Here is a 72089-nt window from a genome sequence, read left to right as displayed (position 1 = left end):
CCGTTTTTTATTTTTTTTTAATTTTTATTTTATTTATTTACTCTATAAATACTCATTTCAATCACAAACACACATCTATTCCTCTCTATTTCCACCCCAATTTTCATCTCAAATCAACTATATTTTCCTTCTCCCAAATTTAATCAAACTAATGGATCCTTATGAACAAATGTGTCAAATATTGGAACAATCACTTGAAGAAGGTCGGCGACGGGAGGCGGAAGAAGTCGCGCCGCCCCAACGACGCTCCCGTACGTACATCCATCGTAACCGGGAGGAAGCCGCCGCAAGGTTAGTACGCGACTACTTCTGCGATAACCCGGTTTGGGGAGATACGTACTTCCGTCGCCGTTTCCGCATGGGGAAACCGTTATTTCTCCACATCGCGAATACTTTGGCAGCCCGGGAAGAGTTCTTCCAGGAAGGGTTCGACGCGGTCGGCCGTCCCAGCCACACGACGCTGCAGAAATGTACTGCAGCAATCCACCAGCTTGCGACTGGACAAACGGCCGACATGTTCGACGAATACCTCCACATCGGAGACAGCACTGGGCGAATGTGCTTGCTCAAATTCTGCCAAGGCGTCCGGGCAGCCTTCACTGACGAATTTCTCCGAAGGCCAAGCACGACCGATTGTCAGTTCCTGCTCAACCTTCACGAAACAGTGCACGGATTCCCCGGGATGCTCGGCAGCGTCGATTGCATGCACTGGCAATGGAAGAATTGCCCGGTGGCGTGAAAGGGGTCCTACACAAGCGGCCACAAAGGCACCCACCCAACCGTTATACTTGAGGCTATTGCCGACTACCGCCTTTGGATCTGGCACGCGTACTTCGGGGTCCCCGGGTCGAACAACGACGTAAACGTGCTCCACCAGTCCGACCTCTTGACCGAAGTTTTGGATGGTAAAGCGCCGGCCATCAACTTCGTCGCCAACAACCGGCTTTATAAAATGGGGTACTATCTCGCCGATGGCATCTACCCGAAGTGGCCTACCTTCGTGAAGACGTGCAGTGGGTCTGCGAACCCAAAGCAGGCTCTTTTTGCGCAGAGGCAGGAGGCTGCTCGCAAGGATGTGGAGAGGGCGTTCGGGGTTCTCCAAGCGCGCTTCAACATCATCAAAGCTCCGGCTCGTACGTGGTTCATGGAAAACATGGTCGACATCATGTATACGTGCATAATCTTGCACAACATGATTGTCCAAGACGAAGGACCCGAGGCGGTAAATTGGTTCGACGACGAATCCCCCGGAAGCTCAACCGCAAGTAGTCCGCCTCGAAGTGGAGCGCATCCGTCTATACAAGAACGGTTATCTATTCGTGCAAGGACACGCGACTCTAGTGCCCACACCCAACTCCAACATGATCTAATTGAGCACATTTGGGCAAATTTTGGCGGATGAAATTATTAAAATTGTGTACTTTTATTTTTTTAGGATTTTAATTGTCTGCTTTTTATTTTTTTAGGATTTTAATTTGTAATTTTTTTTAATGTTGTGTGTTTTTTAATAAAGTGTGTTTGTTTTTTAAAGTGTGTTTATTTAAATTGAATTGGGTTGGAAATAAAAAAAAATGAAATTGAATGAATAGTAATTTAAGGAACGGTTAAGGAACGGAGGGTTGCAGGTTCGGTTCCTTAGTTAAGGAATGGAGTAAAAAAGTACAGTGGGCCCCTCAAATAGTGGTTTAAGGAACGGTATAGGAACGGTATAGGACAGCATTGTGGATGGCCTAAGACTAAATGTTTTTGTAGGTACTTTGCAACCCTACAGAAAGAACTAGAGGGATATGATTGTGTTCTTTATGAGATGGTTGCTAGCCGAGAAAGTCTAGAAAACAGAAGGAGCCCCGGGCCTAGGAAGAAACTTACGAGCTCAAACTCACGGGGATTTAATATTATTGGATGCATTCAACGACAAATGGCCAAGTTGCTTATGCTTGACTTTCAATTAGATTGTCTTGACTACCACGCAGATAATTGGTATCATGCAGATCTTGACTTAGAAACTTTTAAATTGCTCCAGGTATAATTCTATCCTAATAGGCTAATATCATCCTCAAGTAAATTGTGTTGCACACAACCTTTATCATTCAATATAATAATAGCAATAGCTACTTGTTGCCAATAATTTTTTGAGAAAATTGTTACTGCCGGAGTGTGCAAGTAGGTTTCGTTCTACGCTGAAAGAGTTCAGTATATTATATTGCTTCTGCTATGCTTTTTTTCCATTTGGCTTTTCTGACAAGAGCAAAATGATATCCATTTGTTTTTCTACAATAAGATCAGATTTTGCAAGACATTGTTTCGGCACTTCTGGAAAACACTTCCATAAAACACTGAAACAGACATTTTATTTGTTGTCTTTCCTATTTATCATACAAGGATTCATGTAGTGATTGGTAGTCTTTTACCTGACTGAATCAGCTTGAAAAAGGTGAAAGCTTCTTCACATTTGCCAGAGATATGACACTTAAGTCCACAAAAGCTATGGTGCAGCCTGCTCCGCCCCGAGAAGATCTTGGTCCTTGGAGGTCCAAACTTTTATGGGCCGCCCGCGTTGTTCCAATGCCTCTCGTTGGTCTGCTCATCATAGGAGGTGTTTGTGCGGATATTGGAAACCAATCAGAATATCCAGAAGTAGAAGCCTTGTCCAGGCTCGATTTTGGTGCAGCAATGAAAGTATTCCTTGCAAAGAGGCTAACATCTGAGTAAGTTTTCCTAATTGAATATACTAATTATAATTAATACAAGTTTTTACATATAAGTCTCTGTTTATAGGTTTGCACAGGTAACAGCTGATGTGGAAGAGACATCTGTGATCATCGGCGAGAGGAACAGAGCTGCTACAGAGGCGCTACGAAGAGCCATTGATGGAGGCAACAAGAAGATTGCGATCCTGTATGGGGGAGGGCACATGCCGGACTTGGGACGAAGGCTGCGGGAGGAGTTCGATCTCGTCCCCTCCCAGGTACAGTGGATAACGGCGTGGTCCATAAAGAATAGGAATCTCACAAGTAGCTCTCTCCCATTCCTTAAGAAAATAGCTGAAATCTTTCAGTGGCCCTTAAATAGATACCAAACTCTTGCGTTGCTCATATTATCTTCTCTGCTTGCATTAGATCTCTGGTTTTGGGAACTCTTTTTTGGCACCACTGTGAATTGGGTGTCGAATGTGGCTTCGGATTTGATTCATTATGTTGATAGCAACCAATTCATGTGATTTGGAATCTTGTAAATTCAGTGCTGATTGTAGGGATATTGTGTGCATTCATGAAATACAGTACTCTGTTATAGTGAAACATTCAAATTGAATGGAATGAGATGTGTTTTTAACTCACAACACATTCATATAAAAATCAGTAAAAAAAAGTTAAAAATGCAAAGTCAATTCACGCATATATACAAGCAAATGAAGTAGATAAACTACTTATAAAAATCTCCCTAAATACACTTCAAAATTTGCTCAAGTTTTGTTCAACATAGAGATGGGAGGAACAACTTATAAAACTTCCCTATTGTGTAGACATTTACAGACAATCGACATTAGCGTCAAACTAAAATTCTTCGGTTAACTGAATATATATATAAAAGTTTTCAACAAATTCTACCGTCAACAAAGTTGCCGACGAACTTTTCCGTCGGTAATCGAATAGCGATTATGGTGTGTACACTTCACCAAAATCCATCAGTCTGTTGGAAAATTTAACGACATTATAAAATCCTAGTATTTTGCTTGATAATTAAGCTGATCATACATCTATACTGCCTAAATATGTAGTTCACTTTATTAGCTAAATAGTGAACTTCAGATTTGGTACCTAAAAAATGCACTTTACACTTTTTAGATCCTTGAAAAATATCACTTGAAGTCTATAAATTAAAAAAATTCCTTAATTTCTTTTTTTACCCTTGAATCCTAAAATAAAACCTTTTAGGTCCCTAAGAGTGTCCACACGGCGCCAGCCGAGGGAGGTGGCTGGGCCGCGCCTCCCTATAGTGGAGGACGAGGACGGACAAGGCGGCAAGGGGTGGAAGGCCATGCGCCGACTACTCGGCGCAGAAGAGGCGGTGGGCCCGCCAGCGCGGTGGCCGCCGGCGATTTTCAAATTTTTTTAAAAAAAATTTCTTCGTTATTTCTATATATACACCCATTCCCTCTCATTATTTTCACACAACTCCAATATCCACTCTTCTAAATTTTTACATATTTCACTTTCAAAAAATGGATAATGACGATTATCAACAAGTGTTAGATGAAACGTTTGATTCTCTAGTTGAAGAGGTGCAGCGGGAAGCTGATGAGAAAGCGGAGCGGGAGGCGGCGGCTGCAATCCCTCGTCTGATTCATTATCGGCGAACAATCCGCCGTGACCATGCTGGGGCTGACCGACGGCTGATGGCTGACTACTTTGGCGATAACCCCGTTATCCACAAGAGGTTTTCCGTCGGCGTTTCAGAATGTCGCAACGACTCTTCACCCATATAGTGACGGCATTGGCTGGGCGGTACAGGTTCTTCACCCTCCGACGTGATGCGACCGGCCGAATCGGGCTCTCGACCTTTGCAGAAGTGCACAACAGCTATTAGGCAGCTTGCCTTAGTGTTGCCCACGGTTCGGAGCCGCCGGTTCCGGTTTGGTCGAAGGCGGAACCGGAACCGGACCGTGAGGCTATTTCACGGTTCCGGTTCCGGTTCGGAACCGCCGGTTTTTCCGGCGGTTTAGGCGGTTCCGGTTCGGAACCGGCGGTTTCGCGGTTCGATTTTTTTTTTTTTTTAATTTGAAATTTGGATTTATACAACAATTTGGAACAAGAGTACAAGACAATGTATAATTGAAATAGAAATACGACGAATAAGGAGAAAATGATATCAATTTTATTGAGTTTGAGTTGTAACGGACAACGATACATTACAATTTACAATACATATACATCTACAACTACAACTACAAGTATACAACATACAACAATGTAATATAGTTTACAAGTGTCGTCGGACTCGTGAACGTAAATAAAAAAAACATGAAATGGGGGGGAAAAAAATTGAAAATGGGCTTGAGCTCAACTTAAACTTTCAAAGTTAAACTTTTCAAATTTAAGTTGAGTTGTCTACGTATCCACAATTTTATTGAGGAATCAAAGCCCACGTAGTTCTCTTACCTTGCTTACCTATTTGGTCGGTCGTGCTCGCCGATCACCGCCCCCCGTCATTGCTATTGTTGAGTGCTCTCGCTTCTGACTTCGTCATCGCCATCGGAGGAAAATTCTTCACCATCACTCTCTACACGGAAGTCGAAATCCGGCTCTTGTGCTCTCATGTCCGCCTTTGCCCAATCATCAAGTAGCATAGTGACTTCCATGTTCTTGGCGGAGAGATTGCGCCTTTTGTCGTCTAGGACACAACCGCCGACACTAAAAGCTTGCTCAACGGCGAAGGTGGAAGCGGGAACGGCGAAAATCTCCTTAGCCATGATGGATAGTATCGGAAACTCTTTGTCATGTGTTCCCCACCAATTAAGGACGTCAATTTGTTGAGTAGGAGGACCTGCATCTTGAAAAATAGAGCGCGATTCCAAATATATATCTAACTCACTAGTTGCTCTAGTCCTATTGGTTGTAGTACCGTATAGATCTTGCAATTGTGATACTACGTCTGGGTCAATCATGACATTGCTAAACTCCCCGCCACCAAAATCAAATGTGGAAGGACTAGGAGGAGCATGTACCTGGTGAGCGGTGTTATAGCGCATTTCATATTCCGCATAGAGAGCACGAAGTGCACTATCTAACCTTAGTTTGATTTCATCAACATCCGGAATACTTAGTTCGAAGCATTCTCCTCTTGTCAAGCCCATTTCGCGGAGTTGAGAAAAATCCAAATTGTGCAAACAACCATAGTACATGTCTAAAATTTTATAAACACCATGCAACTTCCACTTTGGATCCAAGCATTTTGCAATCAAAAACACATTTGGAATACGGGCAAAATATTTTAACCACTTTTCAACCATATAAAACAAAATTGCCCTCAACTCAATGAATTGAGTATTTTTCACACATGTTTTAAAACCAATTGCCACATACATGCAATGCTCCAAAACGCGCACAGAAGTAGGATAATAAACACCGGATAACTCAACAGTGGCATTTTTTAAAGCGCGGAATAATCGAAACAAATCCATGTTGTGGTCCCAACAAGCGGGTATCAAACCAAATCAGAAGGAACATGAGGACAACTTCTAAAAAAATCACATAAATACTCAATGTGGTTCAAAGTCGACTCCAACATATCATACGTCGAGTTCCAACGAGTTGAAACATCCAAACGAAAGTTGGTGTACCTGCATTGCTTACTATGACAATATCTCTTCCAAGCTCTACCAATAGGAGATTTGTTATGAATCAACTTCACAGCAGTTCTAATAGGATCAACATACTTTTGCCACAAATCGATCGCATCTTGAACACACAAATTCAAAATATGGGCAATACATCGCACATGAAAATATTTGCCATCAATAACAGGAGAACATGCACTGATTAGTTCATCTATGCTAGCAGTGTTAGCGCTAGCATTGTCAAAACCAATGGAAAAAATTTTATTGATCAATTGAAATTCATTCAAAACTTGAATGATCAATTGAGCAATTGCTTGTGCAGTGTGTGGTGCGGGAAATTCCCGAAATGCAATCAAACGTTTGTTTAAAGTCCAACTGTGATCAACGAAATGCACAGTGATGCCCATATACGAATTTTTGCAAAAACAATCAGTCCACACATCAGAACAAATAGAAACTTTATGCCCTAAGTTAATAATAAACGTACCTAATTGCGCCTTCTTTTCCATGCATTGTCGAACAACGACTCGAGTCATTGAAGTTCGACTCAATTTTCTTGCAGCTGCATTATAAACTTGCCGCATACTCGACTCAAAAGCATCGTTATCAAAAGCATTGAATGGAAAATGTTTCATAACGGCAAATCTAGACATCACATTAAGAGCATTTTTGTGATCATATTTCAAAAGAGTATTGCTACACATACCTGATGTTTGGGCCCGGTCCCGACTCCATGTTGAATGTTGAGTTGAGTTTGGGTTGGAGCGATACCAAACTCAACCGGATGCGCTTTCTCCATGTGACGGGTAAATGTATCGTATCCTCCACCCCTTCGGAATGTGTATACGTTTTCGCAATAATTGCAATACACATTATAAGTGTCAGGATCGTTACTATCTTGTACCTTCTTGAAATGTTTCACCATGATGTTTGAGGTTAAAGACCTTTCAGCTGGTCTAGGAGGTTGAGGAGGGTGTCCACGACCACGACTACGGCCACGGCGACTCCTTGGTGGTGGTGGGGGTGGCATTTCTTGAACCTCTTCTACCTCCTCCCCCTCCTCGTCGTCATCATCATCATCGTCGTCTTCATCAACATTCACAGGGGTTGGAATTTGTTGAGAATAGGCACCGCAAACGGGAGCACCACTACCGGTACCAACATAAGCATCGCCTTGGGATTGAGAGCGAGAGAGAGCAATAGCATGTGCCACATCTTGCTCTTCTCGAGTCTACAAAATAATATTTGTATTGTAAATTTCAAATAAAATTATGAACAATAATGTAATGTAATTCAAAATTAATTAAATTAGTAGATAATAAATATTAACCTGCCACGCATCCATGTTCATTTGAGAAATTTCATCAATAACGGATCTCCAAGATGGCCTCTTGGACTTTCCCTTTCCCTTATCAACACGACCTTCTCGGGATGAAGACATATTGCTATGTAGAAATGTAGAAATATGGAATAATATATATTTTTTTGTTTTAGCAATTGAGAAAGAAAGACAACTTATAGAACTACGGGAACAAGTATAAGTGTATAACAATGCGTAATAAGAGTAGCACTTGCGTAATTAAATGGAAGCACAATAGCACAAATGATAAATTGGAGACAAAGAGAGAAAATTGGGAGATTGAAGAGAGAAACTCTTATTAACACAAGAGTGGGGTGAATGTAAATGAGGATAGAGGGGGGTATTTATAGATAAAAATGGGGGGGGGGAATGGAAGAATTCGAATTTGAAATTTGAAAAAAAAATTGAATTTTTGGAAAACCGGCGGTTTTGGCGGAAACCGCCGGAACCGCCGGTTTTCGGGCAAAACCGTCTGCAAAAGTTGCACCTTGTCTCCTCGTGTCTCGCGCCGCCACCGGAAACCACTGAACCGGCGGTTAACCGCCGGTTTTCACGGTAAACCGCCGGTTAACCGCCAAAACCGGCCGGTTTTGCAGCTGAAAAGCTGCCGCCGTCGGCCCCATCCCCGATGCCTTGATATACACGCCCGAACCGGCGGTTCCACCGGTTAACCGCCGGTTCCGAACCGTCCCGAACCTCTGGTTCGGTGACGGTTCCGTTTCGAAATATCTTGAACCTGAACCGGACCGCGACCCGAATTGCGACGGTTCCGGTTCGGGAAAATTGCCACGGTTCCGGTTCGGAACTGGAACCGCCGATTCCGGTTCGGCGGTTAACCGCCGGAACCGGAACCGGTGGGCATCTCTAGCTTGCCTATGCCGGGCCGGCAGACATGTTCGACGAATACGTGCAGATGGGCGAGACTACAAGCCTACAGGTTTTGAGGCAGTTTTGTAAGGGCATCCAAGACATCTTCGGTCCAGAGTTTCTACGGAAGCCAACCGCCGCCGACTGCCAGCTACAAATGCACGGAAGTGTGCATGGTTTTCCTATGATAATGGGCAGCATCGATTGCATGCACTGGAAGTGGAGGAACTGCCCGGTGGCGTGGAAAGGGCAGTTCATTACTGGGTTCAAAAGCAAACACCCCTCGATGATCTTGGAAGCTGTAGCTGACTACCGGTTGAGGATCTGACATGCGTATTTCGGTGTCGCACGGTCGAACAACGACATCAACGTTCTGCAGTCGTCGTATCTCTTCAATGACGAGTGTCGGGGCGAGGGTCCGGAGGTCAGATTCGTGGCCAACGACACGCAGCACAACATGGCATACTATTTGGCAAATGGGATATACCCTCGTTGGCCCGTATTTGTTAAGACAATCCAGCATCCGACTGGTCCGAGAAATCCTATTTCGCGCGACGTCAAGAGGGTGCTGGGAAGGATGTTGAGCGAGCTTTTGGTGTGCTCCAAGCGCGATGGGCCATTCTACGGTGCTCGGCACGAGTTTGGCATGAAAATGATGTCACTGATACCATGTATGCGTGTATCATATTGCATAACATGATAATTGAGGATGAATGATTTGCTGCAGAGTGTTGGGCATCGGATGAGGGTGCTAGTTCAAGTCACGATGTTGCCACTACGCCGATACAGATGGGTGTACCACGCAGTGATCAATACTTGATCCAACGGTTCACCGATATGCGGAGGGAAACAACTCATACCCAACTGCATGCCGATTTGGTTGAAGAGATCTAGGCACATCGTGATATGCGAGGCGGTGTTGTTTGTGTGATGTCGATAATTCTCGTTGTATAATTTTCCCCTATTTATAATACAACGAAGATTTAGTTTTAATTTTTTTTAATTAAATAATTTTTTCTTTCAAATTTTTAGTTCGATAATTTTTATTCAACTTAAATTAAAATATGTCAACAATTGATAAAAATGTGATATGTGGTTGTGGATGCATCCACTATTGGGCTGGATAAGTTTTTTGTGACTGTGGACAAATTTTTGTAGCTGGTGGAAGAATTTTTTTTTGGCTATGCCTTGGCCATGGCCACCTATTGTGGATATTCTAAAAGACTTATTTTTTCTATCTCTTTCTTCTTCTCTCTCTGTCCTCTGTCCATCTCATCTAATCTCTTCTCTTCTCTTCTCCTCTCATCTCTTCTCCTCTCATTCTCTTCTCCTCTCCTCTCTTTTGTCATGTGATACCTTTTTATATGACACTTAAATTTCCATAATTTAAAGATAAAAATTGTATAATCTGCTTAATCTGCTCATTTGATAAATATATTCCTATTGAGTTTGAAAGTTCAATACTTCAATACTGTGCAAGTGTAATTTAATACATGTATTATAATATCATGTGATAAACTAAACACACAGTAACTTTTTCTAAAGAAAATAACAAAATTTTGAAGGCATTCACAGTAGCGTAGTTCTCGGTTTTTATATTCGTTTTTAATTGATAATGTAAGTATTTTATACACCTGCAATAGTTCGGACTATACACCCGCCCTATCCTCAGTTTTCCACTTCCCCACTAATTTTATCTTTTTAGAATATTTATGTTGCTAAATAAAATAAAATATCAAAATAACACAAATTAAAAATGAGATGTATAGTGAAAATGGTAAAAAAAAATGAAAATCTATCGTTCCGGCTTCCGCAATAGCGTGCGATAGCTCGGACAACTATCGTCCAGCCTGAAGGGTGAAGGGGTGGGGCGACCACCTGCAATAGTGGACGGTCTGAGTTGAACAATACTCCCTCCGTCCACGAAAAATAGGGCACGTTGTGAATGGCACGGGTTTTAATGTAGAATTGGTAAAGTAAGAGAGAAAGAAAAAAGTAAGAGAAAAGATGAATGAAATGGCACCTGCAATAATGAAATGTGATGTTCATATTATTAGAAAGAGAGAAGGGGAAAAAGTAAGAGAAAAGTTGTTGAAAACTTTCCTTTTTTAGATATGCCCTATTTTTTTTGGACAACCTGTTAGAAATAGTGGGAAGAAATTCTCAAGCCGTGTACAGGCGGTACTCTAACTATTACAATCGAAAGGAAACTTTGCAACAAAAAGATGAATGAAAATTACAATGGAAATAAAGCACACCAAATTTATAAGTCGAGTCGAGGAAAGCCCTCTTTCCGCAAGACAAATTACACCCCGGCTAGTGCTCACGAATGGCGTATTGCCCCCAAAGATAAAACGACTTCCTCCTAGCGTGTAGAAGCACCTCAAACCCGCTAGGCACCGGCGAACTTGATGGAGTTCCGAGATTCGAGCTAGACAATGCTCCTAAAAAGCTAACTAGAATGCTTGAGAGCTAGAGAGAAGATAGAATGTTTTGTTTGTGTGTCCACATCTCTCAAACCCACATGCCTTATATAGGCTAGGAGTGACCATATGAGAGGTCTTGGCATTAGGGATCTCATAATGCATTTGGAGGTTACACCATATGAAAAGCCAAAGGCCTAGCCTTTTGAAATTTCACACGTTTTTTTCCTACAATCCCCCACATTGGTTAGAGCGCTAAGCTCAAACCAAAACCAGACACAAATGCATGTATGCAGACTCTTTTGCTCAATTCTCGAGAAACAATATTGCATTTGGAATAGTAGCTTGTGGCTTTGAACTTTCCATAGTCAACACTATCGGGCATACCGGCGGCCGGGTGGACGTGATGTATTGAACCATTCCTCCTTAGTGTATACCGAGACAATAATATTGACACAATATTATTTACAAACTCATCAGTTCTCACGTTTGTGTCCTTTACTGGCCATGGAACACCACTTTGGACTCATAAGTGATTCACTTGTTGAAGCGGCCCACACTTCTTCACTTATATAGATGATTCTTTTCCAGGTATCCTGCAATACCCACCCCCTCGAGGTTTTCAAGAATCATTAAAAGTCAAAACTTAGCCTCCTACCACATGCAGGTTACAACACTCAATGCTTTCTAAAGAATGGGCGAAGATTAAAAATCTTCCGAGTGTTACAACTAGATTCATATAGCTTCGTTTTCCCATTGAACCAAGCCCATGGGATCTCCAATCGTATGGTTGGGTTACCACTATAATCATCTTTTAAGATGTGGTTTTCAGTCTCATTCCTTTTAGCAATTTATGCAATTGATCACGGTTTAAACCTTTCGTTAACGGATCCGCTAAGTTATCAACTGACCTTACATAGTCAACTGTGATAACACAACTTGTGATCAATTGTCTGACGGTATTATGTCGCCGATAAATATGTCGAGACTTACCGTTGTATAAGCCACTATGTGCTCTCCCTATAGCTGATTGGCTATCACAGTATATCACTACTGTCGGCACTGGTTTCTTCTAACATGGAATACATTCTAGAAAATTTCTGAGCCACTCGGCTTATTCCTCTGCTTTATCCAATGCGATAAACTCAGATTCCATGGTGGATCGAGCTATACACGTTTGTTTCGTCGACTTCCACGAAACAGCACCACCCCCCACAATGAACACATAACCACTGGTCGAGAACGAGTCTTTTGAATCAGAGATCCAATTTGCATCACAGTACCCTTCAAGTACTTGGGGATATCTTGTGTACTGCAGCTCAAAGTTAAGAGTATACTTCAAGTATCTCAAAACCCTACGCAGAGCTTTCCAATGTTCCTTGCTTGGGTTGCTCGTAAATCGGCTCAGCTTATTCACCGTACACGCAAGATCTGGTCGGGTGCAGTTTGTGATAAACATCAAACTCCCTATGATCCTTGCATATTCTTCTTGAGCTACAGGCTCACCCATGTGCTTACTCAAATGCACGTTGGGTTCCAATGGAGTCTTAGCTGGCTCACAATCGAACGAGTGAAATTTCTTTAGCACTTTCTCAATATAATGAGATTGTGTCAGAGCAATTCCCTTATGATTCCTTTTAATTTTGATTCTAGGAATCACATCAGCTAAACTCATATCTTTCATGTCAAAATTTCTCTTCAACATATTTTTGGTTTCGTTGATAATGGCACTATTGCTGCCCGTAATCAACATATCATCTACATAAAGACACACAATAACAAAACCGTTATCTGTGTTCTTAATGTAAACACACTTATCGCACTCATTGATAGTGAATCCATTTGCCAACATCACGTTGTCAAATTTTAAATGCCATTGTAATGGTGCTTGCTTCAACCCATATAATGACTTTACCAGTTTGCATACTTTACGCTCTTGCCCAGGCACAACAAACCCTTCGGGTTGTTCCATATATGTTTCTTCTTCCAGATCACCATTCAGAAACGCAGTTTTCACATCCATTTGGTGAATATCGAGATTGTGCAAAGCAGCAATCGCAAGAAGCACCCGAATGGAAGTGATTCTCGTAATAGGTGAATAGGTATCAAAAAAGTCATACCCTTCTTTCTGCTTAAAGCCTTGGATAACTAGGCGAGTTTTGTACTTATCTATAGTACCATCGGGCTTATATTTCCTTTTCAGAATCCACTTGCACCCTAAAGCCTTACAGCCTTCAGGAAAGTCTACTAACACCCAAGTGTTATTTCTCATGATGGATTCAATTTCACTGTTGATAGCTTCTTGCCACCACGCTGCATCTGGGCCAGACAGAGCTTCCGCCAATGACTTTGGTTCGTCATCCAACATAAAAGTTATGAAGTCAGGACCAAATGTTTTAGCAACTTTAACTCTTTTACCACGTCTTGGTTCAACATCCTCAGGACTTGACCTCGTCCTTTTTGGAGGATTAGAACTAGTGGATTCATCCATCATTCTTTCACTAGAACGATCCTCTTGCCTCTTGCAAGGGTAAACATTCTCAAAGAATATAGCATTCCTTGACTCAATCGTTGTTCCTTCAGCCACGCCAGGCACAGCTGATCTATGGACTAGGAAACGATAGGCACTACTATTAAGTGCATGGCCAATAAAGATGCAATCGACTGTTTTAGGGCCTATTGCAACTTGTTTCGGAGGTGGCACTTCTACCTTCGCTAAACACCCCCACACTTTGAGGTATGAATATGAAGGTTTCTTCCCTTTCCACAACTCATAAGGAGTCACATCCCTATTTTTTAGTGGAATTTTATTCAGGATATGATTCGCTGTTAACACAGCCTCCCCCCACATGTTCTAGGATAAACCAGAATTAATCAACAGAGCATTCATCATCTCTTTAAGTGTTCGATTTTTTCGTTCAGCAACTCCATTTGACTGGGGAGAATATGGAGCTGTGGTTTGGTGAATTATACCACTTGCATGGCATAATTCTGCAAAAGGCGCTACATACTCACCACCTCTATCACTTCGAACACACTTAATTCGACAATTAAGTTGATTTTCGGCTTCATATTTGAAGTCTTTAAACGCTTCAATTGCCTCATCTTTACTTCTTAATAAGTAAAGGTAACAATACCTTGTGCAATCATCTATAAATGTGATGAAGTACTTTTTACCACCTCTTGTTTGCACAAATTTCAAATCACATACGTCTGTATGGATCAATTCAAGAGGTTTTGTGCTTCGCTCTACCGAATGGAACGGCAGTTTAGCCATTTTGGCTTCAACACACACTTCACATCTTTCTTGAGAGTTAAACTTATCTACTTTTAGTAAATTAAGATTTACTAGTCTTTTTATAGCATTTAGATTTACATGTCCCAATCTATTATGCCATAAATCAGAGCTCTCAAGCAAATAAGAGAACGTGTTATCTTCCTTATTGCTTATTCCTTTTCCACGGTGAATGACCGTGACATTCAGCTCAAAAAGTCCATTCACTAGATGGCCTTCACCTATGAACTTTCCATACTTGGTCAATAAAACATTTTCACACTCAAATTCTAGTGAAAATCTATGATTTACTAAAAGTGAGCCTGACACCAAATTATTTCGGATGTCTGGGACATGCAGTACATCCTTAAGGGTAAGAACTTTTCCATATCCTAATTTTAGGAACACATTACCCACACCAACCACCTTAGAAGAGGTTTGGTTTCCCATACGTACTTTTCTACCTCCAACAGATTTGTAGATAGAAAAAACGCTTCTCTCGGAGCACACATGATATGTGGCACCCGTATCAACAAACCATTCATTTGGATTGTTACCATGGTTCACGTCGGAGACCATTGCGACCACCTCGTGATCTTTGTAGTTTATAACAACACGTTCAAATAATTTGCACAATATTGTCTCCACCAATAAGTACACAATTATATTGAACCATATGTGCATTGGTATATTCAACAACCCATGCATCCCAATTACTACCACCAAGTCTAAATTGGTCTTGCTTGTCAAATGACAAACGATAAACACAATTCTCAAGAGAATAGATCTCAAGGAATTAACCATTTCGTAGCCCATGAACATTGGTACTGTTCGTTTCTTCATTCCAGCTTTGAAGCTCATATTTTCTCCAACTTCGATTGATATAACCCTGTCTTAGAAGAGTACAATAATTTGTCTTGCGATTGTAAGAAATAATGGGAAGAAATTCCCAAGCCGTGTACAGGCGGTACTCTAACTATTACAATCGAAAGGAAACTTTGCAACAAAAAGAGGAATGAAAATTACAATGGAAATAAAGCAAACCAAATTTATAAGTCGAGTCGAGGAAAGCCCTCTTTCCGCAAGACAAATTACGCCCCGGCTAGTGCTCACGGAATGGCGTATTGCCCCCAAAGATAAAACGACTTTCTCCTAGCGTGTAGAAGCACCTCAAACCCGCTAGACACCGGCGAACTTGATGGAGTTCCGAGAATCGAGCTAGACAATGCTCCTAAAAAGCTAACTAGAATGCTTGAGAGCTAGAGAGAAGATAGAATGTTTTGTTTGTGTGTCCACATCTCTCAAACCCACATGCCTTATATAGGCTAGGAGTGACCATATGAGAGGTCTTGGCATTAGGGATCTCATAATGCATTTGGAGGTTACACCATATGAAAAGCCAAAGGCCTAGCCTTTTGAAATTTCACACGTTTTTTTCCTACACAACCAAAAATGGTAAATGTGCTCTATTTTTCGTGGACGGAGGGAGTATAATTTAAAGTTTAAGATTGTATTAATTTATATTGTTCAACACTTCAACCTAGAACAATATTGTAAAAATTAATTGTCATTTAAATAGGATCACACGGGAAAAAAAAGGATAGATGGGAAAGAGAAAGAGAAGTTGTGTGATAAAGAAACTAGCGAGGAATTGAGAAGAGAGATTAAAGAAAGTTTTTTATACCTTTTCAGGTTTCAAGAGCAAAAACAGAAATTAAAGACTTTAAATGATGCTATGTTTCTAAATTAGAGAGTGGTGGTGATATTTTTCCTAATTTAAGAATCTAAAATATGGAAAGTGCATTTTCCATGTACAAATTTTGTAATTCACTCTTAACAAATTCATTAATAAAAAATACTAACGATTAAGTGAGTATATACAATGTAAATACTTTTTTCATTGGAATTTCAAAATTTTTTATATGATAATAATACTAATAATTAGACCTATAAACCTTCCAGTGGCGCAAATCCTGGTTGAAGTACTCTTAATTTTAGGTATAGATAACTTTGCAAGAAATTGAAAGATAGATTGGGTGATGATGTGTTTTATTTGAAGTGGGAAAATTAAAGTTTCCGTATACAATAATAAATAAGGGTGATGATTTAGAGACATAATGTCTCCAAGACATAATACCCCTATGTCAATTTGACATAAACCAAATTATTATATAGACTAACATACCCTTATTTTGAATTAAATAATAATTGAATAAATAAATATATATCAATTAATCATTAAAGGAAAGGCAATTCATATCAAATTACTATCTTTTATCTAAATATACATCAATAAAATTATTATCAAAAGTCAACTCATATCAAATTACACTCTTTAACTAAATAGTAAGTCATTTGCATCAAATTATTTTATTAGTATTAAATAATTATTAAAATTCTATGTCATAAAAATGACTACATGCATATACATACTTAATTTCTTAGTGTTATCGTCCAACGAAATAGTAATAGTCATTCTCATAAAATTATTTTATTAGTAGTATTAAATAATTGTTAAAATTCCAAGTCATTAAAATGACTGCATGCATATACATACTTAATTTCTTAGTGTTATCGTCCAACGAAATAGTAATCGTCATTCTCATCAAATTATTTTATTAGTAATATTAAATAATTGTTAAAATTCTAAGTCATTAAAATGACTACATGCATATACATATTTAATTTCTTAGTGTTATCGTCCAACGAAATAGTAATAGTCATTCTCATAAAATTATTTTATTAGTAGTATTAAATAATTGTTAAAATTCCAAGTCATTAAAATGACTGCATGCATATACATACTTAATTTCTTAGTGTTATCGTCCAACGAAATAGTAATCGTCATTCTCATCAAATTGTTTTATTAGTAATATTAAATAATTGTTAAAATTCTAAGTCATTAAAATGACTACATGCATATACATATTTAATTTCTTAGTGTTATCGTCCAACGAAATAGTAATCGTCATTCGCATCAAATTATTTATTAGTATTAAATAATTATTAAAATTCTAAGTCATAAAAATAATTACATGTATATGTGCACTTAATTTCTAATTGTTATTATCCAACAAAATAGTAATAGTCATTCTCATCAAATTATTTTATTAGTATTAAATAATTATTAAAATTCTGAATCGTAAAAATGATTAGATGCATATACATACTTAATTTGTTAGTGTTGTCGTCCAACAAAATAATAATAGTCATTCACATACAATAATTTTTTTCTATAAATAATGTGTAAAATTCTAAATTGTAAAATAGTAGTAGTATAAATATGTTATAGACTTAATTTCTACTAGTTATCATCTAGTGAAATGATAATAGTCATTTGCATCAAATTGTTTTATTAATTATTATTAAAATTTGAAGTCATAAAATGACTACATGTATATATACTTAAATTCTTAGTGTTATTACCCAGCGAAATAGGAATATTCATTCGCATCCAAGTATTTTGTTATTAAATAATCATTAAAGTTCTAAATTGTAAAAGACTAGTATAACGAAATAGTAATAGTCATTCTCATCAAATTATTTTATTAGTATTAAATAATTATTTAAATTCTGAATCATAAAAATGACTACATGCATATACATACTTAGTTTTTTAGTGTTATCATCCAACGAAATAGTAATAGTTATTAACGTCCAATTTTTTTGTTATTAATAATGTTTAAAATTCTAAATTTAAAATACTTTTAGTAAATAGATGTATGTATATATACTTAATTTTTTACTTGTTATAATCTCATGAAAGAAAGGGTTGTGTATAAAAAATGAAAAAATTTAATTGTGAAATATGACTATTAAATTTATATAGCTAAATTATTTTAGCTTTAGAAATTATTACTTAATTAAATTATTTTGACACCATCTGACAATTTAATTCTAGTATACATATTTAAATTGTTGTTCCCTAACATTTTGTCCATTAATAAATTAAAACATGTATAAATTTCAAATCTTAATTTTGATGCTCTAAGAACTCAAGCAATTAAATTGATTTATTAATTTTATACATATAAATTCTAGATTCAATAATGTTTTGTAAGATAAAATTAAGATTGAGTATTAAATTTATTAAGTACATATAAGTTTAGAATTTTAAAAATATAATTGTATAATGTACTATTTAAATAAAGTTTAAATTCATTATTTAAAATTATATTTTAAAATAAAATTCGTGACTTAGCATCATAGGAGTATTTAATACACTTCATACAATTTGAGTATAATTTGCTTAAATCAAGCCATCCAAATAAATACACACAACTTTCCTAATCAAGTAATTGTTATATATAAATAAATGTTTTTATATGCATAAGGGTAGTATGGTATATATACAAAACATTTATTTAAATAAAAATATAAAACAAGCTAAAATGACTACTTTAACCTCATTATGTCTTAGACATTATGTCTCCAAAACATTTTCCAATAAATAAATCAATAAAAAATATTATCCGCAATCACGAGACTGATATGCCATATTTAAATTGGCAGAAGTATCGAGGAGCAGAGCAATCCAAAGACCAATAGATTTGGAAATAAAGTTAGACATGTGATGGCCACGATTCTTGTGTGAAAAAAAAATTTGCTTCTTTTTACACTAGTACTAACACCCGTGCATTTGAACGGGTCACGTGATTTTTCACTTAATCAATATAAATTCTAAATAGAGTGATGCTTAGGGACAAAAGGTGATTCGCTCACTCCAGGCGCCCCCATAACCCGGCCCGACATCGCTATGGATGGGTTCAAACACGGTACCTCAGCGGCCCATTAGGTGGGAGGAACTTACACTGGTAACCAGCACACAAGGAGCCACCACAGTGGTGAAACTCCCACACTGCGGCTGCCAGCGTTCGATCCTGTCTGCTTAGGGACAATCTACCACCCAGGAACCAACTGAGTTAAGCCCGTGCGGGCGTAAATAGAGTGATGCTAAATGGCCATAATGTGGCCGGCCATAAAAAGTTAATTTAGTCCATTTACATGTATAAAAATAAGATTAATATAATGAAGTACATTTTTAAAAAATGAAATGTATTTCTCTTGTCCCACTCTAATTCTTATTCGTTGTAGATTTTATAGTATATTCTTATTTTGTGAGTTGAGTGGAGAAGGAATAACAAGATAAAGAATAATTGTAGATAATGGTGTTTCCAATTAAGAAAATGTGTTATTTTGAATAACACTTTAGTAGATATATGGTACTCCATAAAAATGTTTCAAAAAAAACAAATGCTAATTATAGTACTCCGTCAGTCCCATTGGAGATGACTCATTTTTCTTTTGAGGGAACATCATTTTTGGTCCACGAACTTTACCAAAGTATCATTTTAGGTCCGTGAACTTTGAAAATATCATTTTAGGTCCGTGAACTTTGAGGTAGTATCATTTGAGGTACTTTTTACTATTTCCAAGTTTTTTGGATGAAAATGCCCTCAATACCTTAAAGTGTATATATTTTTAATAAATTTATCATATACTCATATTTTTTTATAAATATCTTTACAATATATTTTTGACAAATTTTCTAAATATAATTTGACCTTAAATATTATCACTTAATTTTGTGACATGCAAGTAAAATTGCTCCTTCAATTTTTTATATTAATTTTTTAAAAAAAATAGAATAAAGAACTTTCTTTAATAATAAAAAATTGAATGAAGATCTTTTTATAAATATCTTTACAATATATTTTTGACAAATTTTCTAAATATAATTTGACCTTCAATATTATCATTTAATTTTGTGACATGCAAGAAAAGATCTTTATTCAATTTTTTATTATTAAAGAAAAGTTCTTTATTCAATTTTTAAAAAAATTAATATAAAAATTGAAGAAGTAATTTTACTTGCATGTCACAAAATTAAGTGATAATATTTAAGGTCAAATTATATTTAGAAAATTTGTCAAAAATATATTGTAAAGATATTTATAAAAAATTATGAGTATATGATAAATTTATTAAAAATATATACACTTTAATGTATTGAGAGTATTTTCGTCCAAAAAAACTTGGAAATAGTAAAAAGTACCTCAAATGATACTAACTCAAAGTTCACAGACCTAAAATGATATTTTCAAAGTTTACGGACCTAAAATGATACTTTGACAAAGTTCGTGGAGCAAAAATGATGTTCCCTATTTTCTTTTTGGTTTGTCACAACCAAGATGACCTATTACTAAATTTGGAAACATCTTTTAGCTCTACTTTATTCTCTCTCTTATTTTGCTCTCTCCACTTAACACACAAAATAAAGTCGCATAAAATCCCGTGTCATCTAAGAAAGCAGTCATCTTCCTTGAGATGTAGACTACTTTTCAAATTTCAAATAAAAACATTACAATCATACTTTATCCACGTGTATGCTAATGCACAACATGTATACTTAAAAACAAACTTAACTTAGAATAATAACAATGAAGCAGTAGTTAATGCGCTTCAATTGCCCGAAACAAAATTCTACTCCCTATGTCCGCCATTAGGAGTCTCACTCCATGGCGGCACGGGTTTTAAGAAATGTTAAGAAAAGTGGGCGGAAAAAAGTTGGTGAAATAGGGGTCCCACTTGTATATATTAGTTTTAAATGAAATGTGAGTGGAATGGGTTAGTGGAAGGTGGGACCCTATTACCATTTATGGTAAAAGTGAACCGGGACTCCTATTCGCGGACAGTCTAAAATGGAAAAACGGGACTTCTATTCGCGGACGGATGAAGTATAATAATACTTGTATCACCAAACGCTTCGTTAAAATCTTTCACCACCAATACCGCAACCTCAAACACAGTCGGTAGGTATATAAGTTCTTTCATCTCTACCTCTCTTATAAACAACCTTAAATTTACATCTTGTCTTCTTTCTTGGTCAATCTTTTGCTTTGCTATTCGAGACTTTATACCTAATACAATAAACATATAGTAATAATTACCTACACAAAAAATATTTTTTATTACATTAACCTAAATTTTAATTAATTGAAAATATGTATACTAAATTAATATGTCAAAAATAGATAAATTTGAAAAAAGTAAAATCATTTCATTAAAGAATTAATGGAAAAAAAAAGGTGTGCTTGATTGAACAATATTAACATGATTCATAAAGTTAATATTCATTTACAACAAAAAAGCAATAATAAATAGTGCCTTCGCCTTAAATCAAAGTTGATAAATCCAAATTAGTTCACATTAGATGAATTCTTTTCTTCTATAACAATATCACTTATAGTTCTGAACGGATCCAGCTACATCAACTACAAAAGATTGGTACAATAAAAGATTTACCAGAAAAAAATTACAAAGAAAATTGATGAAAAGAAATTATTATGTTGGATTGAACAAAATTTAACCTATTCATAATTTTAATATTATTCACAACAAAAAATTGCTAATAAATAGTGATATCAATTAATTAGTCTGATTCACATTAGATGAATTCTTTTTACATAGCAATATCACATATAATTATCGAACTCTAAATAGATCGAATTACATCAGCTACAAAAAAAATATGATATAACTCATTCATAATGTAAATATTATTTAAAAAATGCTAATAAATAGTAGTGTCACTAATAATTAGTCTGATTCACATTAGATAAATTCTTTTCATCTATAAGAACAACGCTCATAATTATCGGACTATAAACATATCGAACTACATTATCTATGTAAAAATGAGATACATTCAAGAGAAACAACGATCGTTCATTCTTTATGGTAACCCACGTGCATGCACATATGTTTTACTTCAAAATAATTTATTGCTTTAATTTCTTCAAACATGTATAAAAATGAATTTATTTATATAAATTTGTTGGAAATCCCACCAATTTCACCATATTATCTTTTTGGTCGGCCTTCGAATTTTCATAAATAAATTGAAGTAGCAACAATCAAAGATTAATAAATAATTTCATTTTCCATGATTAATAACGATAAGTATTTTATTAATAGTAATATTCCATAAAACAATACTCTTCAGTTGGATCATTTTCTATTCTCATTCTAATAAAATATTAAAAAATCAATAAAAGTATTATTCAATAAAACAATAATACAAACAATATTAATATTGGACCAATCATAAATTCATAGCCATAAAAAATTGAATCAACCCATTAATATGCAAGAAAAAATAAAATGACATACTTGATGAATATGAAATTCATAGGAGTATAAAACATTCCAAAATATCAAACCCCCAATAGAGTAACAGATGCAACCATGCCTCTCATTTTCTCTCTCTGTAAAATGTTACAGTACAACTTTCTTACATCCATTAACCTTAAAATTTTCAAAATAATAGTCTTCCTCCCTCAAGGAATCCGGATGCGGCCCCTCCTAGAATCCCACCATCATCTACATCTGTAACGCCGCTCCTCCCCGATGATAGCGTTCTTGGTAATGGTTGAAATTGGAATCTGAATCTTGAAAATAACCAAAATCTTTTTCTTCATCATGTTGATGTGTTTCTTCTCTCATATCTTGTTTCGATTTCTACTCTTGATCGGACTGAGCTTTTGCCCAATGAGTTTTTGGATAATGATGTTATGGAAAACTTGAACTGGTATTTGTAGAAGTTTAAAACTTCAGTGAGAAGTCAATGTCTTTACATTGTATTCGACCATATTTTTGTCCAATAAATTTTTCCTTTTAATTTAATCAATGCTCTAGCAGCTTTACAATTCAACATAACCGAGATTTTGATACTAACCAGAATTATTCGGGACTTTGATACTAACCAAAACTTGTTTTATGCATAAAATTAATTTAATATAATATCAATGACGTTAATGAAGTTTCCCGACTCATCTCACTTTTATAATTATATTTCAAATATTAATTAAGTAGAATTTATATTAACAGATTTTAAAATTGTATTGTTCATGCTAATTTGCCAACATATACACAATAAATTAAATAGTTCATTAGTACTTCATAGCATATATTAATTTGCTGCATTTCAGTATTAAACAAACATACTACATTTAATGGAATCCATTATAATAATATTAAATAAATTTAATGGAATTAGAAATATAATTACTGTCAGCTTTTTTTTTTGGATATAAGGAAGATTTCGTTTTTGTAAATCAATTAAAATAAGGCTTTTTATAGCTGCTATTCACAATACATAGGTTATGTTTTCTATGTTGGCATAAAATTTTTTTTGGTATATGCTTGCAGTTAAAGGAAATAATTATAGTGCATGCTCATAAAAGTACAAGTCAAAGTTTTCGTGTATTTTATAACGGTTCCCCCAAAACAGTCCTCAATGTCAATCTTGTTATTTTTAAGACAACTCTCGCTTTATATAATGATGATAGATAGATGTGATGCATATGATCCGGATAGGTGAGGTAAATTATCTTTCACCATGAAAATAATTACTCCTACTGCTACTACTGTCCAAACTTTACATCATTTCCACGATGTCCAAAATTTAAAATTGGGGCATAGGTTTGCACCAAAACGGTTCTAATATTAACTTTTGCATCATTAATAAATGGTGCGGAACTAAACCAATATGATTAGCATGGTTGTTCAACGTGCACCTCTTCCATTAAGTATAAGGATAGGAGTTCAATTCTTATTCATGTGAAGGGAGCAAATTATATAGCCAATATCCAATTGCTTAATATATATATTGATCGTTGGGACGAAACAAAAGAAAGTAAGGGATTCGAAGCAGTAAACTACAATTTATTTAATTATTTGAGTCAACTATAAAAATGTCCATGTACTATGCGTTTATCTCTCTCATAGTTCATATATTTTGAAAATATCGTCAGATATCCCTGGACTAACGGTCTATTTCGAAATTGGTACCTTTGTCTATTTTTTATCCGAAAATGCCCTTTTGAGCATTTGAGTAATTTCATTTTTTCATATTTTAACTGTTTCAATATGATATTATTTCAATGATGTACTAAATCTGATATTATTTCAAAGTTATCTTCTTCTTCCCTTTGCCATCCTTCTTTGTTTTTTTTTATTTCAATATTAGATTTAATTTTATAAAATTAAATTTAAAATTTGAATTTTCAAATACCAATAAATTATTTTTAATTAAATTTATTAATTTATGTATTTATTATAAAAGAGTTTTGTGTGAGTTGGCTGCATAGTTTTATTTCTATATATATAGCTATGAGACGAGAAAGAATACATAAATTAATAATTTTAATTAACATAATTTATTGATATTTAAAAATCTAAATTTTAAATTTAATTTTATAAAATTAAATCTAATACTGAAATTAAAAAAACAAAATGAAGGATGGCAAAGGGAAGAATAAGATAATTTTGAAATAATATCAGATTTAGTACATCATTGAAATAATATCATATTGAAACAGCTAAAATGTGAAAGGACGAAATTACCCAAATGCTCAAAAGGGCATTTTCGGAATAAAAATAGCCAAAAGGACCAATTTCGAAATAAATCATTAGTCTAGGGATGTCTGGCGATATTTTTAAAGTTCATGAACTATGGACGAGATAAACTCATAGTCCAAGACTATTTTTGTAGTTCACACTAATTATTATGTATCATCCTCATCAATTGTGATTATTCATACTACTATCAAATATCGTATATCTACATGTCATATTTATGAGTAATTTCATAATGCCTTTTAATCTAAATTAACTTTTTAAGATACCAAAAGGATGCAACTTTTAAACCCCATAAATCATTTACAAATCTTTTTGCATTTTTTAAGTACTACTACAATTCTAAAAATTCTACTGTCTTTGTATGAGCTTTGTTGTAGATCACTGTTTTACTTGCAAGTTCCGAATTCGTGAAGTTTAGTTTCACTATTAGAAAAAAAATGCATATTGACGTTTCAAAATTATCATACAGTAGCATTCTGGAATTTAAACTACCCTAACAAAGAAAAAGTGATATTCCCTCCATCCCAAGAAATATGATCCCATCTTTAGACGGCACAAGAATTTATATAACTTTATTTTGTGTGTGAGGTTTAGAGAGTAAAGTAAGAGAGAATAAAATAGTTAACAAAGTAGAGATAAATGTATTTTTATTTTTAGTAATGGATAATCTTGATTAGGACAAATAAAAAAAATGAATCATCGGGATCGAGGAACCACTACGACTATTTTCTAAAATAATTATAAAAATAGCACATTTCCACCAAAGTCCAACTTATGCCTGGCCAAAATATCATACTACTACTGTTTTAGATAGTAACAACAGAGTTGCATTGCAACAACTTTTTTCTCGAATGATATTTCACCCAATTGAAGATTTGAAGTAAAAAAAATAATGTCCACATAAGCCAAAAATATGTGGAATAATTCACCCGAACACATAAAATAATGTTAGTAAATCTCCAGATTAGGAAGAATAAGAGCATCCGCAGCGTGAGCAGGACGACGTCCGTCCGGCACGGCATCGCTGTTCGCCGCTGCACTCACGTCCGTGCCAGCGAGCAGCGTACGTGGCAACCTTCCGTTGGCCAAGGGCATAGCCGTTGGCAATTAAATTTTTTTTTAAAAAAATTGGATTTTAATTAAAAATTCGATAAAAAAAATATTTTCCCACTTCCCAAAAAATTATATTCGTTTTCTACCCACTTTTAATTTATTTTTAAATTTTTTCCCCAAAAATACACATTTTCATCTATAAATACCCACACTTCCACACCCAAAAATTCACACCACACTACACAGTTCTCAATTGGGGGTAGAGCCGGATGAATAGTCATCCACAGCGGTAATTTTTATTTTTTAGGTGTTTAATTATGTAATTTTTAATTTTTAGGATTTTAATTATGTAATTTTTAATTTTTAGTATTTTAATTATGTGATTTTAAATTTTTAGTATTTTAATTATGTAATTTTTTATTTTTTGTAATTTGTAATATTATTTCAGGTATTTTTATTGCATTTTAATTTTGTGGAAATGTTTTTATTTAAATTGAATAATATAATGGTGTGACCATTGAGCTTGTCCTTGCGGAAGAGCACGGATGTGAGTGTTGTGGACTTGCCTAAGAGCATGGAGTAAAAGTGGGACCGGGCCCACGTCCGTGCTCGTTGGCAAGAGCACGGATGTGGATGCTCTAAGAGCATCCACTATGGGACCGCCGCGCCTATAGCCCCGGCGGGGGCGGTCCCGGGGCGGTTTATAGTGGGGGAGATGTCCGCCCCCGGAGCGGACGACGAATTTGGGGCGGACGACGGATAGGCGACGGGAGGGCGAGGACGCGCCGGGTGTCCTTTCGCCGCGCCTATAGGCGCGCCGGCCATAGTGGCCGGCGATCGGCGCCGGCGGTCACCTCGAATTTTTATTTTTATTACTTACCTCTATAAATACCACTCTCCACCACCTATTTTTTCACCATTTTCACAAAATCCCTTCATTCACTATCTACACTTTCACTCTCTGTAAAATGCACGGTGGAGACGACGAATCACCCGGCTCGCAGGAATCGGGCTATGGCGGCAATCCTTCACAGCCGTCGGCCGGCTATCCTTCACAGCCATCAGGAAGCCGACTGCGACACCGAGTAGACGGTGGCGGAGTTTTTAGTTGTATTTTATTTTAATTATTCGTTGTATAATTTTACCCTTTTGCAATACAATGAATATTCAGTCTCAATTACCTCGTTTTCTAATTATTTACATTGCGATAATTTTAATTATACTTGATTGAAACTAAAAATATTTTAAAATGAAAATTGATTATAAAATTTGGAGTTATTGGAAGTGTCCACCATAGTGGCTGAAATAAAATTTTGGGGCTATAGACAAAAAAACTGGGGCTGTGGACAAAAACTGGAGCGGGGCTATTGGGATGTCAGCCGAACACCCTAATAAGATACACCAAATCTTGTTTCTGAACATAAAATAAAAAATAATCTCAATTTGCAATTTACTAATATCTTTGTATAAAAAATACATTTTTTTTTGTAATCGCAGTAACGACAGTCAAAATTAATCTTAATAAATTACTAGTATATAGGAAAAAGATGCTGTCCACGTGTACTATTACTTAATTGCAATTTGCAAGCAATTTATATTTTATTAATTCTCTCTGCTTCTCGAATCTCAATAGTGGTCGTGTTAAGAACATCCACAATGGTGTAGGACCTCCCATAGCCCTCACATTGTCTTCCCACTGCCACATCATCCAGCACTAAAATCCTTCTGCCACATCATCTGGACATACAACTGGACATCAAATAGCTCTCACATAGCCTATCCACATCACTAATAACAATTATATAAATTTAATTTACAATTGTAGCAACATACAGAATTTAATTTACGAGATAAATACAGGAAAATTGAATAATACTATTAAAATTTCAAAAAGTACAATAATTTTAAAAAAATACATTTAAAAAAATTACATAAATTTAAATAAAAACTAATGCCTTCCAATCCTCTGCGCCCACAACTCTTCAATTAAATCCTTTTGGAGTCGAATATGAGCCTACGTCTGACGCATGTCGGCATGTGCTTGGAGAAGGGCTTCTTCATCGTGAGGTACCCCACCCGTACGTTGGCGGCGGCGACGCCGTGGCTTGGACCGGCTTCATCATCGTCATTGGCCCAATCAGTCAGTTGTATACCTTCATCTTCGACAATCATGTTGTGCATGATAATACAGGCGTACATTATATCAGCAATGCAGTCGACATGCCACAAACGCGTTGGTCCCTTAACTGCAGCCCATCGCGCCTGAAGCACACCAAATGCGCGCTCCACGTCCTTTCGCTCCGACTCCTGCAGCGTCGCAAAGTAGGCCTTCTTCGCATCTGATGCGCACCGGATCGTCTTCACAAAGACGGGCCACCTAGGGTATATCCCATCCGCCAAGTAGTAGCTCATATCATGCTGGTTGCCGTCGACGACAAAACTGATGGCCGGACCGACACCCAGGCACTGCTCGTTGAAAAGGGGCGACGAGTTGAGGACGTTTAGGTCGTTGTTCGAACCGGCTATTCCAAAATACGCATGCCAAATCCACAACCGGTAATCAGCTACGGCCTCGAGGACTCTGCATATAACTCTGCATCCATCGATCAACCTCACGACTCGTATAGGCATCTAGCTTTTCGTTCAGCATACGCTCGTACTCATCAGCATCCCCATCACTACCACCACCACTACCACCGGCATTACTCATTTCTTAAATTGATCTTGTACAGAAAGAAAGATAGAGAGAGTACTCGTTAAAACAAGTGGTGCGAATGAAAATGACGTCCAAAGCGCGTATATTTAGTGTTTTCGAAAAAAAAAATTAAATTCTGACGCCGGTCTGACGCCGATCCGGGGCCTACAATGGCGCCGTGAGGATCGGTGTTAGAACCGGCGTCACCATACGAATCGGCATGGGTACGCCGAAATTGACGCCGATTTCGCCGACGCCGGTCGCAATGGTTCGGCGTCAGAACCGGCGTCGGTGAAAAATCGTCGTCGCGGTTTTGACGCCTCCATTGTTGATGCTCTAATAGTGGCGAGACTCACTTGTCAATTTTGTAAATCTACATACGTGTTGCTAATTTTTTTTTTCTCATGTTTGATTGATCAAGATTGCTTAGACTAGGCTACAAATTATATCACGATCAATATATATAGCCATACACGTTTTGTTTATTGGCTTTATTGGATGCGCCACACATTTTCTAGTTCTAATAAACACATAAACACAAAATCAAATTAGATAGTAGAATGCTTTCCCTCAAGCCAGTAGATTATAGATTTAATTAATATACTACTCCATAAAAGAAGGTGTTTATGCGTATATATATGCTTTAGTAGAGTAAAATGCACTAGTCAATTTTTTTAATTAAATGGAAACAAATGTAGAATTGAGAGAAATTCGAATAACTATTTTGGTAAGTCTTGCATTCAATTATTCCACGAATCATGATCTACTCTTATAAAGTTGTATTAATAGCCCTCCTTTAATCTTGACGATGAAATTTCGTAAAATTGTGAACAAATAAAAAATATGTCCATCGTGGTTTTTCCGGTTAGGTCATCCACTACGCTGTCTCTATACCGTCCCTTAACTATTATTTGACCACTATTTAAGGGCTCCACTGTCCTTTTTTCCTCGATCCCTTAATTACTATTCATTCAATTTCATTTTTTATTTTTTTTCCAACCCAATTCAATTTAAACAAACACAATTCATTAAAATTAAAACAACATTACAACTTAAACTTAAAAAAAAAGACATAGTTAAAATTTTAAAAAAATAAAAATGACATAATTTAATCTTCTCCGCCAAAGTTTTCCCAAATGGGCTCAATTAGATCCTCTTGGAGTTGGGTGTGGGCGCTAGAGCCGCGTGTCCTTGCCCGAATAGCCAACCGTTCTTGTATAGACGGATGCGCTCCACTTCGCGGCGGACTACTTGCGGTTGAACTTCCGGGGGATTCGGGGTCGAACCAATTTTCTGCATTGGGTCCTTCGTCTCGGATAATCATGTTGTGCAAGATTATGCACGTATACATGATGTCGACCATGCTCTCCATGAACCACGAACGAGCCGGGGCTTTGATGATGTTGAAGCGCGCTTGGAGAACCCCGAACGCCCTCTCCACATCCTTGCGCGCAGCCTCCTGCTTCTGCGCAAAAAGAGCCTGCTTTGGGTTCGCAGGCCTGCTGCACATCTTCACGAAGGTCGGCCACTTCGGGTAGATGCCGTCGGCGAGATAATACCTCATTTTATACAGCCGGTTGTTGGCGACGAAGTTGATGGCCGGCGCTTTACCATCCAAAATTTCGGTAAAGAGGTCGGACTGGTGGAGCATGTTTACGTCGTTGTTCGAGCCAGGGACCCTGAAGTACGCGTGCCAGATCCAAAGCCGGTAGTCGGCAACGGCCTCGAGTACAACGGTTGGGTGGGTGTCTTTGTGGCCGCTCGTGTAGGACCCCCTCCAAGCCAACGGGCAATTCTTCCATTGCCAGTGCATGCAATCGACGGGGAATCCGTACACTTGTTGGTGCAAGTTGAGGAGGAACTGACAATCGTCCGTGCTTGGCCTACGGAGAAATTCGTCACTGAAGGCTGCCCGGACGCCTCTGCAGAAGTTGAGCAAGCATATGCGCCTAGTGGTGTCTCCGATGTGGAGGTATTAGTCGAATATGTCGGCCGTTTGTCCAGTCGCAAGCTGACGGATGGCTGCAGTACATTTCTGCAGCGTCGTGTGGCTGGGACGGCCGACCGCGTCGAACCCTTCTCGGAAGAACTCTTCTCGGGCCGCCAAAGTATTCGCTATGTGGAGAAATAGCGGTTTACTCATGCGGAAACGGCGACGGAAGTAGGTATCTCCCCAAATCGGGTTATCGCAGAAGTAGTCGTGTACTAACCGTGCGGCGGCTTCCTCCCGGTTCCGATTGATGTACTTCCGGGAGCGTCATGGGGGTGGCGCGGCTTCCTCCGCCTCTCGTCGTCGATCTTCTTCAAGTGATTGTTCCATTAATTGACGCATTTACTCAAAAGGATCCATTTGTTTGAGTTGATTTAAGATGGAAATTGGAGTGATAGAGAGGATTTGAGAGGAATAGATGTGTGTTTGTGTTTGAAATGAGTATGAAATAGGATTATTTATAGAGTAAAAAAAATTTTTTAAAAAGGAAAATAAAAAATTAACCGTAATATTACCGTTTGAAAATTAATTTTTTTTTATTAAAATTCAAAATTTTTTTAAAAAAATGAATTATTGCGTCCTGCATGCGTGACGCCCACTCGCGGGCAAGCGAGTGGGCGTCACACATGCATCGGGGGCGCGACACGTCGCCCGGGCGCGTGATGGGCCGGTGCGTCCCTTGTCTCGCGGATACGGGCTACGGGACAGGCTGGGGACGGGATATAGGACGGGACGAACGTTGCAACGCGTCCCGGGACGGAACGCGAGCCGCGCGGGACGCGTATTGGATGCTCTTAGGCACGTGACAGGTCGCTGGTGATGAGTGGGGTCCACTCCTCTATTGGATAATGAAAATAAGGACGAAAGCGAAGGGACATTATTGTTGAACCGGGCCGGGCCCCACCATCCATTTCATGCATGATGAAAGGCAAAACATAGCTCGAAAATTCATTCATTTGTTGGAGGATAATTGAATCATTTATGTACTTACAAGCCACACCAACCAACTCCATTATACAGATTTATATACTCCTATTTTTATTTTTACAAATCTCCTTGAAAGAAAAACACACTAGATATCGCATTTGAAAGAAAAAAAATATCGTATTTTGTCATAAAATATTTTTTTATTTTTTGTAAATATCATGTTTATAACTTTGGGAAAAAAGACGCACAATGTTTCAACAATTACAATTTAAAAACGTTATGAGATCCGAATTTAGGCATTGGAAGACCACAAACATTAATGTGAAATTAAGCATAAGGATCGTAGCGACTAGCGATGGTGCCCCATCTGACTAGGTAATGCCAAAATGTAGGCGTGGTGATATTGTTAAAAAATAGGTACATTACTGAAGAGGGGGACAAAGCTTGATTAAAAATAATATCTTTAATAGATATACTTAAAAATTTGCACTATACTAGCACCATAACTGATGTTATTCCATAGAAAATTCAAAAATAGATTTGTGTTTAATGTATGGTTGGAGAAGTTTGTACGCCAAAAATAAATTTTGGTGCATAGTTGAAGATGATCTAAGAAAGTGCCCATTCATTAAATGTCACAAGATTTTATTTAATATTGTATTGTATATTAAATGAAGGGATAGTAAAATAAATATTTTTTTAATTTTTAGAAATGATTTTTTCCTATTGGAATAAATATAAAAAAAAGTGAGGTGTTTTCGCTAGATAAAGGGAATATTAGTTAAATGACCAGATCCCAGATTAATCACATATAACCATAAAATTGTATGTGACGAATACATTATTACTTATTGTGGGATATAATCAAATGCAAACTCTAAATATTGTACAAACTTCAAATTACGATCTGGATCGTTAGAAAATGTTAATAGATGACAAAATAGTAGCAACAGAAAATATCAACACAGAGTCAATGATTGATGGTGTGTTGACATTGTATTGACATCAAAATCTTAAAATTTAATACTATGTTGACATTGTGTTGATATTGTGTTAAAAAGTTTAGAGTTCGTACAATATTTAAAGTTTGTATTTTATCAATACCTGACTTACTATATTAGTAATTTAAGATAATAAAAAAACAAACATAGAAAAACACACGTTAAAAGTGTATAGTATAATTTTAGTTGTACCGAAAATATTTCTTATTTAGAACACTGAATCTGAATGAGAGTATTTTTAATGATAGATGCCGATTCTCGAATTCAACATTTTACTGGAAGCCGTAAAAAAGGAGTGGGATTGTACGGTATTAAATAAAATTAAATGATGTTTGAATATATCGATGCTTTATTTATCTCCTAACGTCAGAAATGGCGAGCGATCATCGTCTCCAACAAAAAGATTAAAAATAGAGTCACGTTTTTCACCCATTCTCGAAATTTTCTTTCGTAAACCGAAAGTGATACTGTCCCAAATTCGAAAAATATTTTCACGTGTGGTGTTTAATGGAGTAGTATAGTGTACTTAATATCCACCACTAATCGTATGTTTAAATATCGTAAATTTTGCACTCAATAAAACGGTTATTTTAATTGTAAGGAAAAAATACTCCTAAACGATAGTGTCAAATTTAAGTTGCAAACCGTAGGGAAAAGAGATAATTAATCATAGGTTAACTTATAATCTCTCGTAGCTTGAATGAATCGATACTCTATGATATCTTAAATAAAAAAAAGGGAAAAAAATAAAAAGTGATTAATCCCCGTGTGAAATTAACAAATTGTAGCAGTATGAATCTTGTCACATTTTTCACTGAAATCTCTCCGAAAAGACAGTTCCGTGTCCCCACGTGGGAATATAGCTTTTGCATTTCAATTTCGGTAATATAAATGCATGTTTTGTGTAAAAAATGTACGAATATATACAGTAATGATTTCTAAATATACGAATATATACGGTAATGATTTCTATGGTTGTAATAGCTTCTATGGTTGTAATAGCATCCACAATGGGGCGCCCTATCTTTCGCCACATCATCATTTTATCATCATACCTTTATACCTGCAATGAGATGTCCTATAGTCCGCCTTATAATTTTTATACTTCTATTTTGTATTTAATTTTTATGTATGCAAATATGTCAACCAAAATAAATAAAAAAACACCACAATTCAAAGGCAAATCCTACATTTACTTAATTAAAAAAGTTACAAAAATGGAAATAAAAACAAGTGCACTACATATAAAGAGGATAGTCTAAAGCATTCCCAACTGGCGCTAGAGATTCTCAATCATCTTCTTGAGGTACTGGGCTTCATCCGGTTCGTTCGTCTTCCTGAGGGCGTTGTGCGTGTCCAACAACGTCCTCTTGTTGACGGCCCTCACCAATTCCCCGTATGCATGAGCCGCAGCCGAAGTATGGGCTGGGGCCGCGGTCGGAGTCGGGGTCGTGTTCTGTGAGGTCGTCGCCTTCGTCTTGCCGTTGTTCTTGGCAGCCTTGTTGCCAATGGGGCACCGCTCTCGCTGCTCGTATAATCACCGGTAGTCGTGTTCTTCGTCCTCTTCCTCGCAGACGATATGGGCATAATCCCTCCTTGGAACTTCTGCTTCTCCTTCACGATGAGCCATGAGGAGTAGTGCTTGAACTCGTCGTACAGTGAAATGTACGACGCGAGCGCTTTATCGCGCACATCGTTCAAATTCTCGTCGCTGCCCTGCCCCCTCAAGCACTTCGTACACTCCGCCGAGAACAAATTGAGCTACTTCTTGATTTGATCCCAATGCTTGCGCAGCTGCTCCATGTGGCGCTTGTACGGGGTCGGCGGCTTGGATTCGTTGTAGCGATCGGCGATGCGCTCTCAGTACGCGATTTGTTTTTGGTTGTTGGCAAACACCGGATCCTCTGGAATATCAACCCAACACTACGTCAAAAGAACGCTTTCTTCGGGGCTGTAGTTCGTCCTCCCTGGGGCGAATTCTTCGTTCACCTCCGGAGGCGGCAACTTCTGGGCTCGGTGTCTGTTCCTCTTCTTCCGCTCCTTGGGCGCGGATGCCGAGGAGACGGCGGGGGTGCGACCGCGAGCGGAGGGGCGGGTGGGGGATGACTCCATGTCGGAGAGCCCGTACGAATCCTTGCTGAAATACGGATCGTACTGAGGGTTGGAGTCGAAGAGGAATGTAGTTTTAAGTATGCTTTCAAAAATTAAATTAAAAAATGGAAAAAGATAAGAAATGTGATTAATAATTTTCAAAGACCTATTTATTGTTTCAAAGAAATGTGATTTACTGTACTTTTTAGTTTTCAGTACTATTACCTAATCGAATATGGGCGACAAAATACAGTACTATGTAACGAGATCATCTTGTTGAACTTAATTCCTCTTTCCTCTTTCCTCTTTCCTCTTTCCTCTTTCACACACAATCTCTCTCTCTCTCTCTAAATAATTGAATTATTTGTGTACTGGATTCCTCGTTTCCTGAGTCCTTATCTTCAATATAAACCACAAGCCAAATCTCCAAGCTTGAGAAGAAACAAAAATTAAGTAACAAGCAGAGAAGAGAGATCAATTATCTGAAAAGATCGATCGAAGAAGATGGCGCAGATGCTACTTCATGGAGATCTTCACGCCACTGTCTATGAGGTCGACAAATTGCACATTGGTGCCGTCGGCTTGTTTTTCCGTAAGGTAATCCAAACCTTTCCTTTCTTCTTTCAGTTCTACTTTTGATCTCCACATTTTTATTTCTTCTCATTTTTCCAGATTAAATCGTTGTGCATTACTTGTGAGTCGTAATTATCGAAGCTAGTGATCTTATTTTAAAAAAATTACTTACTTTCATAAATCCGTCTTTATTCTAAATTACTGTATATATGTTCCTGAGATTTGCTTTTTCTGAGTAATACTCCAGATATTAAAAAGTTTTACAGGATTATTAGTGAAAAGCAGAGTCATCTTATTAGAGAGAATTTATTAAAAATAGAATAAGATATTTTTATAGGATGTTCCAAGATGAAAAATGTCTATATTTTTACTTAATAATTTAACTTCGACTTTAAAAGTACATTAATACCAATTACCCTTTTTACCGCAAAGCGCAACATTTAAAGATTTTAAAATATGTGGCCGAGACCAAGATTCCTGATCGGGATAGGATATTTGCCATTCTTTAATATATTAAGCTGAAATCAAGATTTGACGCTTGTGGTTATCTCTTTCGAATTATTTTCTGTGGTCGTGCTACAATTAATTTTGCGGGTTTTAATTTAAACATTTTAATATCAATCCGTAGTAAGATCAAATTTTAGGTGAAAGCGATGGTTTACTTCTAGATCTGTATAAATACGAGTGAGTAATAATAATAATTAAAACGACACAAAATGTGTTTACTGAATGTCATTATATTTTGGGCAAAAGTTGTTGTGATTTATTTGAGGTATATGGAACTTAATTTACTTGCAAAATATTAATCGGGAACTTGCCGACATCTTAAAGAGTATATTAGTAGTACTAAAAATTTGTTTCAAAATCTTAATAACGAATGATTACCAGTTGATAAAAGCCATCATGGAGTTATTAAAATAAGGAGCCGTAGATGTTGACTGATTGGCTTTCAAGCTTTAAATACCATTCTCGTGCATTATTTCTATTGGCTTCTTATTTTAATATCCCTAAGCAATAGTATATAAGAATAAATAAATCAATCTACTGCAAAAATAGGTTCGATTTGATAAATTATGTTCAGCTAAGCTTGATAGGGTAATGAATCGAGTCTATTAGTTGTATTCCGTTTGAATTGTGAGTGATTTTATTAATTGATAGGTTTATAAATTACGTTCGAAATGAATCTATGTTATGTAATTAGTGTGTGCACATATTTTTGTTTCAACTTAACGAACGATTTGAATAGCATCTAATACACCATGGTGGTATTTGGTTTATTAAGATAAGAATGACATTTTTACTTAAAGTTTAACAAGAATGATAGTACTATGATTTAATGCTTATTAATACTATAACTATTAAATAAATATTACAAAATATATATAGAAAAAATAATTATACTTCATCCATCTTTCAACACTAAAACTCTTGAAAAATATTCTACCATGTGAATGCGTTGTGTGGAAACGAATGGTTTGAGTTTACCATAGAACTTAATGAGATCCAATTCATTGGAGTGATAATAAGAAATACATGTTTGCAAAATGCAGGCAGTAGAAGGCGTGGAGCACGTGCTGGGGCTGGGCGACGCCTCCTCGAAGATGTACGCGACGATCGACCTCGAACGAGCCCGCGTCGGCCGCACCCGTAAGCTCGACCAGACTTCAACCCCCAGATGGTACGAGTCCTTCCACATCTACTGCGCCCATATGGCCTCCGAGGTCGTCGTCAGCGTCAAGATCAGCAAGCCCGTTGGCGCCGAGCTCATCGGCCGCGCATACTTACCCGTCTCCGACCTGCTCAAAGGTGACGAGATCGACACCTGGCTCGAGATCCTCGACACCAACCGCAAGCCAATCGATGGCAATTCCAAGATCCACGTCAAGCTCCACTTCTTTGACGTCAGCCGCGAGCGCTTCTACGCTCACGGCCTCAAGACCCCCAACTTCCCAGGGGTGCCTTACACTTTCTTCCCGCAGAGGAAGGAGTGTAAGGTCACGCTCTACCAGGACGCCCACGTCCCCGATGAATTCATCCCGCGGATACCCCTCTCCGGGGGAAAGTTCTACGAACCTCACCGCTGCTGGGAGGATATCTTCGACGCCATCAACGATGCCAAGCACTTCATATACATCACGGGGTGGTCTGTTTACACGGAGATCACTCTCGTGAGGGACACGCGGCGCCCCAAGGCTGGCGGGGACGCCACCCTTGGGGAGCTCCTTCTCAGGAAGGCCAACGAGGGCGTCCGCGTCCTCATGCTGGTGTGGGATGACCGGACCTCCGTTGGCTTCCTGAAAACGGACGGATTGATGGTCACGCACGACGAGGAGACGTTCAACTACTTCAACGGGACTGAAGTGCACTGCGTGCTCTGCGGGCGAAACCCGGACGATGGGGCGACATTGGTGCAGAACATCGCTATTGGGACGATGTTCACGCACCATCAGAAGACGGTGGTGGTGGACGCTGCCATGCCTAGCAGCGTCGACCAGATGAGGAGGATCGTGAGCTTCGTGGGCGGGATCGATCTCTGCGATGGGCGCTACGACACGCAGTTTCACCCGCTTTTCAGGACGCTGGCCACCTCCCACCACGACGATTTCCATCAGGGGAACATCGAGGGCGCCACCATCACGAAAGGCGGGCCGAGGGAGCCGTGGCACGACATACATTGTAAGCTGGAAGGCCCCGCAGCGTGGGATGTCCTGTTTAATTTCGAGCAGAGGTGGAGGAAGCAGGGAGAGAAGGACTTGCTCCTTAACATGAACGAGCTCCGGAGCATCATAATCCCACCGTCTCCGGTGACATTCCCTGATGATCCAGAGACGTGGACCGTGCAGGTCTTCCGTTCCATCGATGGAGGGGCGGCGTTTGGCTTCCCGGACAAACCCGAGGAGGCGGCCAAGGTCGGCCTCGTGAGCGGGAAAGACAACATCATCGACCGGAGCATACAGGACGCCTACATCCACGCTATTCGCAGGGCGAACAGATTCATCTACATCGAGAATCAGTACTTCCTAGGCAGCTCCTACGCGTGGAACTCCAAGGACATAAACGATGCGGATATCGAAGCACTGCACGTGATCCCGAGGGAGATCTCGCTTAAAATCGCATCGAAGATCGAGAGAGGGGAGCCCTTCAGAGTGTACGTGGTTCTCCCCATGTGGCCGGAGGGATTCCCGGAGAGCCAGTCTGTTCAGGCGATACTCGACTGGCAGAGGAGGACGATGCAGATGATGTACACTGACATCATCGAAACACTTGGGGCCAAAGGAATCGTGGCCAACCCCAAGGACTACTTGACCTTCTTCTGCCTAGGCAACAGGGAGGTCAAGAAGCCCGGGGAGTACGAGCCTGCCGAAAAGCCTGACCCCAACTCAGACTACGGCAGAGCTCAGGCGAACAGGAGGACCATGATCTACGTCCACTCCAAGATGATGATCGGTACGTTAATAAATTAAAATATTCATATCAAATTCACGCAGAACAAACTCATATGTAGTCTACATGATGCAGTGGATGACGAGTACATCATCGTTGGATCGGCGAACATCAACGAGAGGTCGATGGCGGGGTCGAGGGACTCGGAGATCGCGATGGGGGCGTACCAGCCTTACCATCTGTCAGGGCAGCAGCCGGCGAGAGGGCAGGTGCATGGCTTCCGGATGGCGCTGTGGTACGAGCACACGGGGATGCTCGACAACTCGTTTAGCTATCCGGAGAGCCTGGAGTGTATTCAGAAAGTGAACGGGATTGCGAGGCAGAATTGGGATGTATACACGCGGGAGGGGTTGGAAAGGGACCTTCCGGCCCACTTGCTAAACTATCCCGTCGACGTGGCGGAGGACGGGACGGTAACGCAGCTGCCGGGGATGGAGAATTTCCCCGATACCAATGCTCGAGTTCTTGGCACCAAGGCAGCTTACATCCCTCCTATTCTTACTACTTGATTTAGCTTTATTAGCTCGTGTCATTAATAACAAATCACCCATCTATCTTCAACTATAATAAATCAGTTGCGGTTTATCTGTTTTAGGTGCATTTCAAGTCTTCAATGTATGGTTTCTTGCATTCAAATTGTTGTGCACTTGGGATTATTTCAATTAATCTGTATCAAGCGTTCGAATTAATAATGCGGCTGATACAAATTTCTATCTATTATAATGTGTAATATGTATGGAACAAATAACATTCATTTTCTAGTAATAATGTTTGGCAATTGAAACTAAAAATAAAAATATAGTAATTATCTCATATTAATCTACCTATACATATATAAAAGACGAATTTTGAGAATTAAGGGATGTAAATGCAATTACGAAAATTATTAAACTTTAAAGTCAGTAACGGTCATATTTAACATATTATATTAAATAACTTATAATTATCGTTTACCATGATTGAAAATTAATTATTGATTAATTGACATCTAAATTTTGCAGTTATTATATTGAAAGGCAAAATAAATTATGACACATTTATTATTAATTTAATTTAAAATAAATGTCATTTAGCACACTAAAAGTCATTAAACGATATCATACCCTACAAAAATCTTCTATAAATACCAATTCCAATAATTAAAAATTTTATTCTATCTTTTATGTGTTATATTCATATTAAGTTTCGTATATTTCTTTGTTGTTTTTATGTATTTTTATCCTATTCAATCTATATATTAACAATACAAAGAAGATGAACAGCTATCATAACCTTTACATTTTTTTGCAGCAATCTATAAGTAACAAATGGAGAACTTGCCACAAGGAGCAGAAGAAAAAATAGATGTAACAGGAATACATTCAAGAAAAAATAATGAATGGTAAGTTAACATTTATTCAAAAAAAAAAAAATTAGCGAAAGTTTGATTTATAGTTTAGAGATACCTTGGTTGATTCGTTGAGTGAAATTTAAAAGGCTGGTCGTTAGTACCATAACAGACCATTTGGATCTTATCTTGCACTGCGCTACCGGCGTGCCATTGTGTAACATCGGTGGAAGCGCATTTCATGTTTTAGGATTGAGAGGTGGTGCTAAGGCCACCAGCAACGCGTCACGCGGGTGGCCCGTGTTTCGTTTCGCAGCGACGGAACCTGGGCGGAACGCATTGCAGCGTCTCGTCCCGTCACCAGCCCGTCACGCAACCCGTCCCGCCGCGACGAAACGCGGGACGGCTCGATACGTGCCGAGACGACGTGGCGCGCTCCCAGGCCATGCGTGGCGCCCACTCGCCGTCCCGTGGGTGGGCATCGTCAAGCTGGCGCAATAATTTATTTTTTTAAATCGAATTAAATAAAAAAATTAAAATAAATGTTAAACGGTAATATTACCGTTAATAGAGCCTTTTTTTCCTTTTTATATTTTTTTACTCTATAAATACTCTTATTTCATCCTCATTTCACACACAACTACACATCTATTCTTCCCAATCCATCTCCATTTCCTCTCCAATTTTCATCTAACATCTCATCACAAAATATCTGATGACAGAAACTCCGGCGGTGGCGGCTCCGGTTCCGGTTCGTCGACGCTGGGCACCAAGGGTTCGGGCACGCCGGGGGGTACCAACCACCCAATTTTGATGTTGATGCATACGCCCGTCCCTCCGCCCTGCGGTATTCGCAGGGATTATCCCAGATTCGGGAGGATTATCCGGTTCAACCTACTCCGGAAGAAGGCCGAGGCGGGGGAGGCTCCAGGGCGGAGGAGGAGGAGGATCTAGGCCGGCATCCGTACGGCCCCAAAGAAAAGCTGGCTGTGTACAATGCCTGGATCAGCGTCTCGTACGATCCCATCGTCGGGAATCAACAACCCCGGAAGTGCTTCTGGGAAAAGGTCACCTAGGCCTACCACGAGATTAAGCCGAAAAAGACCCACCGCCGCACATATAAGATGCTTCGCGCTCACTTTGACCGAGTCGACAGAGAGGTCAAACGATTCTGCGGCATCTACAAGAATGAAGCGGCTCAGTACTAAAGCGGAGCCACGGGAGCCGACATTCTGAGGTCGGCTTTGCGGGTCTACTACGAAGACACCGACAAACAATTCAAATATGCCGATGTTTGGGAGGTCATCAGGGACGAGGAAAGGTGGGCCGGCGGTGTGCGGTCCAGCTCGGGCTCGACCTTGAAGCGCACGAAGCACACGACGAGTTGCCAATACTCGTCTGGTGAGGGCAGTTCGGGCATCGGGCCACAAGAGTTTGTCTCGCAGGAGAAGGAGACCCTGACAGACGATGCCGGGGGGTCCTCCCGTGGGCGCCGTCGGCCGCAAAGGAGAAATGCGGCGAAGGCGGCTAGAGGGAGGAGAGGCCGAGCCGAATCAAGCCAGGCGGGCTCGGGCTCGGGCTCGGGGGGACCCTCGAACTCCCTTATGTCCATGTACATTACCGCCACAATGGCGGACACTTCCCGCTTTACGCCCACCCAATACGAAGCCTGGCTTAACGGAGTCCTGTTTATGGCGGCACAACTTGGTATCCCGCCTCCAAGTGGCCTCATGGCACCTCCACCGTCTTCGGGGGATGATTCACCGGCGGAGTAGTTTTTTTATTTTCTATAAAATTGTATTTTAAATTATGTCATTTTTATTTTTTTTAGGATTTTAGTTATGTCTTTTTTTATTTTTTTTAATGTTAAGTTGTATTTTTATTTTATGTTTTAATGTTATTTTATTTTTAATGAAGTGTGTTTTTTATTAATTGAATTTGGTGGAAAAAAAATAAAAAAAAATGAAATTGAATGAATAGTAATTTAAGGGACGGTTTAAGAGACGGAGGGTTGTAGGTTCCGTCCCTTAGTTAAGGGATGAGGTAAAAAAGTACAATGGGGCCTGTAAATAGTGTTTTAAGGGACGGTATAGTGACAGCATTCTAAAACTCTGTCTATTGATGGCATAAGGTAGGATAGGAAAACTCTAAAACTTATAAGTTCTAACGTTCAGATTGGATTTGATTTTGCATATTAATTGCTTGGCCACATGTTATATTTTGCCTATTGAGGCACTTTATATTTAGCAACAATTATTTTTATGGATTAATATATTTTACCAACGTGAGGCCGTAGCCATATAATCTGCTCAATCAACGGCCGTCATTCATCTAAATTAATTAGCTTCTGCTCAGAATTGGCACTTTTTTATTATTATAGTAATACATTTTTTTATTTGTGGTAATTATTAATTTCAATGGTTAATTTTGATTTATTGTAATAAGCAACACATTTTCATTAAATTTAGGGTAATTCATGTATTGTGTTTACAAATAATAATTACTGAATTAGTTCTTAATAAATTGTATCCATTTGCATTATTTCATTTATTTATTAATGGTATTTTACACAAAATTCTACTTTATGCAGAGGACAGTTTGGTGCCACTATTTATCAATTTATCTATAAAACAAAGTTTGGTGAAGAATTTTTTTCTATTATTTTATTTATGGTACCATTTCATGAGTAAATATAATTAGAATTTAATTTAAATTTTTTTATCTACTTCTCTGTTGGAAACCCTAAAACAGTATTTTGTCTTCTTTATTTTCTTGTCCAGCCGATTGTAGCGGGCCATTAGAAATTAGGGGCTTCGTGTTTTTGCCTTTTAGGCCATCTGCAATGGGGCGGACGATGGCACGCCCGATGGCGCGCATCGTCCGGGCCCGCCATCGTCCGCCCCATTGCGGGTGCGTGACATAGGCCGCGGACGATTGTCGCGCCCTATACTAAGGGCGCGGATTATAGGGCGGACGATGCCCATCGTCCACCCCATTGCGGCCTACGCGGACGATGGCGAATATCGTCCGCCCCATTGCTGCCCCTTTTATGAGTAGTGAATATTTAAAAAATTTAATTTATTTTGTTGAAGATGGTTGTAGCACTTATGATACTACTATTAAGGTCGATTATAAAGTGTTTTTGCAAAATTAATGTACTACTATTAGGAGTATTTTATTATTTTATGTTAATTTTATTTATTTTTATCTTAATGTATTTGTGATTTTTAAAGTCTATGTAATCATCTTATTTCTCATCCTATTCAATTAATTAATTCATAACTTAAATTTATATAAGTTGTGTAACACACGTGTGTGATACTAGTTTGTATAAAGGAAGAATTGAATTCATTATAAGTAGTACAAGTCTCATAAGATCTTCTTCAGTCATCAATTGATTCTAGGATGAATTGAACCTTTTAAATTTCTATCAAGAATCTTATTTATTTATTCATTCTACGAAAAAATGTCATTTCAAAGAAAATTATCTAGGAATATATCAAGGTAAAGAAAAGTTAATACAGATATTCTAATGCAGAAAGTATATACTAATTTCAAAACATACCCTAAAAATTAGTAGTACTCCATATTACAAAATGAGGGGAGTTCCATATAGTACTATCTTATCTCGATCCAGAAAAATAAACTTTAATAAGTACGAAAAGCGAAAGTTGGTTAAGATCGGTCTTACGTAAAGGAAAAATAAACTGAAAGATGGGTTGAAATAATTTAATTTGATTTATAAATAAATAAATAAATAAAAATATATCTACTTAATAATATGTCCAAAATTTTATCAAGTAAATATAAAATGGGTTCGATTCCCAAATCTTACCCATATGAACAACAAAAATGGCTCTATCAGGCGGCGTTTCTAGAACAACAATTAATATTTGATTGGTTTGGAAAATGTTTAATTACTACCACTATTTGCTAGTATGAACAAATAATACAGAATTTACCTTGCAGATTTCGTCGTATATATATACAACATCTACGAAGCTTAATATTTCATCCCACCTGAGAAAAGATTATAATTAGTCTGTTTCTTTTTTATAGTTTTTCTTTTATGACAAGACAAAAATTGTGACTTCTTGACCCAACTTTTAAAGATGAGCTACTCTTAGTAAACCATTCTAATTACATTAAATCAGCCTTATTAAAATTTAATAATCTTGATTAAATCTTACTCCTATTAGAAATATGATTAGCTAATATGACTATAAAGTCAAATACTCCCTCCGTTTTTTAAAAATAGCAACTATTTTCATTTTGGTTCATTCCTTAAAAATAGAAACTTTAGAATCTTCTATTTTGGGACATGGACCCACAATCCACTAACTCTACTTTCACTACTTTTCTCTTCCTCTCTCGTACTTTACTCATTTTTCTTTTCTTCTCTCTTACTGTACCGATTTTTCTCACTTACTTTACAAATTGTGCAATGTTTATATTTTTTGAATACGGAGAGAGTAGCACACTAATATTAGCCACAAGACCCACAACCAAAAGATTAGAGAGCATTGCACACAAAAACTCAAGACGTCATCAAATCTTTAAGGCAAAAACCTCATACGAATAAATTCTAGTTCTATTAGTAAAATTAGAATATCCTCATCTAAGAAACTCATCCAAAGGATCGACAATAAAGAAATAAAAATAAATATATCCTCATCTCAAAGAAATAAATATAGCCTTCAACGTCCTTAATACTCCATCCGTCCCATAAAAATATATGCATTTTCATTTATAGAAAGTTATCCAAAGTTATTCCAATTTATTACTCATATACATCAAATTATTTAGAACTCATACCACCAAAAACACTAATAATAATGTCGATCACACTACCCATTAGCACTACTTTAACTACTCTCTTCCCGTCTCTTTTACTTTACCAATTTTATCTTAATTCTTGTACTCTCATATTTTTATGAAACAAGATGGAGTAAAAAATAATTAAGAAATGACAAAATAATTATAAAAAGTGCATCAGCACTTGTTGAATTCGACATTAAATAAAGAAAGCATTTTCCCTCTTCTCCCTCACATCACATCACCAACTCACTTCTCACTTCTCTCTCTCTCTCCACACAGAGGGTCAGAATTGATAGATCGTGAGCTATCATGTCTTCGATTCTGTCATCACAGAACGTGGTGTTCGCCACCGCCATGGCACTTTCCGGCACGGTGATTCTCCTCGCCGCTCTCCGCCTCCAAAAGCCCACTTCCCATTTTCCTTCCTCAGGTTTGACATTTTCTTTAATTTCCAATTTTCGATTGCCTCTGCATGCTCAAATGGGGAAATGAAAACACAGCTTTTCTCGACTACCAAAATTAATCCGAATATTCATTTTTTTTTGTCCAAGAATCATGGATGTGATGTGATCTTTGAATACTAACATGATAAGATAAATATATTCTTTTTTTATGTATATATGCAACTATTTATGTATTGTATTTTATTTAGACTCTAGCTGTAATGTTTCATTTTACATGGAAAATTTATTTATTTATTTATTTATTTTATATATATAAATTCAATTAAAAAGTGCATGTGGGCAGATGGAGGGAAGAAAATAAAGAAGAAGAAGAAGGTGCACTTTGCAGAAGATGTGGTGGACCCAATTGGGAATAGTGAAGAATATAGGAAATCACACAAGGCTAACTTCCACAAATATTCAAATCCAACCACTTTAAAGAAAGGCAGGAAAATTCAAGAAATGCCAGCCAATAGATTGGCCCTTTACAATGGCATTTTGAGGGATAGAGTCCTCCAAAAGATCACATATTCATGTTGATAAATCATCTTCTCTTGTTTTTTTGTAAAAAATTCTTCATTTGTTAATATAGTCCAACTCTGGTTCTATGAGTTGGGTAGGGTCAGATTTGGCCATTTGAGAGTTGAGGTATGTACAAAGATCCCAATTTTAAGGGGTCGAGGATGATGTGTCAGTGTATGAAGATTGTTGGAGAGTTTGCATGTAAGAAAATGAGTTTGGTGATAGCATTGCACATGATCTTCTTTCTTAATTTCTCATTCCAAATTTGATTAGTATTATCATTAGTAGTTCTCATGATACACCACAAATAGAACCCAAATTGGGGTGGCCTTTAGAATGCAAATTTTGCATAATTATGTAATCAACTCGTTATAATATTTTATTTTGATCGTGGATGTGATGTATGGTATACATGCTAGTATAAATTTGTATAGTTTTATAAGTAATGCGTGAGGTGAGCTAATAAAAGGCTACATACAAATATAAAATACATCAAGACTAGGTGCTATGTGCCAATATCTCTCACCCTTTAACAACTGCATAGAGGCCAATGATTGGGCATTGTTCATCAACTTACTTTTATGATTGACCTATTATTTTATAATTCCACCAATAAGATGCTGACAAGTGTCACAATATTGTTGGACAGACCAATTGTCAGGAGTGCATATGGGGAAGTAAACTCTAGACAATGCAAGAAAGCAGTTAGGTTTCAGTCTCTAACAAAATTTGAAATTCTACATTGAGAGGATATTGTACTAAATTAAATGCATGTGCCAAAATCTTTGTCATACGTTATTATTCGATTTCCTTTGTTTTGAATATTTGGTATAGCTTTATAAAAGCTGAAATAAGAACAAATGAATGGTGTGAGCATGATTCTCGGATAATTTAAAACTATAGTTTATTGCAGTATGGAATTCCATAAATAAATAGAGATAAAATGTAATACCCGCTCTCTAGCTGCCTTTATTATTATTATTATTATTATTATTATTATTATTATTATTATTATTATTATTATTATTATTATTATTTCAAATGTTCGTTGGACCAGTTCTAATCACTTTTATCAGAAGGAAATATGGTTATTTTGTTGTAGACTTGCCTAAATAGCATTTAATTGCTAATAAAGATGATTTCGACGTTTATTGACTTTAATAGCATTTAAAGTTTAACACTTCAAAAAAAATAATATAAAAAAAATTAGATTTGAACTTGAACAACTAGAGCTAAGCGTGTTGTTCGGGTCACTAGACTTACGACCAACGAAACACAAATACACCTGATGAGCCTTTTTTCCTTAACCCGGGCTTTTTGGCCCAGTGGCTCAGGCAGCCCGTGGAGCGGAAACAGGCAGGCAGCCCGTCGAGCAGGAGCAGCCAGCCCGTCGGCTCATCCTTCAAGACCTGCAGTGTTACAACAAAACACATTAAATACACCAAGTCCTAAGTTTGTCAAATAGAGGGGATAGTCAACACTACTTTCTCAATAAAGGACCTATACTTTGCCAAAACAGCAAAGTCAGCTCTATACTCCTTTACACCTAAACATGCCCACCGGTTCCGGTTCCGGCGGTTAACCGCCGAACCGGAACCGCCGGTTCCGGTTCCGAACCGGAACCGTGGACTTTTTCCCGAACCGGAACCGTCGGAATTCGGGTTGCGGTCCGGTTCCGGTTCAAGATATTTCGAACCGGAACCGTGACCGAACCGGCGGTTCCGGACGGTTCGGAACCGACGGTTAACCGGCCGAACCGCCGGTTCGGGCGCTAATTTCGAGGCATTTTGATGGGGGAACCGGCGGCAGCTTTTCAGCTGAAAAACCGGCCGGTTCCGGCGGTACCGGCCGTTAACCGGCGGTTAACCGTGAAAACCGGCGGTTAACCGCCGGTTCAGGGCTTCCGGATGCGGCGCGAGAAACGAGGCGACATGACGCAGCTTTTGCAGACGGTTTCGTTGACTGAACCGGCGGTTCCGGCGGTTTTCCGCCAAAAACCGCCGGTTTTTGCGAAAATTGAATTTTTTTTTTTTTCAAATTTCAAATTTGAAATTCTTCCATTTTCCCCCCATTTTTATCTATAAATACCCCCCTCTATCCTCATTTACATTCACCCCACTCTTGTGTTAATAAGAGTTTCTCTCTTCAATCTCCCAATTCTCTCTCTTTGTCTCCAATTTCTCATTTGTGCTATTATGCTTCCATTTAATTACGCAAGTGCTACTCTTATTACGCATTGTTATACACTTATACTTGTTCCCGTAGTTCTATCTATAAGTTGTCTTCCTTTCTCAATTGCTAAAATAAAAAAAATATTATTCCATATTTCTACATTTCTACTTCTACATAGCAATATGTCTTCATCCCGAGAAGGTCGTGTTGATAAGGGAAAGGGAAAGGCCAAGAGGCCATCTCGGAGATCCGTTATTGATGAAATTTCTCAAATGAACATGGATGAGTGGCAGGTTAATATTTATTATCTACTAATTTAATTAATTTTGAATTACATTACATTATTGTTCATAATTTTATTTTGTATTTACAATACAAATATTATTTTGTAGGCTCGAGAAGAGCAAGATGTGGCACATGCTATTGCTCTCTCTCGCTCTCAATACCAAGGCGATGCTTATGTTGGTACCGGTAGTGGTGCTCCCGGTCGCGGTGCCTATTCCCAACAAAGTCCAACCCCTGTGAATGTTGATGAAGACGATGATGATGATGACGACGAGGAGGAGGGGGAGGAGGTAGAAGAGGTTCAAGAAATGCCACCCCCACCACCACCAAGGAGTCGGCGTGGTCGTGGACAACCTCGTCCTCCTCAACCTCCTAGACCAGCTGACAGGTCTTTAACCTCCAACATCATGGTGAAACACTTCAAGAAGGTACAAGATAGTAACGATCCTAACACTTATAATGTGTATTGCAACTATTGCGAAAACGTATACACATTCCGAAGGGGTGGAGGATACGGTACATTTACCCGTCACATGGAGAAAGCGCATCCGGTCGAGTTTGGTATCGCTCCAACCCAAACTCAACTCAACTTTCAACATGGAGTCGGGACCGGTAGTGGGACGGGTTCATCCCAAACATCAGGTACGTGTAGCAATACTCTTTTGAAATATGATCACAAAAATGCTCTTAATGTGATGTCTAGATTTGCCGTTATGAAACATCTTCCATTCAATGCTTTTGATAACGATGCTTTTGAGTCGAGTATGCGGCAAGTTTATAATGCCGCTGCAAAAAAATTGAGTCGAACTTCAATGACTCGGGCCGTTGTTCGACAATGCATGGAAAAGAAGGCGCAATTAGGTACGTTTATTATTAACTTAGGGCATAAAGTTTCTATTTGTTCTGATGTGTGGACTTATTGTTTTTGTAAAAATTCGTATATGGGCATCACTGTGCATTTCGTTGATCACAGTTGGACTTTAAACAAACGTTTGATTGCATTTCGGGAATTTTCTGCACCACACACTGCACAAGCAATTGCTCAATTGATCATTCAAGTTTTGAATGAATTTCAATTGATCAATAAAATTTTTTCTATTGGTTTTGACAATGCTAGCGCTAACACTGCTAGCATAGATGAACTAATCAGTGCATGTTCTCCTGTTATTGATGGTAAATATTTTCATGTGCGATGTATTGCCCATATTTTGAATTTGTGTGTTCAAGATGCGATCGATTTGTGGCAAAAGTATGTTGATCCTATTAGAACTGCTGTGAAGTTGATTCATAACAAAGCTCCTATTGGTAGAGCTTGGAAGAGATATTGTCATGGTAAGCAATGCAGGTACACCAACTTTCGTTTGGATGTTTCAACTCGTTGGAACTCGACATATGATATGTTGGAGTCGACTTTGAACCACATTGAGTATTTATGTGATTTTTTTAGAAGTTGTCCTCATGTTCCTTCTGATTTGATTTTGATACCCGCTTGTTGGGACCATAGCATGGATTTATTTCGATTATTCCGCGCTTTCAAAAATGCCACTGTTGAGTTATCCGGAGTTTATTATCCTACTTCTGTGCGCGTTTTGGAGCATTGCATGTATGTGGCAATTGGTTTTAAAACTTGTGTGAAAAATACTCAATTCATTGAGTTGAAGGCTATTTTGTTTTACATGGTTGAAAAATGGTTAAAATATTTTTCACGTATTCCAAATGTGTTTTTGATTGCAAAATGCTTGGATCCAAAGTGGAAGTTGCATGGTGTTTATAAAATTTTAGACATGTACTATGGTTGTTTGCACGCTTTGGATTTTTCTCAACTCCGCGAAATGGGCTTGACAAGAGGAGAATGCTTCGAACTAAGTATTCCGGATGTTGATGAAATCAAACTAAGGTTAGATAGTGCACTTCGTTCTCTCTACGCGGAATATGAAATGCGGTATAACACCGCTCACCAGGTACGTGCTCCTCCTAGTCCGTCTACATTTGATTTTGGTGGAGGGGATTTTACCAATATCATGATTGATCCCGACGTAGTATCACAATTGCAAGATCTATACGGTACTACAACCAATAGGACTAGAGCGACTAGTGAATTAGATATATATTTGGAATCGCGCTCTATTTTTCAAGATGCAGGTCCTCCTACTCAACAAATTGACGTCCTTAATTGGTGGGGAACACATGACAAAGAGTTTCCGATACTCTCCATCATGGCTAAGGAGATATTCGTCGTTCCCGCTTCCACCGTCGCCGTTGAACAAGCTTTTAGTGTCGGCGGTTGTGTCCTAAACGACAGAAGGAGCAATCTCTCCGCCAAGAACATGGAAGCCACTATGTTACTTGACGATGGGGCAAAGGCGGACATGAGAGCACAAGAGCCGGATTTCGACTTCCGTGTAGAGAGTGATGGTGAAGAATTTTCTTCCGATGGCGATGACGAGGTCAGAAGCGAGAGCACTCAACATTAGCAATGAGTCGACGGGGGGCGGTGAACGGCGAGCACAGCCGACCAAAAAGGTAAGCAAGGTAAGAGAACTACGTGGGCTTTGATTCCTCAATAAAATTGTGGATACGTAGGCACCTCAACTTAAATTTGAAAAGTTTAACTTCGAAAGTTTAAGTTGAGCTCAAGCCCTTTTCAATTTTTCCCCCCCCCCCCCCCCCATTTCATGTTTTTTTATTTGTAATTGTAATGTATCATTAAAATATATTCCCCATTTGATATGTATCTTATTGGTGAAAAAGTGGATATCTTTGGGGCAAATGGTACTGGAACACAAATTTATATATGATCTTGAAGTATCATCCAGATTCCATATATAAATTTGTGTTCCAGTACCATCTGCCTCAAAGATACCCACTTTTTCACCAATAAGATATTTATCAAATGGGGAATATATTTTAATGATCTTCAAGTACAATTTACCTTAGGATCAACCATTTTTTCTTGCAAAATGTTGCCCATTTTCTAAGCAAACACGTATCAGCACGCCATATACACATTGCTGCATTTCTAATAGGGGCAATTTGATCTTCCAAAGCAATCAATGTGTTCGAGATGCATTGATTGCTTTGGAAGATCAAATTGCCCCTATTAGAAATGCAGCAATGTGTATATGGCGTGCTGATATGTGTTTGCTTAGAAAATGGGCAACATTTTGCAAGAAAAAATGGTTGATCCTAAGGTAAGAGAACTACGTGGGCTTTGATTCCTCAATAAAATTGTGGATACGTAGGCAACTCAACTTAAATTTGAAAAGTTTAACTTTGAAAGTTTAAGTTGATCCCAAGCCCTTTTCAATTTTTCCTTTTTCCCCCCCATTTCATGTTTTTTTTATTTACCTTCCGAGTCCCACGAGGCAACGACACTTGTAAATTATATTATATTGTTGTATGTTGTTGTATTGTATACTTATGTATTGTAAATTGTAATGTATCGTTGTCCGTTACAACTCAAAATCAATAAAATTTATTTCATTTTCTCCTTATTCGTCTTATTTGTGCTTGAATTATGCATTGTCTTGTTCCGATTTATTGTATAAAGCCAAATTTCAAATTTAAAAAAAATAAAAATAAAAATTGAACCGGCGGTTCCGCCGGTTCGAAAACCGGAACCGCCAAAACCGCCGGAGAACCGGCGGTTCCGAACCGGAACCGGAACCGGAACCGTGAAATAGCCTCACGGTTCGGTTCCGGTTCCGAAGACGACCGAACCGGAACCGGCGGTTCCGAACCGGAACCGCCGGTTCGTGAACCGTGGGCATGTTTATTTACACCGACCAACAACTCCTTATACTCCAAGTACAACCTGACAAGAACAAACAAAATGTTTAATGGCCAAGTACCAAGTACCCAAACTAGGCACCAATTTACATTAAGATAAAGGAGCTGTGAAATCAGCAAAAGGGAGATGTGTCATGATTTGTAAACTACTGAAAATATCAACCCCATTAAGGCCCCTCTAGTATATCACTTTGCCTATAAAAACCCCTCCTTATCACCCTCAAATTTCCCCACTACACACTTTGAAATTTTCAGCCACAATAGCAAGTTTGAGAGTGAGAGAGAGAGAGAGCTTGGATTAGAGTTTCTGCAGAGTTCTTGCAGGCAGCCTTTACTCCCCAGGAAGATAACAAAACAGTAACTACTTCAAGAGGTATTTCACCTCCACCCCCTTATCCAAATCAAACTTTCATGTCATCAAGTATAATTTTTTCAGACATAAATATTGATATCTACTTCATAAAATTAATTTGTAGAGTATATTGAGTAATAGATAGAGTACTGTCTTAGTGTTTTTTGTCTGGATAAATTATAGGACCATTGTTAGTGTATAACTATATTTTTTTTGTATTTTTAGTTTTGTTGAGTTGTGTGAATGGAAGTACGGTAAGACCAAATTTTCACTCAAAAGGAATAAGAATAAAAATATATAAATAAATAAATAAAGGGAAAAAGGAAGCGAAGTGACATGATTTTGATAATTCCAACGCGGAAAAGAAATTAAATACGATAACAGAGCACTGTAGATTTCAGTATGGTACTGACTTTCATATATTGCTAGATTTTGATCATATCAATTCAAAATCCAGAATGTAGCCGGATATATGGTATTATTCAGAATTAGAAGTTAAAGTATGTTAGATTTATCTATTAAAAAAGCCTTATGTGGATAGTAATAACTAATAATGTAGCCGCATAATTTTATTATTGTTAAAAAATAATTGTAATATTAAAGTATTTGAAATTTTCAAATTATAAAAACCACAATCTTGTATACTGCTACTACTACTTACAAAATTATTATGAAATCGTATAATCTTGAATTTCATGATAATAATACTACTACTATTAAACATATTGTGTGATATTTCTGATTTCATTTACACTAGAAAGAATGGTAGTGGCAGCAAATTTCCTCAACTGACAAATCTAGAAGAAGAATTTGGATTTGGTGAATCGAAAAAGAGTTGCTTCAGCTTTGAGCATTCCAACTTTCGAAGCAACTTTTTACTACTGCATTCCAGCTTTGAGCATTCCAACTTTCGAAGCAACTGACATCATCTCCTCTCGAATATTCCGCTCTATTTCTTGACATTAGGAAAATGCTACGTGGCTACATTATGGCCAACCATAAACTGGTTTAATTACCTAAAAACCCGGTTAATTTAAAATTTCCGGTTCAATTAGTAATTGATTTTACTTTTATATCCTTCTCCTATTTGGAGGTAAAATTGGTGCTCTTTCCTCCTCTTTCTTTTCATATACCGCGCTGTTTCCTCCTCTTTTCATATACCGCGTAGTATTAGTTTCTCTCCCATATCTGGAGGCATGGTTACTTTCTCTCTCATCTCCACTTAGATATCGTTACTTTCTCTCTCATCTCCACTAAAGTATGAAAAATTGATGAAGCTCGATTGAAAATTCTGTAACCCTCACCCATTTTTAGTTTCTCTCCCAAAAAATATGCAATAAGGGGTCCAATTTGCAAATCGGCAACTGAGACGGAAAAGAGGAATATGCAGCAATTCTCAGTCACCCATTTACATTTTTTGGACAAATTTTGAATAGGTTTCGTAGAAAACACGATTTGCATTTTTTAGGTAAAATTTGAATTGGTGGAGAAGTCTTCAATTTGCAAATCGGCGACTGAGTCTACATAATGTTGATGTTTTGACTGAAATTCACAATCGATGCAGCGGCGATAGGAAAGACTCTAGTATGATATTTTTGGTTTTCTATAAAATTTGGATGGATTTCTCCCATCCAATTTTTTGTTATGAATGTATTTTTTATTTTCTGATATGAATGTATTTTTGTTATGAATGGATTTCTGCCCATCCAAATTTCAATGTATTTTCTGATATTTTTTATTTTCTGCCCATGTTTTTTTTTCTGCCCATTCTGATACGAATGTATTTTTTATTTTCTGTAAATTTTTGTTACTGGTTTTGGTTAGATTAATTGTAAGATGAAGTAGAATAGATTTATATTGACATGAGCACATCATGTGTTTGATAAAATGTCAGAATGAGTTTATCATTGTTGCTCTACTTATTGGCTATTGCAACTGCCTTTTGCTTCTACTCTAGATAATAGATACACAATTTATGCATAAATCTTCAGACATCAGATCATCAGCATAACGACCTCAAATAGTTAAGGACAAGGTAAAAAATATGTCTTCAACACCATCAAGAAACTGACTCTCATTTACTTTCTGAACATTTACTTTCTGAACATTTATCTTGTTCTACTATATCTGCGAAGAGTTCTCATTCAAACTATAATAAACTGAATTAATAAAAAGAACCAAAATGACTTATATTTTGAATGGGATGAAGTATATTTTATTGTGAATTAAAAGATGTACTCCATGTATTGGGATTTCGAAACACAACAAAGGTTAAGGTCTCAAATAATAATTTCAAAACATCTCGCATGGATTATTGAACATGATGAAGAGACAAATGAATTCAAATCTAAACACGATGACTAACGGTACAACAACTCCAACTTAATAAGACTAAAAGGCAAAAGTATAAAAGTACAATGTTATCATCGTTCCATCTCTTGAAAGTGGGACCTCTGAATGGTGCTCGCCCTTGTTCGCACCATAACTTTGAGCCGAAGTCGATGGAGATGTCATTCCTTAACTTTGAATTAGAGGACAACTTGAATTTGAAATGTAGTTAACAACCTTCCACGAATGAATAATAGTATCAGGGACAATTGGAGTGCACGATTAGAATGAAGAATTATATTTCTAATTGAATGGACGAATTAGTGTCAGTTGATTTAGTGTAAACTCACGAAAGGCTAGGAATTTTATGTGATAAAATGTCGTACTATTATTTGACAATTTAAAGTTACATTTTAACTTAGGATGAGTTTTAAAAAATTATTTGACTTTGTAAAAGAAATGAGTGAAAAAGATGGTAAAATTTGAGTCCTCTTTTATACTCTATATATTAATTTTATAATAGAATATGACGGTAAAGATTTTGTAGAGTATGAGGGTTTAGGGTTTAAACCCTAAACCCTAACCCTTCTAGTAGTGAAGCTAAGCAATATTGAATTGTTCAATGGTTTCTAAGTTCAATTGAATTATTCAAGTGAAGCTAAGCAATATTGAATTGTTCAATGGTTTCTAAGTTCAATTGAATTATTCAAGTGAATCTAAGCAATATTGAATTGTTCAATGGTTTCTAAGTTCAATTGAATTATTCAGTTACATATTGAAGTGAAGCTAAGCAATATTGAATTGTTCAATTGTTTCTAAGTTCAATTGAATTATTCAGTTACATATTATAATCGTGCGAATTATTCAGCAAAAATCTCAAGTGTATCAATTAAATCGATTACATTTTATATACTATGTTTAGATGTAATGGGCTACAACGGTGAATTTTAGATTCAAATGAATCCAAGCACTATTTAATTGTTCAATTGATTATAAGTTCAATTAAATTATTTAGGTACATCTTATAGCCGAGTGAATCTAAAGAGTAGAATTGTTCGATTTGATCTTAGATTCAATTAAATTTAGTAGTATCAGTAAAAAATCTCAAGTGTGTTATTTTAATCGATTACCTTTTATATACTATGTTTAGATGCAATTGGGCTATAATGGTGAATTTTAGATTCGAATGAATTGAAGCACTATTTAATTGTTTACTTGATTCTAAGTTCAGTTGCATTATACTCAAGCGAATCTAAACAATAGAACTATTCGATTGAGATTATATTCTTTTGATATTCTCCAGTTCTTGTATTGATAAATGGACCAATAAATGAACGAAAAAAGGAGTGAGAGTTTAAATGTAGATGTTGTAGACAATTAATTGAGGTAACATGCTTGCATTCTCTAATCTTGCAATTAAAGAAGCATGCTATCTATCATCCACAATTTTAAATAAATAAAATCACTAACTCCAAAAGGTAATCGATTAAACAAACAATGGTAACAATTTAATGTATTACATTTTGCATTATTTTTTAGATTGATTGGACAATTAAGGTGAATTTTAAATTTAATTAAAACAATTCAATTGAGAATTAGATTTTATTGTTAATATTTGCGATGGAGTTAGTGATTTTATTTATTTAAAATTATGGATGATAGATAGCATTCTTCTTTAATTGCAAGATTAGAGAATGCAAGCATGCTGCCTCAATTAATTGTCTACAACATCTACATTTAAACTCCCACTCCTTTTTTCGTTCATTTATTGGTCTATTTGTCAATACAAGCATGCTGCACAGATGCTGAAAATTAAATACTACGTCTCCCTAGAAGAAATAAATGAATAGCATTACACTACATCTCCATGGAAAAACAAAAAATAAAGCATGCAGTAACTTTTGTGTATTCTAAAAGAAATGTACTCCAAGAGAATTAATCGTTGGGTATACAAAGAGTCTCCATCTTGAATTCAAATTTTAAATTTGAAAAATGGTAAATTCTGGGGGAATATGAACTGAAAAAGAAATAGGGATATTTAAGTAATTTTAATTTTTTTATATCTGTAAATTGACTAAATTAACCACGTGTGGCTGACCATATTATGGTCATTTAGCATCACTCTTTTCCATATACATTGAAAAGCTTCACAATGCCCACACTTCCCACATCTCTCTATACATTTTGGTGGCCTTCACAGACCTCATTTCTTCCCTTAGAGCATCTCCAATGGCGGACGTCCGGTCGGACATCCGGTCGGACATCGCGACGGGCGACCGGGACGTCCGCCATTGTGGCGTTTAGGGTCGGATACGGACGTCCCGTGAGGACGTCGGGTGTCCTCGGACGTCCCGGCGACGGGCGGGCGGACGTCCGCCATTGTGGCGTCCAGTCGGACGTCCGGTCGGACGTCCCGTTTTTTAAATTTTTTTTTAAAACTCTATATATACGGCTCGTTGAATTTTATTTCATTCGCACCACTTGTGTTAACAAGTTTCTCTCTCTACATCTCTATGAAGTTTTTTTATTAGTATGTAATTTTTTTTTTCGAATCTTGTATGTTTTTTCCGATGAAGTTGTTAATTTTTCCCGTTCGTATTCTCGGTCAAATTTTATTTCCGTAAATGTAAATTGTTTTATTTGTGAATATATGAATTTTTTTATTGCGGGATGTCCTAGTGGGAAGGGCGGACATAGGAGGGGATGTCCTAGTGACGTGGCAGTGGGATGGGAAGTCCTAGTGACGTGGCAGGAGGTGTTTTTAGGATGTCCTAGTGGGATGTCCGCCCACTGGAGATGCTCTTATTTCCTCATCTTTCATCTACATTTATTTATTTGTCAGGAAAAAAAATATTAATTTATTTAACATGTATTGTCTATTTGCACGCGTGTGTAAATCTTACCAAGTGGGCATTGGGCAGCTGTCTGCCTGATCAAACATGCAGAGAGAAGAGAGAGGTGTCAATTGTCATTATGATAAAAAAATTACTAGTAATAATAAAACCGATGGCGTCTTTATCTAAACACGCTATTTCCTTCGGCGTTTCTAATTTACTAAACACGGCGTTTCTAATTTACTAAACAAGCCAATTTAAACGGCGTTTTTTAATTATACACGAACTTAATTGTATTTGGAGAAAATACGCCTAAAATACGACGACAATATAAAAAGCCAACTGTGTTGACGTTTTTACTTATAGACACGCTAATGCGGATAGTGTTTTTCCCATTTATGAAAAAAATAACAAAATGGGTACATTTTCATTATTTTAGTGGCAAAGTAGCCTATAAACCCGATTTTCTCCATAGCTTCTGCCAATTTGAGACCCACTAAATAAGCTAAACGATAGGAAGAAAACTTAGCTTAGTAGGAAGAGTTGTCCAATGATAGTCGGGCGACGACGGGAACTCCAGAGGGCCTGCAGTTAATTCCGACGGAGAGAGAGATGAGGGACGAGATTGGGTCGCTGCTCTTCACTCCAAATTGGAGAATTTTAAAATTTAAGAATAGAGAAGAAAATGAGAGAGAAGCCCGATTTGAGGGAGATCGGAGTCACTCCGGGCGTGAATTCGCCGGGGAAGGTGATATATGGAAAGGAGAGCGCCGCTGCTGTGCTTGTCGAGTTAGGGTTTTGATTTGGAAATGAAAGTTTGGGGAAGAAAAGTCACGATGGAGAAGGAGGAATGGGAGTATTTTGGTGCTGATTTTTTTTAAGGCTTTTGGGCCAATTTAATTAGTATTTATTTTGGGGGAGTGTATAAGTGGTGGGCCTAATGCTCTTATTTTTAGCTTTGGGCCTTTTTTAATTAAATGTATGGGCTAAGGATTTAATTTAAGAAGTTGGCTGTCTTATTAATTAAATGAAGGAATGGGCTGAAATTATTAAAATGGTAGTGCCTGCACTTAATTCCCGATTAAATCTTGAGATCATTAAGGACAAACGACCAAGTATTTGTTCCAAAAAGAAGGTTTACTAAATAATTCTGCGATAATAAATTAAATTCTCATATTTAATTTAGTGCTCGAATAATTGCATAGAAGGTAATGCTCTCTTTGTTAAACGAATAATTTGGTAAACCTCCAAATAATTAAATCACTCGATGTGATTAATGCTCAAGGACTTTCCTACGAAATAAGAAAAAGAATAAAATAATCATGCACTTAGGATGCATTCACGTCAAGTTTAATTGACTTCTTAAAAGCCTAATTTAGGTATATGTTATTTTTCTAAAGGGACGTCTTCGCACGTCGAGTAAGACCAAGTCAAAGAACTTTCGATTAAGGAATTTCGTTCGAAGTGGGCATTCTTTTCAAAACGTGATTTTAGTATGAATATGTGAATCATTTCTAAACATGTTTGTCATGTCATGTTTTGCTTTTACGATTACCTATCTGCTTGGCTATGTCAATCATGTTAAATCGAATTCGGGTCCTAGTAGAGCCGCAAACCCTACTCGGACTAGTGTACACATATGGGGATCGTGAGCTAGCTTTCGAGTTGGCCGGTCCAGTGACCGTCGTGGAATGTGGCCACATTCCCGGTTCACATACGTTCAGATATGGTATCTATGTTTATGTGATTACGCAATCAATTTTATAAATTTAAAGAAAATTTAGTGACCCGGGCCTTTTAAATAAAAACCTCGTGTTCACTCAACTGTGGCTGACAAATTTAAATGAAACTTATATTTTGGCACTATGTCCACTGAGTATATAAGTACTCAGCCCTGCATGTTTCTTTTCTAACGTGCAGGTTGAGCGTGAACGAGGAGGCGAAGGTGTTGAGTTATGGTTTTTAATAAGTAGCAATAGGTCGCCCAAAGTAGTGTGTCTTCACACATGCTACTTTGTCTTGATCTCTTCCGCTGCGATAAGACTTTGTACTAGGAGTTTATGAACCTAGTCTTTGTACTCTGACTTTATTTTGACCTTGTATCACTTTCGCCTATGGGATTAATGACCTGATCTTGACTTATTATCTATGTTTACCCCATCTTATTATCTCAAGTGTTGCTTAGTCACGTTATAGTTGTGCTCACCATCACTAGGGAGATGTGGTCGTGACATAAAATGTTTTTGAAATCATCATGTAATACTAGGGAATGAATGATGTGTGAGCACGAGTTTTCTATTGTACTATCTCCGTCGACACGAGTACGCACTTTTAAGTGGACACGAGTTTTAATATACAATTGGTAAAATAAGAGAGAAATGAAAAGAAAAACATAATTAAAATATTATTAATGGAGAATGAGTCTCACCTCAATAGAGAGAAAAGAGTTTTCAAAATTAGAAAGTGTATATTTTTTTCCACTAACACACTTTTTTTCTTATCTCTTTCTTATTTTACAAATTTTATACTCCCTCTGTCCCGTGTTACTTGCACTATTTTTCTTTCTGGGCATCCCAAGTTATTTGCACTCTTTCCATTTTTAGTAAAAATTATCACCTACAGCCGCAATTGTTGACTTTGCTATACACTCATTCCTTAATCTCCGTGCCGAAAAGAAAATGTGCGAGTAACCCGGGACGGAGGGAGTATTAAAACTCATATCAATTACTCCCTCCGTCCCCCATAATTCGTGACCATCACAGATTTTAAGAAATGTAATAGAAAGTGGGTTGAAAAAGTTAGTGACATGTGAACCCAATATTATATATGAGTTTTATAATAAAATGTGAGTGAGAATCAGTTAGTGGTATGTGAGGTCCACTACAAAAAATGGTAAAAGTGAAAGGTGATAAATTTTTAGGGACGGACGAAAATAGAAATAAGTTACAAATTTTCAGGGACGGGGGGAGTAAAAAGTTTCTACTTTTAGAAAATGGAGGGAGTATTATTTGGACTTTATCGTAGATAAGATTTCATCTTTTAGGAATTTTAGAGCATCCGCAGCGGTGCTCGCTGGGACGGACGGTGCTACTCGATGCATCGAGCACTTCCGTGCCGCTGAGCAGGCTGACGTGGCGCGTTCTGATTGGTCAACGGCAAAGCCGTTGGCATTTTTGATTTTTTATATAAAAAAATCGAATTTAATCTTAAAAATCAATTTTAAATAAAAAAATATTTTCTGACTTCCCAATAAATTATATCTGTTTTCTCCCCACTTTTAATTTATTTTTCAATTTTTTTCCCCAAAATTCACATTTTCATCTATAAATACTCTCACTTCCACACCAAAAATTTCACATCACACTACACAATTTTCATCTAAATTCTCTCATCTTCTCTTATCAATTCTCAATCTTTCACTCTTACAAAAAAAATGTACGGCTCCGGCGATCACCCCTCTGACTCCCGCGGTTGGAACCACGAATGGTTCGGCTCACAACCATTCCCTAGTCCGGAAACGTAATTTTTGGCCCCTCCTCAAAACCAAGGTTCTCAAGTTCCGGGTGGCTATCGGCCTTACCGGGTGGACGACCAAGATGCCCCCGATGGGCGATACGGGTGGGAGCGACGGCTCTCAAACTCCTCCTCTTCATACTCCTACTCCTACTCCTAGTAGTGTCCGCACCCCGTACACTCCGGCGGAGATGGATCAATTATTCCAAGCCTATTTGATTATCTCCGAAGATCCGAAGATAGGCACGAACCAAAGCGGGGATAGGTTTTGGTGGCGCGTCTCTCGCCGGTACAATGAAACTGCTCGGCTGGAACCTCGAGCTCAATGAGAGTATGGTGCGAAATGTCATATTCAGAGCCAACGAATAAATCCAAAAGTTCCAGGGGTATTACCTCCAGGAAGAGCGGTCGACGGGGAGCGGCAGGAGCGAGCTCGACATCATCAGTGCCGCCTTGGCGACCTACCAATCCCTAAATTACAAACCGTTCAAGTACCTCAGCGCTTGGCAGGAGGTGCGCGTGCATCCGAAGTATAAGGGAGGCGTATCATCATCCTCCAGCTCCTCCAGCAAACGGTCGAGGTCGGTATCCCTATCTGACACCTGCGAAGATGAGGTGGCTAGCCAGCTTGCCGGAGCTAACTTGGATAGCCCCAACGCCGGCCCGAGCAGTTCCCAACGCCTGCCACAAGGAAGAAAGAAGGTGACGGCCAACCGCTGTCGCGCCGCGACTCCATCCGCCCCCGCTCCCTTTGTGCCACCTCAACCCCCCACCAACTCGTTGTGGACCCTTTTGGCCCAACTCAATTTGGCCGATAGGTCAAATATGACCCCCGAGCAACTTGATTCACATTTGGCAATGATACGGGGTCTCCGAAGAACATTGGGGATATGACCAGAGGAATAGTCTTCCACAGAGATATATTTTAGCCTTTAATTATGTATTTTTTAATTTTTAGGATTTTAATTATGTATTTTTATTTTTTAGGATTTTAATTATGTAATTTTTAATTTTTAGGATTTTAATTATTTAATTTTTTTTAATTTGTAATAGTATTCCGGGTATTTTTAATGCATTTTAATATTCTGGAAATGTTGGTCCTATACTTTATCTTTTGGTCCTGAACATATGTCAATTTTACGATTTTGGTCATATACTTTATCTTTTGAATTTTTGTATTTTGAACATTTCAACTCGGATCACAATTGATCCTATACTAACAATTCCGTCAATTTTTAAACGGGTTTAACCCGATTTTGATGGTTTTACCAGTCTCATTCGGATTAAAACCATTTAAAAATCGGTTAAAATCGGGTTAAAACCGTTTAAAAATTCACGGAATTATTAGTGTTGGGGAATTTGAGAAGGGGTAAAAGAAAACTACCGAGCTACACGATAAAAGTTTAGTTGATAAAATTATCTTCCCTTAGAGTTTATATCATGAGATAATATTAATTAGGAACTTGATTCTCTTTAATTAAATAAAATATCGAGCTAATATTTAAGTTATTCTTAGACTCCAATTTTGGAACGAACCCATTTGTTATCATTGATTCTCTCTTTAATTTCAAAGAAAAAATCGAGCTATTTAAGTTTTTCAAGACTCCAATTTTGGAACGGACCCACCTGTATTTCGGATCGAATGTTCATAATAAAATTTAAATAATTGGATTGATGATATTTTTGGGAGTTTTGTTGTGTGTTTTTAATTAGTAAGGAAAAAGTGGAGTATTTTGTTGATTACCTGTCACCTAACCCCAAAAACTCACCATCTACAATGTCCCATTCTCGCAAAACTTTATCTTTAACACTCACTGATTTGCAATTTCGACACCCATCTTTCGTAATCACTCGTATAGGCATATAAAAGGGACGTAATTTACAGTCTAAATGTTGTGGATAAGGCCGTAATCATATCGTTCATATCAAGATATAAAGTAAATCTTGATTTGCACTGTAAAGTCCTATTGCGGCGGTGCCTGCTTTTTCTCTCAGGTAAACGAAATCATTCTAATCTGACATTTTTTATTTTAGGTTTTTGAGGGATTTTGTTACGAGATTGATGCTGATTATGTTGAAATATTAACAGGGTCTGTGTTAATCTATTGGAATCTGATGGTTTCTTGATCTGGGAGAAAGATCGCATTTTTATTTGGGCGTTTATGTTTAGATATATGATGTTGCACAGTTCGTTCAGTTCTTGGATCAGCCATTTCCTTGCTTGCATGGGGTATGTGCTCTCATTTTAATCTGTTTTTAGTTTTTTTTTTTAATTTATTTTAATTTTCGATTTATTTTTATTATTTGATCGACTGTATGATTGGTTATTGAATTGATTGAATCAGTTTGTCATGACTAGAGTTTGTATGGAGTATGATTTATCTATATTTTTGTCTTTCCTTTCCCCCCTTTTCTATGTGGATCTTGTTTGAAAATGCGATGAGAATGGGCTTTCTCTGTTTTAGATTATGAAATTGTGATCTAGGAAGCATCATGGTTCTGTTTTGTAGGAAATCGAGCCGATTTTTGTTTTTCTGATTCGGTTTGAACTCGTCACTTGGTAAACAGTGTCATCATAAATTTGAATAGGAAACTTATAAATGGTATAGTAATGATTTAGGAGGCTCCCTTCATTTGGTAACCTGGATCCTGGAGGCTCGGTCTTGAGAAATGAGAGGTGTGGTGAATGGTAAATCCAGTGTGTCGGGATGAACTCAGTTGAGATATCTTACATGAATAAATGAGGACCCAATTTTGTTTACGTTGGAAGGAATATTTGGAAATTTTACTTTAATTACTAATAACATGATCAGACATACCTGGTTTGGTTACCAGGTGGTACAAGTTCATCCAACAATTTTGTATGTATACTTTTGAAAAGGCAAAATGGACTCACACAGTTAAAGCTTGATTGATCTAGCAGTAGCAACCAGTTGTCTCTGAAAATATAATTTCTTATCTTTTATACTGCAACAATCATGTTAAGCTTGAAAGTAAGATTGGTTTTTGTTTGCCAAATATGTAAATTATTTGTATATGTGCGTGCTATACTTCCATTCATGTATTGCAGCCATCCGCAATACCTTTTTGGACCATCAAATGGACAATGCCATAGGCATCCAAATTGAGAATAGGCACTTGCATGATAAAAAATTATTTTAAATCTTAATCCTCCTTTTTGATGCTCCAAGCTGTGGTTCAGGATGAGATCAGAGGCTCTACATTTATTTAAATTGGGGGAGGTAGTGCTAGATATGATAAACTCAAGGAAAACCCAAGTGAATTGTAGAGAATTAGTTAACTCTAGCCGTATTCTTCTGAGTTGTGAAGACTGGTTTTACATGAGCTCAAAACAAAGAAAAAGCAAATAATATGCCAGGTAAGGGATGTAACTTAGTTTAAGTATTGTGGCAGTTGAAACTTTAAGTTTTATAGTTATATTTTAGCATGTAATGTTCTCTCTCAGTGTGTTCTCTTTTTAAATAAATTTGGCGGTTGTCACAATTTGTAAGACTCTGGAATTCTGTATTTTCCAATTTTTTCGACATGTTTATTAGTTCTGTCAACAGAGCTCCTTCAAACATTGTACAGGTCTTTTGAGTGAACTGAATACTTTTTAGCTAGGTCTTACCAATAAATTATGTTAGCCATTGAAACTCACAAAATGGGTATTTAATAGGAAAAGTTAAGAAGCTTTAGCACAATGGTTTTTGATACTCAAATGACATCACCCACAAAATCGGAATTTGATAGGAAAAGTTAAGAAGCTTAAGCACATTGGTTTCTGATAATCAAATAACAACCCCCTGTGTAACGCACGGGTCTATGGGGCCTTGATACAGATTAGAGGAGTGAAAATAGGGAAGTGGTTGGCCAACTAATTAAGTAGAGGAGATATCGCAGCAGCCAACTGAACCAGAGATTTTGGGGGAAGAGCTGGCTGAGTAAATCAACAATTCAATTTCGAATTTCTGTTACCTTTATTTCAGCACCTTAGTATCTATAAATAGGGAGTCTCTTATCAGTTTAGAGATCTTTTGGAGAGATCAGTTTATTGGACGACTGAAGTCGTAGGCCTCTGCGGAGGATTATCGTGGGCCTCTTCGGAGGATTTCTTTTATCATTTGTACTTCCATTCTTGTTCATTTCCTTCTATTTTAATAATATCAGCCAAAGTGTGAGTTAGATATTCTGTCAAGCTCTTTTCATGCTTGATTAATTGAGTGACAGCCTTTACTCCTAACAATTGGTGCGGTGAACGATGGTGAACTCTCGAGGTGATTCTCGCCTTAACGCGGTGGAGAAGGCAAACGAGGAACTCAACGACCGGGTCACAACATTGGAATCCAAGCTCGACTCCTTGTTAGTTGAGATGCGCGCAGGGTTCGCGGCCCTCAACCACAAGTCCAGAGCAACGCCGGAGGACGATGCGTCCTCTGAAAATCGGGAATCTAATTCGGTGCCTGCCGGCATCAAATCAACGTCGCCACTCGCCAATGCCAACTTTTGATGGATCTGAGCCTCTCACGTGGCTCGCGTTGGCAAACCAATATTTCCTCCTCAACAAAACACCTTCGGATAGACGAGTCGACTTTGCCATGCCCGCCATAGACGGACCAGCCAAGCCTTGGAAGCAATTGCTCGTTCATCGCCGTCCCTCTTTATCGTGGGACAGATTTGTTCAAGAGCTCTTGAAACGTTTTGGTGATACCATCCCATCAGAAAGCCGCGTCACCAGCAATTCATCCAAGTACAACAGTGATGATATTGTTACTGTCCATGTTGCCAAAAACCAGCCAAAAATTCCACCCACATCCAGCAATAGTACTGCAACTATCCTACCCACCGTGACAGCACCATTGCTGCCCTCTAGTCCACCTACAACAGCCCGTTACGAGATAGCTGCTATTCAAACGTCTACAAACCCCCCTGATCTCGGCACCACTACGGACAATAGCGCGCCCCTGCCCCTTCCAGTACAGCACGCCTTTCTACCACCTTCTACCACACTGCCTACACCAGCCACGGTGACAGCATCGCTGCTGTCTGCCAGCCCTGATATTCTGCAGATTCGGTCTCCGTTCCCAGCCGTGCTGCGATGTTTAGTTCCTGCTGCGGGCCACCAGTCCACGCCCATGGTGGTTCCCTTTTCGGATTCCCTATTTTCATTAGCGGGCGCTCCGTTCTCCTATCTGGCCATGCTGCGATTCCTACATATAGTTGGCAATCTTCTATGGTTCGATGCTCTGGCTACTACCCGAAAGCATGAGTTTGAACCTCCACCGGAGAGAGTGATGTGTTTTGAATTTTAACTGAGCCTTGAGGGCAAGGCTGTTTCGAGAGTGAGGCAGTTGATACAGATTAGAGGAGTGAAAATAGGGAAGTGGTTGGCCAACTAATTAAGTAGAGGAGATATCGCAGCAGCCAACTGAACCAGAGATTTTGGGGGAAGAGCTGGCTGAGTAAATCAACAATTCAATTTCGAATTTCTGTTACCTTTATTTCAGCACCTTAGTATCTATAAATAGGGAGTCTCTTATCAGTTTAGACATCTTTTGGAGAGATCAGAAATAGGACGGCGGTAGCCGTAGGCCTCTGCGGAGGATTATCGTGGCCTCTTTCGTGAGGATTGTTATTCTGTCCTTTTTATCAATAAATTGAGTTCTTATTTCCTTAATCAGTGTTCTATTGATTGAGTTGGAATTCAGCCTTTACTCCTAACAGGCCTCCCCACAACCATTCATTCTTCCTCATATTCGGTACAATGGTACAACGAACCTGCTAGGAACTCTTTGACTTTCATTCTTGCTTTGCCAAAATGGTTAATCCAAGCTGCTAACAAAGTCCATTGGACCTCTACATAATTCTTCCTGATATTTTCTGGTGGATCTGGGAAATGTCCCGCTGTTCCAATTATGTACCTGTGATTGGTTTCTAGATAAGAGTTGGATAAGTATATGCATGGTTTATTTTCAGTTTAAGTTTAGAGCCCAAACCATGTAGTTTCATTGTATCTACTTTTTAATTTAGAGCTGAAAAAATAAGCATGGCAGTGGCAGAATTTGAAGGGTGTCCAGTTTTCTTTTTAGTGCTATAAGACTAGAGCTATAAATGTACCCGAAATATTAAAAACAATAGAAGTTATTGATCTTCCAAATTCTTCGTAGCATTGATAATAAATTGACTTCGATCAACTTTTCCATAGGGTTGATTGGTTTTTTAAGTTTATACATTATATTTTCTTGATTCAAAGGATTGATTGTCAGTCACTTATCCACCAAAAATTCTGCTTTCTTCCTACAACTGTGTGTTGTTGGTTATTTTCGCAACCACAAAGTAAAGTAACATGAGCTAAGAGGCAAATAATCAATAGTCATATGAAATTGTCCGCGTCTCATTTGGTTGGCAAAATTAACTTACCAAACTGAACAAGTTAAGGTGCACAGAGAAAGGTATGATTGTTATAGTCATAGAATGCTGTTAGTTACTGTCGAAGAATCTCTGAGGCTTAAATTGACTGTCTCCGCATTTAACGCACATGTGATGATGTCAACATCCATCGTTAAAGGTCAGCATTTGAAGTTGATGCTCCTTCAGCCAGTTATGAGAGAGAAAGATTAGAATGTCAAAATGTGTAGGGACTAGAAGCTGTATCACCAAACAGGAATCTGTGACAGTTCCCTTTCTTTGCTTATTTTCCTGATTTAGCATAAATCTCTATTGTCTTCTCATCTATATTTATGGAAAACATGTATAAACATCGCTTGTAACAGCACAGAAGTTGTATTGGTTGTTGTGATAAATCTCATCCAATCACTGCTGTGGACGAACCATCAAAAGGACTAAGAATTCAAGGCCAGCTGGTGAAGAAACATAATATGTCAGACGACTTCTGGAGCACCAGCACGTGTGATTTGTTGGAGAACAGCGCACTTCAGTCACAGAGAAGCTATTCATCAATCAGCGTCTCAAATCAAAGTGTCAGTTGCAGTGGCAGTGCTAGCAACCCTCCAGAGTTTATAAATCATGGCAAGTTCTATCAATTTGGCACTTATTCATAAAACGAAAGTAAAGTTGATCGGTTATTAACATTTTTTTTAAAATTTTGATATGATACGATATGTTTTAGCTGCTGTTTTAATAAATCACTGTTGTGGGTTCAGGTCTGCTGCTATGGAACCAAAGCCGGGCTCAATGGGTCGGAACTAAGAAGTCCCAAACCCCTAAAAAAAATCGAGAACCTGTATTAAGGTACTTTAACTCACCTTGTTCTTGATGCATGAATGTGCTCCTGGGTTTATTTCTAGGAGGCCATTAACATGGATAAGAAATTGAGACAAAACCTCTGATCAGAGATTTATTACTCACAATTTAGGATTTAATTAGGACAGATGCACTCATGTAGGAATTGAAAATCTTCATAGCATGTCACAGTTTTGGCTAATGTTTCATACACAATAGATTCTTGTTAGGTTTTTTTTTTATGCTTCCTTGACTACTTTTTTAGTGCATTTGAAATAGTTTTCTGTCACATTCACTGACCCTTTGGCGCTCGTATAGTTGGAATGCGAGTTACGAGAACCTGCTGGGGACAAGCAAGCGGTTCCCACAGCCCGTTCCTCTCTCTGTGAGTTACTCGATCAGTTCTTGCTACTTACTCAGACGCATTTCGTCATAAATTTTCCAACTAAATCGACGTATGTATTATGTTTTGCAGGAAATGGTTGATTTTCTGGTGGATATATGGGACCAAGAGGGGTTGTATGATTGTTGAAGATTCAGAAAACTCTTATATCTTCTCTTCACTAATATACTGTTTAAGTTTGAGCTTTTAAAGAAATGGGATTATTTGATGTATAGTTTGCAAAGGGTTAGAGATTGATAATTGTGCAAATTCTGGTGAAATATTTTAATAACATGAATATATTTGTGTTATCTTTTGTTCAACATTTTTCATTCTTGAGCTTGAAACCATTCATTTCTGTTGAATTTTTTTTTTTGTAGTTTTATAAACTTTGATATGGTAACCATTAATTCATCCATATTGTCGCACATTTCATATATATTGATGTAATTCGAATATGATAGTACTACTTTTTTTTTATCAAATTCCCGACCAGTCATCTTCAAAATTTTAAATCATTAACAGCGTTTTAATATGATATTGTGTTCGCAATTAGATTATATATATATATATATATATATATATATATATATAGGGTTTTGATCTATGCAAAACTAGATTTAAATACAGAAACGCAGAACAATATCATAATTAGGTCACTTTTAGGTCATAATTAGGTAATTTTTAGGTCATGCTAACAAAGCATGACCTAAAACGATCTTAGCATGACATTAAACCCAAATATTATAATATGACCTAAAATTACTTAATTATGACCTTCCGTGTTTTTTGTTAATTATTGACCATTAGATCATCTAATCCTAGGGCCAAGATTTGGTCTGCATTTCTGGATTTAAACACATACTTATTTTGATCATCTCCCTATATATATATATATATATATATATATATATATATATATATATATATATATATAGAGTCTCATTATTCACAAATCCACTCTTAAAGACCGAACCACCGAACCATACCAAATTAGGGTTTTTAGATCTAGTTTTTTATGGATAAGAGACACAAATTTATCAATTATTTTCGCCTTCATCACGAGCCTATTTTAATTCATCCGAAGGTAAATAAGTCATACTAACATGTTACGAAGATTTAACTTCATCCCAGTAGGTTTTTACTTCATTCCAGTAGGATTATTACTTCATTCCAGTACGTAAATGCGGTTTCGCCGTCGCGTGCCGTTCTTTCTCTCTACAATATCTATCACCACTGCCACAATGCTGATATGGTGTAATAAACACATGGAATGATGTAATAAATTGTTGGAATGAAGTATGTGTTGAAGCATTGGAAGTCCTACTGGAATGAAGTAAAAACCTTATCCAATGAAGTAATAACGTTTCTGAATGAAGTAATAAACACACTTGAATAAATTGCATTTTTTAATGTAAATAAAGTAAAAACTCAGGTCAATGAATTCAAATGAAACATATGTTGAATCATTTCAAAACATATTGGAAGAAAGTAAAAACATGTTGTAGTTTCAAGGTATTACGTACGGAATGAAGTAATAAACCTATACAATGAAGTAAAATGAGCTTGTAATGAAGACCGAAAAATTTACACAGCTGCACATATCATCAAAAAAACTATATCTAATGACCCAGATTTGGTCTCTAGTTCGGTCTTTAAAATTGGTTCGACATTGACCACAACTCTATATATATATATATATATATATATATATAGGGAGATGATCAAAATAAGTATGTGTTTAATTCCAGAAATGCAGACCAAATCTTGGCCCTAGGATTAGATGATCTAATGGTCAATAATTAACCAAAAACACGGAAGGTCATAATTAAGCAATTTTAGGTCATATTATAATATTTGGGTTTAATGTCATGCTAAGATCGTTTTAGGTTATGCTTTGTTAGCATGACCTAAAAGTGACCTAATTATGACCTAAAAGTGACCTAATTATGATATTGTTCTGCGTTTCTGTATTTAAATCTAGTTTTGCATAGATCAAAACCCTATATATATATATATAGGGATGTATTCATTTCCTTTTTGCATATTTTCTCTTTTTTCCTTCTTGATCTCAGCCCCACGATTTTGTCATCCGACGGTTAGATTAGTGTCATGTGTCATTTAATAATCCAGATTTTCTGTTGAATAATGCACACCGACTAATAATGCACCATTATAGTGTAATAATGCAGATCATCTGGACCTTTGATGAATGAGATCTAACGGCTCATATTAAGAAGAATAAAGGATCAAAGGGATGAATAGGAGAATAACGCTCACATATATATATATATATATATATATATATAAGGTTTTGATCTATGCAAAACTGGATTTAAATACAGAAACGCAGAACAATATCATAATTAGGGCACTTTTAGGTCATAATTAGGTAATTTATAGGTCATGCTAACAAAGCATGACCTAAAACGATCTTAGTATGACATTAAATCCAAATATTATAATATGACCTAAAATTGCTTAATTATGACCTTCTGTGTTTTTGGTTAATTATTGACCATTAGATCATCTAATCCTAGGGCTGAGATTTGGTCTGCATTTCTAGATTTAAACACATACTTATTTTGGGTCATGATCTATGGCAAACACCTCTTAACCATATAACTAGAGAACAAATAATAGCCACAAGATCAAAAAAATCAAGGGCTAGTATTAATTTTTGAATTTAATGAGATATTAGTTCCCTCAATCACAAATTTACTCCACAATAATAAGGCAGGGGTATAATGGTCATTGCACATCCAAAATTAGGTTACATCATTGGCATTTGAAAAAGAAACCGCTTTCTTCTCTTCTCCTCCTCTTCCTTCTTCTGCAAAATAGTTCTCAGCTCTCCTACCGCCGATTCGTCCGATTGAAGAGGAATTCGATTGGAAATTATCAATATTTTCGCGATTCAAGTGACTCTCTTTGGTACCGCAGAAAAGGAAAATCACACGCTTAATCTAAATTGAACGATTTTGGTACCTTGATTTCTAATCTGAGCGGCTGCACCAAATTTCAGAAGAAAACAAACAACAAAATATGAGTCAGTAAACAACAACATTACCTTAGATCTTTACAAAACAGAAATTAAATCCCTACAAACTGCCAATCTACCGCATAAATTCAAAGCAATCGACACGTCGAGTCTCATTCTGAGAATTACAAGCAAGATCAATCAGAACACAAGTTAACTAAGATCAATTCGAAAAGGATGGTAGATCTAGCAGACAAGCGCCAGTTGCGAATAACAATTGAATTCAGATTGAAGCAGAGAGAATCACCATTTTCACAGATTATGTATACAATTGGGAAGTCCTGGAGGTCGGAATGTAAGATCTGCGAAGTGTGCGTGAGTCGATAAACGATTAAACTTCAGAACTTGAATACATAATCTGTGATCTCTCTATGTATACACGCACTTGAATACTGAGATCAATAGAGAGAAAGTGCGCGTAGTTTATTTAAATTTCATTGTAATTTCCTAAAATACCCTTGCCCTATTTTAGATTTTTAAAATAAATAATATTTGTTCCATTTATTTGTGTGGCTGAGATTTGTTCTCTAGTTATACACTTAAAATTAGTTATATCTTGATCACTAACCTATTAATATATATATA

At 37.4% G+C, this 72089-nt stretch overlaps 4 protein-coding genes and 1 long non-coding RNA gene across 7 annotated transcripts in view; 4 read left to right on the top strand and 1 right to left on the bottom strand.

The window, feature by feature from the left end:
- Positions 1–3337, top strand: part of LOC121749562 — a 4536-nt gene extending 1199 nt beyond the window's left edge. The window contains exons 3-5 of the mRNA XM_042144129.1: positions 1753–2023; positions 2425–2708; positions 2779–3337. Coding sequence (XP_042000063.1) covers positions 1753–2023; positions 2425–2708; positions 2779–3220 — 997 coding nt within the window. The 3' untranslated portion in view covers positions 3221–3337. The remainder of the gene's footprint in view (positions 1–1752; positions 2024–2424; positions 2709–2778) is intronic.
- A 31365-nt stretch (positions 3338–34702) lies between these two features.
- On the top strand, positions 34703–39146 carry LOC121748230 (phospholipase D alpha 1-like). The gene is made up of 3 exons (XM_042142460.1): positions 34703–35037; positions 36564–38460; positions 38533–39146. The coding sequence occupies exons 1-3, from the start codon at positions 34945–34947 to the stop codon at positions 38964–38966; spliced, it is 2424 nt and encodes an 807-aa protein (XP_041998394.1). The 5' UTR covers positions 34703–34944; the 3' UTR covers positions 38967–39146.
- Positions 39147–44819: 5673 nt separating this feature from the next.
- LOC121747608 lies at positions 44820–45794 on the top strand. Its single transcript, XM_042141676.1, has 2 exons — positions 44820–45032; positions 45350–45794. The coding sequence occupies exons 1-2, from the start codon at positions 44912–44914 to the stop codon at positions 45583–45585; spliced, it is 357 nt and encodes a 118-aa protein (XP_041997610.1). The 5' UTR covers positions 44820–44911; the 3' UTR covers positions 45586–45794.
- An 8658-nt stretch (positions 45795–54452) lies between these two features.
- Positions 54453–58342, bottom strand: LOC121747759. Its single transcript, XR_006039338.1, has 2 exons — positions 57397–58342; positions 54453–54730 (listed from the first exon to the last, which is right to left on the bottom strand). It is a non-coding gene; the product is annotated as an uncharacterized LOC121747759 (long non-coding RNA).
- Positions 58343–62570: 4228 nt separating this feature from the next.
- LOC121748700 lies at positions 62571–68775 on the top strand. Of its 3 annotated transcripts, XM_042143194.1 has the most exons (7): positions 62571–62835; positions 62930–63070; positions 64043–64219; positions 67614–67869; positions 68004–68091; positions 68401–68467; positions 68558–68775. In XM_042143194.1, exons 4-7 carry the CDS (start codon positions 67719–67721, stop codon positions 68612–68614), a joined length of 363 nt encoding a protein of 120 aa, XP_041999128.1. In that variant the 5' UTR covers positions 62571–62835; positions 62930–63070; positions 64043–64219; positions 67614–67718; the 3' UTR covers positions 68615–68775. The 3 variants fall into 3 exon arrangements, with proteins under 3 accessions (XP_041999128.1, XP_041999126.1, XP_041999127.1); XM_042143192.1 differs by lacking the exon at positions 64043–64219 and having other exon boundaries at positions 62572–62835; positions 67619–67869; XM_042143193.1 differs by lacking the exon at positions 64043–64219 and having other exon boundaries at positions 62572–62835.
- Positions 68776–72089: the final 3314 nt, after the last annotated feature.

The sequence above is a fragment of the Salvia splendens genome, chromosome 9, assembly GCF_004379255.2.
Source record: "Salvia splendens isolate huo1 chromosome 9, SspV2, whole genome shotgun sequence".
Lineage (NCBI taxonomy): Eukaryota > Viridiplantae > Streptophyta > Magnoliopsida > Lamiales > Lamiaceae > Salvia > Salvia splendens.
This window is presented reverse-complemented; position numbering and strand designations above follow the sequence as displayed.

Excerpts from the sequence above, each read along its gene's own strand:
- LOC121747608 (XM_042141676.1), top strand. The coding sequence starts at position 44,912 with ATGTCTTCGATTCTGTCATCACAGAACGTGGTGTTCGCCACCGCCATG. Across the intron at positions 45,033-45,349 it reads TTCCCATTTTCCTTCCTCAG|ATGGAGGGAAGAAAATAAAG; the intron begins GTTTGACATTTT and ends GCATGTGGGCAG.
- LOC121748230 (XM_042142460.1), top strand. The coding sequence starts at position 34,945 with ATGGCGCAGATGCTACTTCATGGAGATCTTCACGCCACTGTCTATGAG. Across the intron at positions 35,038-36,563 it reads TCGGCTTGTTTTTCCGTAAG|GCAGTAGAAGGCGTGGAGCA; the intron begins GTAATCCAAACC and ends TGCAAAATGCAG. Across the intron at positions 38,461-38,532 it reads CCACTCCAAGATGATGATCG|TGGATGACGAGTACATCATC; the intron begins GTACGTTAATAA and ends TACATGATGCAG.
- LOC121748700 (XM_042143192.1), top strand. The coding sequence starts at position 63,003 with ATGTTTAGATATATGATGTTGCACAGTTCGTTCAGTTCTTGGATCAGC. Across the intron at positions 68,092-68,400 it reads AATCGAGAACCTGTATTAAG|TTGGAATGCGAGTTACGAGA; the intron begins GTACTTTAACTC and ends GCGCTCGTATAG. Across the intron at positions 68,468-68,557 it reads CACAGCCCGTTCCTCTCTCT|GAAATGGTTGATTTTCTGGT; the intron begins GTGAGTTACTCG and ends TATGTTTTGCAG.